We start from the raw sequence: 71,589 nt of genomic DNA on the forward strand, positions 1-71,589 counted from the left end.
TAAAGTCTAGTTGGTTTCCTTTCCCTATTTTTTCCAAGCAAACATGCAAAGGTTGGCTACTTGGGGTTAATTAAGTTGTACTGTCCATATGCTTAAGTTTGATAAATGTTTCTGCATGTTTACAAAAAACTTCCTACTATCTACATACATAAGTTGGCTGCATTGTGTTACTTAAGTCCTGTTGTGAAAAATGACCTAAGTCGGATACTCGAGGTTAATTCAGTTGATCCCTCTGCATGCCTATCTTGTTTTTTTATTATAGCATTTTTTGGCTTTGGTATTATGCCATTTTTTTATTAATTGCTCTGTTTTTCCTTTTTCATGTAATGCGATAGCCCAATACTCGTCAGCTACGACAATTTTTATGTTACACTTAAAGAGCTTGCAAACTCGATGATGCCTTCTGGATCATTGAAGAACACTGTCGTTGAATTAGGAATTGAGTCCATAATGTTAAGGAGAGACAGAAAAGATAAAAAATTGGTGATGCCTTTGAGGGTTGCGGTAAGAATATTATATTTTTATTTTTCTTAAATAAGTCGAATATATATTTTTTCTAGTTTACTGATGTTCCTTCTCTTCTAATAACAGACTCTCTTCGAAGATCTGAAGAGGAACAGAAGACTTCTAGAGAAGCACTTCAGCAAGCCCACTGCACATCTTGACAGGAAACACAATGTAAGTGTTTCCTGTACATTCGACATCAATTTCTTTCGGTTATAACATTTTTGTATACTGTAATTCCAATTTGTTCTGTTTTTTGCAAACATTAGGTAATGTTCCCAGTACTCGAAGATTTGGCACCTAAGGAAAAAGATCCTGTGAACCACTACTGGCTTCTTGTGATGAACTTCAGAGAAAGAAGGTTTGAGGTACTGGATTCAGTAAGGTCAATATCAGACAAATCACTTGATCAGAAGGTGAATTTGTTAGTTGGTGCAATCAAGACATTATGGGAACAATACTATGCAAATTCTTCAGTCAAGCTTGTGACATGGGATATTCAAGACATTAAGCCGCCAAAGCAAGGGTCAAAGTAATAACCAATGCAGTTATCCTTCGTTATCTCAAGTATCTTTTCATTTTCGAACCTATCATGTATTAACGTGGTTCAAATTTACAACATTTTTACAGATAAAACAAGTTGTGCTCTCAAAGTATGGTTAAGTTTCACTTAATATATTTACTAAGTTGGTTTCTGACATATAAGTTAGTTCTACTCTACTGCTTTTTAAGTTGACTCCACAGTAGGTTAAGTATGATTATTATGAAAATGGCTGTAAAACTAAACCACTTAGGCATTTAAGATGGACTTTAAAATTAGCAAGTAAAAAATGCTTTAAGAGAAACCAGTTTTAATAACTATGCACAGTATGGGTTAAGGTGTCTGCATATTTATAATTAAGTTGGCTACTGTTAACTATTAATTTTGACTTACTTTTTCACTAACTTGGTTTTTTAATTACATATAAGTTAGGTCTACTGCCCCGTATTAAGTTGGCTCCACATGTGTTTTTTAGTATGATCATTATCCTGTGCTAAGTTGCTCTCTGCTAAAGTTTAACTTGTGTAAACAATGATACTAAGTTTGCTTTTTCTGAAGCATGATAACTTGCTTTTCCCTCAATTGCATGCATCCTTTTTTTAGTTATTACTTTATGCCCATGTTACTTCATTTCTAATTTTGGTTCTCATTCACACTACAGCAATGAATGTGGAGTTTGCACGCTATTCAACGCCGAACATTGGAATGGTAGGCAACTACCCACATATGGGTCTGAAAACATGCCGAACATTAGGAAGTTGATGGTGCATACATGGGTGACTTCTCCGAAGAATACAGTCAAGTGGATGGACATCATTAAACTAAATTGAGGTATGAAAACATCACATTGACTGCGAAACCGATTGTCCTGTCCCCTCAGTTCTCCTTATTATGTCCTAGACCAGCTTTACATGTCGCTGCGTTGTGACCTGGCAAGCCACATGTACCACACAAGGTGGTCTTCTTAGCAACCAACTCAATGCCTGATGGGATTCTTCCTTTTTTCCGCCCTTTAGTATTAGACCTGGGAGGGTTTAGGACAACCATACCTTGTCTACTAGGTTCACTCAAATCACTAGCCTGTTGCACAGACAACGTTTGGTTTGTAGAGGACGATTTCTTCGCACGTAATGGACGTTGAGGCACAGCATGGTCAGACTTCATTGATGTTGATTGATTTTGGGTGCTTGATGCTGGTTGTTGTGCCGAAAAATGTGCAGAACCTGAAGATGTCCACCCATGGGTATCATCAATGTTTGCAGTGTGTGATGCCCAGGTGGATGGTGCAGGCTGTTTTCCTTTCTGGGAAGCTCCTGCATTTCCTGACTGACACACATTAGGAGCTGAAGTTGACGGGCAATGCACAGTACGCACCGCTCTTTGCTGTGGCAAATTAGGAACTAGTTTTCGCTGAGTCATGCTTGCACTTGCTGTTTGCTGCAGAGCACTAGGAGCTGCTTCTTGCTGATGCATGCTTGGAGTTGCAGTTTGCTGTGTAACATTGGGGTCTTCTGTTTGTTGCGGAGCATTAGGAGCTGTTCGTTGCCGGCGCATGCTCGGAGTTGCTGTTTGTTGCGGGGCATTTGGGGCTGTTGTTTGTTGCGGAGCGTTAGGAGCTGCTCTCTGCCTGCGCATGCTTGGAGTTGCTGTTGCTGTTTGTTGCGTCGCACTACTGCTTGGTTGCTGGGCATTCTTCTTCTTTCGAACCTTTTGTAGTTGGACAAACTCTGCTCTCATCTCCTTTATGTGCCTGCGAGCAATAGCTTCCGCTTGATCTGACTCACTACCTAATTTAGCCATTTGCACAAATGATGTCGACAAGTTTGCAAACCGCACTTTCTGACGTGACTGTTCGGGCATCACATCATCTTGTACTGGCCCAGTATGCATAGGCACATACTCTACTGCTTGCTGAGTCCATCTGCGCATGATGAACCTCTCCGGTATCGCATTAATTCCTACATGCGTGAACACTTTTAGCACGTGGCAGCAAAGAATACCATCGCGCTGATGCTTGCAGCAATCACATTTGTAGGCACCACCACTACCATTTACATAGTAGTTTCTGGACCCATAAGGGTAGCATCTGAGGTTGTTAGGAATTAACTCATACATGTTTGTTCCAATCACTTGCACATCGTATCGACCAATAAGTCCAAACTCCAGCATGAACCTGTGGAAGATGTCCCTTGTATAAACTGCCATCACATGCTTTTCTATCGGGAAAGTTGTTCTTGGCTGAACCTCAAGCTCATCTGTCCTGTAATCATTGTTGCCCTCCTTACCCAATATCTCGGTCTGAATTTTCTCATACCGCCTCACAAAGTGCTTGATTGAATTTTTTGAATTAATGCACCGCTTTAAAACAGCGTTGAATCCCTCGCTTCTTTGAGTTGACTGCAAGAAGGGGAAGAAGCGATCCCTGAAGTAACATGGAACCCATGTATGAGCATTACTCTTCAACCAATTGAATGTTTCGTTCTGCGACAATTCCCATTTCTGAATCAGTTCTGCCCAGTTTGCTTCAAATTCTTCTACAGTCATACTCTCGTCAACACATTCATTGAAATCTTCAGCCAGGCCTGGATGTCGTCCTAGGAATGATCCAAGTTTCTCATTAGCTTTCTTCATTATGTGCCATCTGCAGTTTCGACGGCAACATAATGGAAAAATAGCAGATATTGCATTCCTCATAGCCCAATCTTGGTCTGTAATTATGTTGGTTGGTTGCTTCCCTTTCATTGCTTTCAAAAAGACGCGGAACAACCATTCAAAACTGTCTTCTTTTTCATCTCTTAGGAAACCACAACCCAACATAAATGACTGCCCATGTCTATTTATACCAATGAATGGTGCAAACGGCATGCTAAATATATTTGTACAGAAAGTAGTGTCGAACGAGATGCAATCATGGTATGCTTCTGCATATGCTCTTCTTGCCAAACTGTCAACCCAAAAAATGTGTTCAACTCTGTTTTCTGAATCAAAGGAGAATTCGTAGAAGAATTCTAGGTCTTTTTGCTGCAACTCTTTGAAATACTCAAGTGTGTCACTTATGTCAAGCTCTTTGTTCTCGCTTCTGAATGATGACCTCAAGTTTGATATTGTTCTCGGGCCATAGGGTACAATGCAATCTTCACCATAAAATTCAAACATCACCTCCATCATGCGTCCTGTAAAAAATGTTTTTGCACAGTACAAGTTAATTATGTTTACTTCAATTTATTTGCGTACCTTTTAACCTACATTGTTCCTTATTTCATAAATTCAACTCTACCAAGTTAGAAACTAAATCACATACTACCCGACATATCTTTTTGGATAAGTGACGCACTGTACTTATCACATGTTCATAAAATCTGCCCAGTTGCATACACATGCACAAGTAAATTGCAGACTACTGTTGCCTAAGTTGCATTCCACAGTAAACTAATTTGTTTTTCTTTCCTCATGTTGATGTAGTACTTAGTAGCACATATTACTACAAACTATAAGCTCATGAAGGCATAGAGGTTGGCATACAAACCTGTGTCCAAGTTGCAGTTGTGAAGGCATTTTAGAAATTCTTTCTCATCTCTTGGAATTCCTCTGTGAGATCTCAAGTATTTTATCAAAGATGGTTTCACAATCATTGGATGGTTATGCTCTGCAATAAAAAAAAGTGACCTCCCACTTGTTGTTAATCAATTTCACAAACATCCTAGCTCGACACTTTGTCTGCTTGATGGTTTCTCTCTTTCGCTTAACCCCAAACTTGCTGGCAGTTTTCTTCCTTTTTGATGGTCCAGCTTCCTGTTCCTCATCATTATCATCGTCAAGCTGAACAGGGCTAACATCTTCAGTAAATGCCATCTTTTCTTGCTCTATTTGTTCCTCAGTTTTTGGTGCGCGATACTTGTTGCACACGAACTGCTGCTTCTCAAGCTCATTTGTATGTGCTTTCTTTTTTGATGTATTATTCTTGATAGAGAATCCCAATTTTGCAGCATAAGCATTGTAGTGAGCTCTTGCATCAGCTAGGGTATCAAATCGCATACCAAGAAAAGGTTCCTGAGGACTGGACAAAATTTCTTCAGTGATTCCAACTGCTTCTCCATCACTTCCACCTTCAGCAAAATCAGGGTTGGTGGTGGTATCTGTAGGAAAAGTTGTTGTAGGGAAGTTTTGGTTTCCAACAGATGCTGCTTGCTCTCCGTTGTGTTCATGTCCCCTGCCACTATATCTGTCAGAATTACCAACCACAGCTTCATGGACATCAAGATCTAGGTCCTGGGATTCGCCTACAACTGGTTCTGGGACAACTTGAGTGCAAAAAAGCGGTTCCACATCGTCCATTTCAACATCTTCTGTAGGTGTAGCATTAAGATCCAAGCCTGACATCTGCGGAATGATAATCTAAGTTAGCTTTTCAGTTTTTTTGACAAAATTGAATTCCATGCAAGATATAGAAGAAATTTGGATACATTTTCTCATTGTGACAGCATTCTGATTACTAGCAACTATTTTTTTGATTTTTTTCTTTGTCATGATGCAGATAACTATGGTGGCAGCATGAGTAAAGAAGCTAAGAGAAGGTTCCTACTTCGACACCCGCAACTTTATGCCCAAAGTCAGATAAGACAGATGCAGATAACTATCAGTGCTCACATTTTGCAAGTCAAGCTAGCTACTTTTTGGCAAGTCAAGTCTTTTTAGTTTGAGATTGATTTGGAAAAAGATGTCTCCAGAAACATCTTCTACAAATGCTTGATCTTCGGCTAGTTTCTAGTAAATGCAAACTACTAGCTATTATCATCACCTGCATATATGTTGCAACTTGGGGGAGTTGAAACTTGCACCCTTTTCTAGCTGTTCTGCTTGCACCTGTTACTATGATGCTTTTACAACTATGCACATCAAAGTTTTGATGTTCTCTACTTGCAACCTGTTACTATGATGCTTTTACAACTATGCAGATCAGGGTTGCACCCTTTTTTTAGCTTTACTACATGCATGTGTAGATTTTCTCTACTTTTTTGTTTGCAATCTACTGAGTTCTTTTTTCAGCATACAAAGGAAATCCATTTATCTGCAAAAGGGTGGGGGTGTGGTGGGTGGGTTATTCTGTAGATGCACTTGTCATAATCTATGGAGAGATAGGGAAGGCACAGATCTGGAAATCCCCTATAGCTTTTGCTCCTGGGAATCCCTTTGAGTTTTGCTCCTGGGAATCCCCTTCAGTTTTGCTCCAGGGAATCCACAGATCTGGAGGATGCTGAAGCTGTAGGGAGCAGGGGCTGGTGATTTCTGGTTAAGAAAAGTACCTTTTTGATCTGGAGGATGCACGAATTTGAAGCTTTCAGATGCCTGCTTTGCCTGATTCAGGGAGTTTTCATGGAGATTTTGCAGGGAGGAAGACAGATCTGGTGTGCTGTAGGAGGAAGAAGGCTGTAGGGAGGAGGAAGAGAACGGGGGTGAGGAAGACTTGTTTTTGTCTTGGATCTGGGGCTGGTCGGTGCTTTTGTTTTTGGTCTGGGGCATCTGGGCCGAAATTCCCGCTCGGGAGACAAGTTCCCGCTCATTAAATTGCACCTTTCCTTTTTTGGACGTGGGAGGATGGTCCCGGGGAAAACTTTCCTTAAATGGAACGGGGGCTGGAACGGCGTACCAGGCCCTCGGGGGCTCGCTAGTCGCGTCCAGAAACAAATGATACACCGCACACCAGAACCCGCTCGAACAACCGAGCAACACACGTGGTCGAACACATTGCAGAAAGACCCTCAAAGAAAACGAAAATTACAAAACGATCCCTAGTCAATCTGCAACCTCCAGCTACTCCACGAACCGCCGGCGACCGCCGACGACGATGAACACGGTGGAGCACCATCGCCCAACAGGCTTTAGAAGCTGCATAGTGGGCCCGCCCGACACGGAGCCGATAGAAACTCTGAGGAACATCAGCCGGGAAACATCCCAATGCTCCATCGCATCCCGGATCCTTCAGATCAGATCCTCCGCCTTCTAACCACCATCCAGAGCTCGACCAACCTGCTTCACTCGAGCTCAAGCAGCATCGATATCGCCCTTCACCAGGTCGCCTCAGGAGCCCACAGAGGCCGTCACCACGACGACCAACATGATTCACTCCCGGACGAATAGATCCTGCAAAATCCTTCCTTTTATTGAATCGGCCTCGGTCACCTCCAATCCCGCAGTCAATCCACCATGGACCCCTGCAGCAGAAGAGAAGCGACCTGGCTCCAGTGCGAAGGAGGAACGCCGGAATCCAGCCGAGGAGGGAGATACCGAGACGGGCATCCGCCACGAGCAAACTAGCACAAACAAGCAAACACACAACACCTACCGCTAGATCTAGTATATACATGGAAGGCCTACCACCTAAACCATCCCCTCGCCGGCCAGCCTTGCCACCGGAAAGAGAGAAGGATAGGGGTGGCGACGGAAGGTGAAGGTCGACTCCAAGAGAGGCAGAGCGAGGAAGAGAAGGGTTATAAGTTTCAGAAAAAATTGAAATAAAACACTCATGTATTCCTAGAAACTAGTGCTTATCTTTAGGTTCTGGTAAGCTTTATGCCATATTCTTGATTTGGTGCACTTTTTAATCTCCTGGAGTAAGTAGGTAAGTAGCGCTTTGCTTTGCTGTACGTGCTATAAAACTGTCGGTTTTTTAATCACGAAAAGGGGAGGATTGTTAGGTGAAATAAAGGAAAAGAAAACCTGACGTAGAAGCGAAATCCACATCATAATCTTAGCAACTGTTTCAGTATCTTCAAATTTTGATGCTGCATTGAACTTCTATTCTGGAACAGGAGAAAGTTAAAACTGCACATTCCTACTTCTCAGTTCTCACAAAGTAACAAAGTTGGGGATGAATGGGGATTGTTGAGTTCATCAGATGTGTATACATGATAAAACACATAAAAATCATTACATTTAGAGTAGATAATAGGTCATAAAATTATCTTAGATGCAATAACTGCACGACATAAACACGAACAACATGACAGTGAGGTACAGAACAGGGCATCGCATGTGAACGTAAACCACCATAGTTTGTTTCTTCCCAACTAGTAAAGAAACAACAAATAGAAGTTAGGACAAGTTTCTTCCCAACTACTTGAGCATTACTAGGTTTTAATATTGTTCTACGATTTTCAGTTTCACTCGCTAAGCTAAGAGCAAACTCTACATCGTGTCCTCATTACCATATTAACTGTTCTTGTATCATCTTCCGAATTGGTGCTGCACTGAACTATACATTTTTTGAGCCATGACTTTCTACTTTGAAAAGGAGAGTTAAAAGTGAGCATACCTATTTGTCACAAAACTGGAGATGACCGATGATTATTGAGTTAACCAGATACAAGATATAGAGATAAACAGCAGCACAGCGTATTATGTCCAAGATAATCATGGACATAGAATAATCTTAGATAAGATCACTGCACATAATCATTAGAAAACACAAGCAGATGACAGTAATTTCCATATCAGAACATCACAAGTTTTTGAGGAATTGAAGCACATAACATAAGAAAACATCGCAGGATAATATAGAAGCACAGAAAAGTTCCGCTGACAAAACATCACAGACCCAGCTGCCTAGACTTCACCTGACGCGCTGATACGGTCCATGATGTTCGCCACAACATCCTTGGATTGGCGAAGCAGCATAATGCTCTTCTTCAGGCGCTCACGCTTGGTGCCAGTGCTCGGCGACGGCGTGAGCATCCGCTCCATCCCAGCCATCTTGTTCCCCAGGAGCTCGTCAGCGAGCTCTGTCTCTAAGTCGGATTCTACAAGCCTCTTGACACCAAGAAGGACGTGCAGAGCCAAGCTGTCGATGAGCCGGAGCACAATGCTCTTCCAGTAGGCGGTCAGGCGCGCCCTCAGGTCGAACGCCTGCCTTGCCAAGTCAACATTCGACCTCATATGGGACACGTCCACTTCTCCAAAAACATCCAGGGTGATCTTGGTAGGCTTGGACTTATCCTCGACAGCTTTCATGAACCTGTCATGGCCATGCATGATCTCCGCCCATGTCTTCATATAGTCTGGATTGGCCGTGTAGTCAGAGACCAGCTCCATTTCGATCAGCTCCTTGACGTGGTGGGCGGATCGCGCCCGTGCCTTGTCCATCAGGCTTTGAACTGAACGGCGACAGGCTGACTGCACCTGGGGAAAGTTCTCTGAATGCTGCAGCAGTACCTTCACCACGATATCCTCAACGTAGTTCCAGACCTCGTTGACAAGGTCGTGCGGCTCCTGAAATTGGTTAATCACGTTTCAGAGTTGACTTCTATTGACCTAAAAGTAAAATAGAAACAACAGTTTAGTAAACTACGTACCTGCATGATGGTTTCCACATTTTTTTTGAGCAAGACGAGGAATGCCGATCTTGGCAAGAAGTTGGGAAGATTTATGCCCTTTGTCTCCTCCAGTACACGCATCTCCTCCATCAGAAACAGCTCGCCGCCGACCCTTGGGATTTGAGCTGGCAGCTTCTTGGCATAGCCGTTGAGCATCTCAGAAATACGGGCCGTGCCATGGAAATGGCTGTCGTCGTGGTACTCGTCAAACTCACTCCTCACAAGAATCTTCTCGAGTGAAGCGCACACCCTCTTGACGATGTGGAAAAACGCTCTCACAGCGTCGGCGACGTTATTCAGATCCGGCGGCATCTGGTCAAGCTCAGTGCTGCTACGACTAAGGCGGTCGTTTATCTGCCTGACGATGTCCGGCAGACACTTGGCGATGATGGTCGCCTGAATCTGCACGAGCCTTTGCGCGAGCACCGGAATGCCCACCATGTCCTTGTCGATCTTGGACAGGAGCGGGTGGTACTTAAAGAGCCTCTCCTCCTCCGCGCGCGCCTGGTCGTAAGTCTCCTCACCGATGCGGTTGCGGACACAGACGTACCCGAGGCCAATGTTCACGTCGTCCATGGTGACCTTCTCGAGCAGGCCCTCGGAGCCCTTGTCGACCTTGGTGACCACGGCCAGCGTGCGCTCGCCGGTGCGGTCCACCTGCTGCGACATGCGGATGGACTCGCACGTCGGGAAGTCGACCGTGGCGGAGAGCACGTTCAGGATGATGCTCTCCTTGGGCGCGATGTACTCGCGGATGATCCTTGCGATCTGGTCGTAGATGTCGTCGGGCTGGCCCTGGACCGGCACACGGGTGATGCCGGGGAGGTCGACGAGGGTGAGGTCCGGCACACCCCGCTTGCGGACGACGAGAGTGATGGGCGCGTCGGAGATGCCCTTGCCTGACCCAGCTATCTCCGCGGTGGCAGCGTTGATGGCGTCGGCCACCTTCTCCTCCGTAGTGGGCACCACGCGGCCGTTACTGTACTCCAGCTGTAGCACCGGCGCGTCTGCGGAGGGGTCGTCCTGGAGGCGCATGATGAGCGGCACGCGAGTGCAGATGCCCTGGCCGCGCGGAAGGCTAATGCCCGCCAGCGACTCCAGGACGCTCGACTTGCCGCTGGACTGGTCGCCGACGACGACGATGGTGGGCAGCTGGATGCCCTCCTGGGTGACCTTGAGGTGGCGCAGGCGGTCCACGGCATCGAGGAGCGGGCGAATCTGGTCATTGTAGGATGCGGCGATGGCGCTCCCGGCGACGGTGCCGGCTGCGGAGTCGCCTTTACCGCTGCTGAGCACCATCTGGAGATCGGACCCGTCAGAAGCTTTGGCCATGATGGAACTGAACATGTTTGGAGCTAGTGCTTGTGGCTGGCTAGGAACTGGACTGGAGGAGCGTGCTGGAACCAGCGGCCAGACGAGCCCTTTTATGATGCACGAAGGTTTGTGCGGGAAACGAAGCGCCAGGGACTCCCACCCAACCTTGCTCCCACCTCGGAAGACGAGAGGTTCAGTGCGCGCGGGAAATCGTACCGGCGGGGAGCTTTGGGAGCATTGACACCACGACCGTTTGGGCTGCAAAGGTCACTACGGATGCCGTAGACGATGTTGGGATTCGCCCACGGATTAATCACATCAAACTAGACGAACACACGTAGAGACAAAAATTATCGCCAAGGGTGCGTGTCACACCCTCTAAATTTTCCTCTCTTTATTGCTTTTCTGTTTTCTCGGTACAAAACTCACGATTACAACTTCAACGCTGGACCTGTATCTAAAGGTATAAACGATGCCCCCCATAGGGGGCTTCACAGCGATCCTCGCACGTGAGCCGTTCGATCTTCCTTGCAACGAATCTCAGCCGTTGATTCCTGGCTCAGAACCCGCAGGGGTATTTTCGGTATTTCACCGCGGCCTCGTATAAAAGCGACGAGACAAAACTGAGCGCCCAGCCAAACCCTATCTCAATCCTCCGGTCCTCCCCCAATCCCGCATCCGCCTCCTCCTCAGAGACCCACTCTCCCTCCCAAACCCTACCTTTGGCGGCAGCTCCCCACGCCCTCCTCTCCCTCGAGACACAGCTGGAGGTGCTGCTGCCCGGGAAGACGCCTGCGGGCGCCGGCAGCGCGAGGTCGCTGAAGAGCGCAGGCTGCAGCGACGCTCCGCCTCGCCATCCTCCCGGCCAAGGTCGCCCTCAACACGGCTGGAGGTGGTGCGCCCCGGGAAGACGCGTCCGGGCGCTGGGAAGTTGCGTCCGGGCGCCGCCAGCGCGAGGACGCCGAGGAGCTCGGGCTGCAGCAGCACTCCGCCTCGCCATCCTCCCGGCCAAGGTCGCGCGGCCTGACGAGAAGGATGCTGTGGCGCCGCAGCAGAGAGGAGCTCGAGCCGCCACCAAGCTGCACTAGAGGGGAGATGCCTAGCCACGGCCAAGCTGGGTCGCGGCTGATTTGGCCAAGGTCGCCCTCAACACGACATGGCGCCGCCGCCGTTCTCGGCTCAATAATACGTCTACAGGTCTGGAGCACACCCCTCTTTCCCTCTCCCTCTCAAATCCCCACAGATTCTCATCTTGCTTTGTGCAGTAATTTTTGTTTTGTTTATGCCTTTAAGGTGTTTGACAAAAATTCGAAATCTTGGTTTATGCAGTACTTCGGCTTAATTGATGCCGTTGCTGGATGTGCATCTTTGGAAGGAGCTTACTTGATGCGTTGCTAGATAGCTGAGATGGTTGTACTTCAAGTGATCTTAAACAAAAGTGTAGAAATCTTTGATTTTTGAATTGTGAGGTTATGGTTCAGCCGTTCAGGCAAACCACTGTGTGCAACAAACTGCTATACATTTTAGTTTTGGATTTCATTATTTGTGCTTCTTCCGCTTCTAATAAAAACGAGCACATATTCATCTTGCTATATTCACATGATGATTTATTTATTTGTAGGAATCTGTTTTCCCATGTTCCATACTGACTGAATCATGTGAACATCAAATATAGTTGCATTTTCTTGATGTCAGTTATGACTACCGGGTCCCATACTGAGCATGAGTTGATGATATAAAAGCAAAGGTATCAGTTGCCGCAGCGGACTTCGCATCTCGGGTCCTTGCAAGAGTTGTTCCTCTCACAGGTGCCTAGACTCCCTTCTTTATCTCTTGCTTTCAACCCTCTATTCTATTTCTTAATCCCTAACAAATGGGTCAATTTTATGGCTCAGTAGCAAGATTTCTCAAGGCTCCTATACTGCACATTTTAATTTTGCATCTGATTTCACTTTTTGTAGTACGTACTTTTCTCACATAGCCTCTGTTGTTCAAATCTGAAATCTCCATATCTCTTTTTCAGTGCACCCGGTCCTGCCATGTTTCACTTTTGAGAGTAGTGAACTATGATATCCTATTTTCACGTTAAGAATAGCTTTTGAGCATCATGTACCAGAAAAGTATGCTCCCAGGTTAATGTATTCTTCTACTTTGTGTAAGCACTTTGATATGAGGGAATAAAGTACTGTCTATTTCCTCATTGGGTCTAGGTTTTCATAGTACATGATTACCATGCACCATAACGTTACTTGACATTGTAATTTCTATGTGCAAAAAGTACTTATATCTTTCTGGGTGTTACATCCCAAATCTTAGATTGATTTCATGTGTTGGGATATAACTATATAAGGAAATAGCTTTCTGCGTAGGGGAAATGCACTTTGGCTCATAGGAGCATATGCTCCCATTATGTGAATCCATATTTCAAAGTGTCAAAAAATTCTAAACTAAATTTTTACATGTACATCTAGACATTTTATGTTGGTACACAAGTTTTCAAAGAAAACTAAAAACAATTGTGGCTCCTGTAAAAAAGACAAGTTTTGATGCTATAACACGACTACGTACAGGATATTTTTTTGTCTTTTTTGTACACGCCATATAAAATGTTGTTTCTCCACGAAAATTTGTGCACTAACATAGAATGTCAAGATGTACACCAACAAATTTATATCAGAATTTTTTAACATTTTTAAAATTATTTTTTAATTATTTTATATAATGAGAGCATTTGCTCCTATGAGCCAAATTGCCACCTCCTCTGCGTAGATACATCGTAATTCTGCTCTTTTTCATAACATAATAATTCATCATATATAGCGAAGATACTACCTCCGCTCCACAAAAAATAAGCCTTAAAAAAAAAGCAAAACTAGCTTTCTAAAAAGCTTTATATTTCAGAAAGGAGTAATACTAATTAATCATATTATAGTAAGTAATGTATGTTTGATCACTTCGGGTGCAATTATTTTGATTCTCCATTCCTTTTCCCCTTATTTTGTTTTTGATTTTCCTGCCATTGTCTTCTCTGGTGCTATACGAAGTTTTACTATGTTCCTAGGCATACCCGTCCAGTACCCTCGTTTAATCTATGCTATTATTTAAACTTCTAGCACTTTATCATGACTTATTGCATATTTTGTTATTTTGAGTTAGACTACTATTGCACCTCTTATTTAAATGTCCTGAGCCACTATAGATTGATTTTTGTAGTGTGGCTGCCCAACGTAGAATAATCATGTCAGTCTGTTGCAAAAAATAGATATGATCATTATTTATCTTTTCTTATTTCTAGAATTAGTTTACGAAGATTGATTCTATCTAATATTGATAATGATGATATGCAATACAGAATCAGAATCGCTACTCTAGGCCATAACAGTTTTAAACTTTGTCGCATTTGCATATGTCTTCTTTTTAAGTCATTAGTAACTCCTCTGTTTTAAAATATATTATTGGAAGCTTAGCGTGTAATATATTATTAGCATGGTAAATGGTTGATTATTGGTCTCACCCTAGCTGAAACTTCATGACAGTTTAGCAGCCCTGAGAGAGCAACTGCAAGACGAAGGAAAGGCTAGGCCAGTAGTTAGTTTACAAGAATCAATTTTGCGACTTTCAGAACTGAACGAAGTTGTAGTTTGCTAGCTCCCTCTCTGCCTGAAACTAATACAATCCTATCTTGTGCTGTTCTCAACCTGGTCAGTGGGTTGAGCTAGAGGAAGTACTCTAGCTGATGCCTTAACACACTAATCTTTGATTCAAATCCTAGGTTACTTTGTCCACATTTTCAAATTGTTCTCTACATATAAGTTGTAAAATATGTTCCAGCCATTCCATAGAGTATCTAATTGTGAGATTTGGTTGGACGGTTTGCTTGCAACTGTCAGTTTAGTGTAATGTCCAGAACGGATTTTTTGCTGCATGTAGTGAGCTTTTGTGCAACTTTAGGCCGTTTTGAACATTCGAATTAAATTATGTGATAACCATGAAAAGTGTAGATGATATTTTTCTAATATTATAACTTATATTTGCAAGATTTCATGTAGAATAGTGGTTCTCATGAAAATTTAAGTGATGTGTCCTGTGTTGGGACAAAATTGAAGAAGTTATTGTCCAGATTTTGTCCATGTTGGATGAGAAATAGTTGTTTCAGTGTAAATTATCTCTATGCATGAGCTTTGAATAATTCGTGACGGCTCACTCACAATAGTTGATTGCCATACCGTAGGTATGCTATGAATTTTCTTCATTTTCCTATTTTTAAAAAAGAATCATGGCAGATTGGTCTGGAAATTGTAAGGCCATTATCCTTGTAGTAGTCAACTGTACTGTTCAGAAATTGTACGTGTTGATGGCATCCTTTTGGTAGTAAATTAAAATTTCTCCTTTAGGTTATTTCCTCAAATGAAAACTGCAATACTCTAACAAACTATAAAAGAAAATAGGATTACATCACAATGCCGCAAGTCAAGTGGTTTCTTATTGCTTCAAATTTGGAAGTACGAATTCCCTGCTAATTCTGTCTTACTGGAATTGACCTAGAAAATAAAGATTGGATTTATATTGAGAAGCTAATATTCAGGTGAATCCTAATACTTTCTATTGCTTATTTACCTCGATAAGAATCTGCTTAGTTGTTCCTATTTAATTGTAGAGATTTTGATATTTTGTTTTGTTTGTACTGATGGAAGAACTCTGATTTCTGTAGGTCAAAGCACAGGTGGATGGATGTCTCCCCGGAGTTCTCTTTGTTGCTGTTCCACACAGGCCATCTGGTTTTTGTTAGGTTCAGTTGCATTAATTCCGGAGTGGAATCCTGATGTGTGTGTGCAAGTTTGTGCTTTGCCGCAGCTCTTCTTGTTCCATCAAGATACTGGACCTGGTAAGAGGCAGTTCGACCAATGCAGCTCTACGTAAGAAATGAGTAGGAATATTCATGTAGAATTGAGCATTTCAATGTCATGTATTATTCTGAAAATGTTGACACTAGAATTCTTTGAACTAGATAGCTAATCCCCTCATGTTCGTCTTTGGAGACGTTGCTGTTTTGGTGGATATTTATCATGCTATTTCTTTTATTCCTTCTTAAAATATATTGTGTTTCCATTTGCCTCTCTTTCGGATCTCTTCTTCTGTCTTACTGTATATGTGCTTATTTTCTTCTCATGTCTCTTTTTTGCAGGTCATCATCGCGCTGGCGACTGCAGCCTTGGGTGGCAGCTACTGGGATCCAACTATTTTAGTGGTAGGTCAACCCTTGTCCATTTCTCGATGTTAAATTCTGTATTATGTTTAGTATCGAGGTAATTAGGTACATGCATTTACTTAGAAATCGATTAGTAATAATTCAAGATAATTGGGTGCATGTACTTGCCTACAAATCGATTAGTTAGTCTCCAAGAAGATTTCTTTTTATGAATCTTGTGCTATGCATATGTTGCCCTTTGTATTGAAGTTTATAAATGTTTTCCGTTGTTTAAGTGAGTCACCCATTGACTATTGGGTTTCTGCATTAGCCATGAAAGTTAGCTTGATATATTAAGCATGTGAGGTGTCGGTATTACTTATTTACATATAAATAGAGCATTTCTTATTTGATACCGTGAGGTGTATTTACCTGGTTCATATAATTATTTACAGTATTTGATTAGGAAATGATAGTAATTAATATAAAGCTACCGTACAAGTTTAGCCTTGGTTCTATTCCTTTTTTAGGTTCTGTCTCGGCTTACCGCTTACATGGTTGCTTTGTTCTTCCATTTTTTGGCAGGTGTTCTTCTTGCTGGAGTTTTTATCCACGGCGGGAAAAACATTTTGCACCATCCAGAGATATGATGCTACAAAAGGACTCAGTAATTTGTGTGGTGTTTTGCAACTTTGAAGTTTCATTTCTAGCATGAATGTGTTAATACGAAAAGTGTGACTTGAGTACCAAAAAATGCATTCTTCAGAGAACAGCTGGTGCATATCTATTTTATGGTTTATTTACATCAAAACCCATGATAATCAAGCCACATGGCTCCATGTTTAGGTTTTGACATGTTATATTTAAGGATGTAGATAGTGCATAAACTAGCTGCAATAAATAATTGCTTAAAATTCCAGTGTCGATGTAAAACCTACTAATTTTCTTATGATATCTATTATGCAGGTCGCTTAGTACTATTTTCAATTTTCTACTAATTTTCTTCATCCTCATGGAGAACGCTGGCCAGCAGCGCAACAACCTCTGCCACGCCGATGAACCACATACTAGGGTGCAGCTGGGGCCTTTCCTCTTACTCCCAGGATGCACGGCACACGGTGCAACAGTGCTTGCCGTTACCTATTATGCGATATGCCCATCCCCAGTTCGTGAGGGAGGGCAAGTGGAGAGGACGCATACCAACAGTATAGTTGCCTGCTCTCCTTGGTCTCTCCGTTGAGGTCCTGAAGGTTCCTCCCTCTCTCATTTTGTCTCTTATAAGTACATCCACATTATTTTAGGTCCCATGTGCTTTTGATACTTTTTTGGGACAAAAAGAGCCTCATAGTATGGAGGTAACACCCGAGGAAAGACTTTTGTTACAAGGTCTTCTATTACATCAGGCAGGAGATTTAACCAGCCAGCTAATTTAGCAAGGCAATATGCTACCCTGTTGCTCTCTCTTAGCATACACAATCTGGAAATCAGTAAACGACTTCAGCAAGGATTTGGCCTCTTCATACCTAGCCCACTGAACCAATCTGTCCAACAACCGTGATCGCAGTGCCGCCGCAACCTAGGCGCAGTCTAGCTCAACGATGTGCTTCTGATACTTGGTTTCTATAATATATGTTCGATTTTCATGCCATTTTTCAAAACCCATGGTTAACATAGACATCAGAAAGCAAACATATCAATCACATTTTAGCGCCCTTATGAACAAGACCATCACACTTGGTTAATGCTTATTAGTGTCAGTCATGCTCTAAAGCGATCAATATGTTACGTTTTAAAAATATTGGGAACAATACTGATAAAAATATTGTGGGGTTTTAGCTTCTTTTTGTATATAAATGGTTCCTGGGGTATTTCTTGGTTTTGAGTTTGTTAGCATGCTTACACTTCAATTTTAGATTTGGAGCTTTTCCCAGATGCACACAAATATAGTCTATGAAGCTTGAAAAGAGGTCATCTTTTAGGATGCTGCAGAGAGTTAATGCTTTGATTCTGGATTTTCTCAAATATATACGTGGTGTGACTGTGCATGTAGATTAATTAAATACTTTCAAATGGAGTATTGGAGATGAAATATAACATGGGGTGTATTTTTTTTTTGGATACCATTGGAGAATATCTTACCATATTTTTGTTGCTCTGTTTTAGTGGGAAGGAGCATGCATTTATCTCTTTTTTACTTGAAAGGAGTGTGCATTTCTCTCCGTTTTACTGGTAAGGTGCATCCTCCAGGTTTGGCATAGTAGTTCAGTTTTTACATTTGTGCCTGCAAAATATATAGTGTAAATCACTATAAGCTTCTCCCGTTGTTTTACATATAACACTCAGAAATTGTGCCACATGAACTGTAAAAAATTCAGAATATAAATTTATATATTGTATTTCTGTCTACCTCTGCTGCAGACATTTATGGTTTGGGTTGCACTTCCTGATGCTTTTCATTATTTTGCATACAAATAAGGATTGTTATTACCTACTGTTTGTATGGCACCTCAAATCGTCTGATCTGCCTTGGTCATATGGCACCTCAAAATGACGAGTACATTCTATCCATCATATACATCATTCTGTTGGAGAGAAGCCCCAGACCAGGTCCTAAGAGCAAGCAGTTAGCAGTGTATAGGTTGTTGACTATACAGTTAGTTTGTTGTAAGACATGTTGTATTAAATGAAGATTTACACAGTGTTTCACTTATCAGATAATTTTTCATTTGATTTATACCGATGATGTAGTGTTTTACAAACTGTTTAAGGTGGTCGGAGTCAAGTTAAGCCACAAAATATTCCTCTATTTTCATGAATGTATATAAGTGTGTGCTACTTCGTTTGAGATTTTGTTTGTTTTATCCTAATTTTATTCTATTCACTTCACTTTGTAAAACCTAAAAGAACGTATTAATATTTTCTCACTTAATTTTCATCTTTGTAATACAAACTTTAAACTGATACGAATTCCACGGGATCGTGCGCCAAGGCGCACATCAAAATCTAGTATAAAGAACCAAGGTCTAGCTAGAACCTGCCGACCCAAACTTGGACACGCCTATTCCTAACCGAGCTAGACTCTGAACCGGACTAGTCCTAACACGACACGGACAGACTCAGATCCTACGTATAGTACCAGCTTAGGAAACTACCTAGGAATCCTTGCCTTAAACTACCAAGTTGTGAAACACACACAACTAGCTAGCTATGACCAACACTAGAACTTACACGTGGTAACTAAACAAACTTTGATCAAGATTAAACTAACAATCTCTCCCTAATCTTGATCGACGACTCTTTGTCTTCGGTGCTTTCTCTGATCTTGACTCCTCGCACATCTGCGTCTTGTCTAGGTCTCGCTCCACGAGAAGTTTAATTGGCTCTCCCCAATTTTGACTTGGCGAATTTACGGAACAATTCAAACATGATCCGGACTACCCAGCCACGCTAGCAACCGTGGAACACACCGTCCACCCTAGCGCAATACATGCCGACTACCTCGTGGACTACACCATCCACTCCAGCCTCATGTAGAGACAGGTCCTCATTAAAGAGACTCCCCGGTACCACACCTCGGCGCCACCTCTCCCATCAACAATCATCCACCACCTCGCCTCACCAACGACAACACCCTATCGTCACCTCCTTGTCGCTCAACCAAGCGACGATCGCCCGCTGCCTTGCTGACGACAGCTTGCTCGCCGTCTCCACCCGGCCGCTCCGCCGAGCAACGGTCGCCCGCCCCGAGGCGCTAGTAGGGTCGCCTCCCCGGGGCAAGCGTAGCTTCAAATCTTCGACCTCGCTCTGATACCAATTGTTGGGATTCGCCCACGGATTAATCACATCAAACTAGACGAACACACGTAGAGACAAAAATTATCGCCAAGGGTGCGTGTCACACCCTCTAAATTTTCCTCTCTTTATTGCTTTTCTGTTTTCTCGGTACAAAACTCACGATTACAACTTCAACGCTGGACCTGTATATAAAGAACCAAGGCCTAGCTAGAACCTGCCGACCCAAACTTGGACACGCCTATTCCTAACCGAGCTAGACTCTGAACCGGACTAGTCCTAACACGACACGGACAGACTCAGATCCTACGTATAGTACCAGCTTAGGAAACTACCTAGGAATCCTTGCCTTAAACTACCAAGTTGTGAAACACACACAACTAGCTAGCTATGACCAACACTAGAACTTACACGTGGTAACTAAACAAACTTTGATCAAGATTAAACTAACAGACGATCATGTGCGGCGTAGAGTAATAATGAGATGACGCCCGACTTCTCAGTTCTCGTTTTTTTTTTCTTTTTGGAAAATTTGCTAAGAGTACACATTTTTCTGCGTTATCATCCGATTTTGTCAGGTGCTTTAGAAAGAGTTGTGTGAACATCTCGGCCACAAAGTTAACAAAAAAATAGGTGAAAGCCGGTCCACTTGGTGTTTAGTAGATTTTCGTGGACGTGTATGGGGCAGCCCAAGAAGCACTCAAATCTGATTTTCTTGCTAAGTTAGTGCGGATTTTTTATGCTGAAACTCTTCCTATGTTCGTAGGAAGGGATTTGAACATCATAAGACGTCAAGAAGAGAAGAGCAATGATAATTTCAATGCTCACCGGCCTTTTATATTCAATGTTATCATTGAGAATCTTGATCTAAGGGAGGTCGCTCTTTTCGATAGTCAATTTACATGGGCTAGTAGAAGGGATAGTCCAAATTATGAAAAGTTGGATTGTGTTCTAGCTAGTGTTGAGTTGGTACAAAATTTTCATTTAGTGTGGTGAGTGCTTTGACATGTACAGGTTCGGATCATACACAACTGCTTATTGACTCAAGGGACTCGGCTCACTTGGGTAATAAAAATCATTTCTCTTTCGAATTATCTTGGATGCGCCGGGATGGTTTTTATGAGATGGCCAAGGATGAATGGAATGTTGTCGCTCTGGTAACTCTCCTATTCAAACTTGGCAAAATAAAATCAGACATCTTAGACAATTCTTGAGGAGTTGGCGGGCTAAGAATTTGAGTGGCGCCTATAAGAAGGAAAAAAGATAGGCTTACCCTTATTATAGATGAACTTGACCTGAAAGCTGAGTCATCTCCTCTTAGTGTAGTCGAGTGGGATGCAAAAAAAGAGGCCCATGTTAGTCTTGCTAAACTTCGGCGGGATGAAGAGACCATGTGGGCTCAGCGCGTGAAAGTTAGGAATGGGAAATAACACTAAGTATTTTCATCTAGTTGCAAATGGAAAACATCGGAATAAAAGAATATTTTAGCTTGAACAAAATGAGGGAACTATGGTGGGTCCAGAAAATTTAAAAGTCTTTATAACTTAGTAGTATAAGAAGTTTATTTGGTGCCCCGGCACCAAATTTCTTTACTATGAGAGAAGAAGTCTCTCATGATATTGCGCAGTTAGCTCAGGAGGAGAGCCATATTCTCGCTTTGCCGTTTACAGAGGAGGAGGTATGTGAAGCCATCTCTTAAATGGAGCATAATAAAACCCCAAAACCATATGGGTTTCCTACGGAGTTTTAGCAAAAAAATTGGTTGTCATTAAATCCAACTTGATGGCGCTCTTCTCTTAGTTGTAGAATGTGGAGTTACCATTGTTTAAGATTAATATTGGAGTCATCACGCTCTTTCCTAAGAAGGAAGATGCAAGCAGAATTGAGTAGTATAGACCCATATGTCTACTTAATGCTAGTTTTGAAGTTTTTTAAAAAGTTTGAACTAATTGTGCAAGGGTTATTGCGCACAAAGTAGTGAGGCCTACTCGATCGGCTTTTATTCATGGGAGAAACATCCTACAATGGGTTGTGATTCTCCATGAGACCATTCATGAAATACATAGGAAGAAATTGGAGGTTAAATGATCATTCCTTCAACATGCTCTGCGCATGAAGGTTTCCCACTGCAGTGGTGTGAGTGGGTGGCGTGATTTTTGCAGGGCGGGACCGTAGGTATAAAAGTTAATGATGACATTGGTCATCATTTAAAAACGTTAAATGGTCTTAGACATGGTGATCCGTTATCCCCTATTTGGTCGACATTCTTGCCATTCTCATTGCACAAGCAAAGGAGGATGGAGAGATTGGTGGTTTAGTACCCTACTTGGTTGATGGTGGTATTTGAATTTTGCAATATGCGGACGATGCAATTCTGTATGGAGCATGATTTGTCAAAAGCCATACACATGAAGTTGATCTTGTGTTTTTTAACAACTATCTAGATTTAAAATAAACTTTCATCAGAGCGAGGTCTTCTGTTTTCATAAGGCTAAGGAAGTGCAAAGTGACTACATAACCATTTATGGATGTGATGCAGGAGCTTTACCTTTCAAGTACTTGGGCATTCCTATTCATTATAGGAAATTTCTCAGTAAGGAATGGAATCCAGTGGAAGACCATTTTGAGCATAAGCTTGCATCTCGGCTAGGCAAAATGATCTTATATGGAGATCGTCTTGTCTTAATTAATTCCGTTCTAACAAGCCTGCCAATGTTCGGACTTTCTTTCTTTGAAGTACCTATAGGGGTACGCAAAAGACTAGAAGTTCATAGGTCACGTTTTTTCTGGCAGGGTGATGACCAAAAAAAGAAGTACAAACTCACGAAGGGGGACATTATTTGTCATCCTAAGGATCAAGGGGTCTACGAGTCGAGATATTGGAGTAAAAAATAGGTCTCTTCTTTGCAAATGGATCTTTGAGATCCTCTCTAGGAAGGAGGTTGGCAAGAGTTGTTGCATAACAAATACATTCCAGGTAAAAACCTCTCGTAAATGGAAGCCAAACCCACTAACTCTCCTATTTGGAAGGAGATAATGGGTGTTAAGGATGGCTTCTTCACATTCAAGGTAATTTTTCTGTAGGGGATAGCACGACTACACTTTTTTGGGAGGATTCTTGGCTCGGGGATTCTCCTCTAGCTTCTCAATACCCGTCCTTATTTAATATTGTTACGCACTATAATGTTATGGTTACTGATGATTTACATCATAGACCGCTGAATATAAGGGTTCACTCATTCCTTGTCTAATGGTAATTGGTATATTTTGATTAAGTTAGTCAGGAGGCTTATGGGAGTTCACCTTTCGGATTAGCCTGATAAGTTTAGATGGAGTTAAGTTATGATGGTGTTTTTTTTAGTTAAATATATGTATGGTCACTATATGAATGGGTATACAGTTTTCCTGAAAAAATACTTGTGGAAACTCAAGGTTTCAGTTAAACTAAAGATCTTTATGTGGTTACTTTACAAGAAGGTTTTATTGACTAAGGATAATCTTGCTAAGAGAAGATGGAGTGGGTGTACGAAATGTGTGTTTTGTGACTCTCATGAGACAATAAACCACTTGTTTGTTTGATAGATCATTTTCGGGACGGAGGGGGTAATTTTTCTAGAACCATTTTATAGCTTTAAACTTGTATTGTTACTCTCTATGGGCCAGGAAATGGGTTTTATACTCTAATTAAACTTGAACACATGCATATAATATATTTGTCCATGAGTTGTTGAATTAATTTGGTTTCCTTGCTTTGCATGTATCACGGGAGGGAATACTACTCTAATGACACCGTGGAGAACGATTATGAGTATGACCATTACGAGAAAATGTTGAAGCTGCTGGAGAATGGAACCTACAAGGTGTATCAGTGTAGGGGGCTGTCGATGTCCTTTTGATGTTAAGGTGTTGGACACATCCTACAAAAGTATTTTCAGCATGCTGATGGTAGATACCATTACAACACACATAAACCTCGTGATAGGGCACAACACAAATCTCCCGCAGAGTACCTCAGGAACCTTCCATGTGTACCAAAGGAGGTGATGAAGGCTGACATGGCTAGCCCATAAAAAATAAGTACATGAAGGCCAAACACATCATATTAGTTTGGTAATATTTGTTGGCCCATCCAAGAAGTACATTGAAGGTCAAATGCATGCATTAGTTTGCTGATGGTATGATGTTGTGTTTTGCTGGTCAAACCTTATGTTATGATATTATTGTGTGTTAGTGTGAGACATAAGTAAACTATATGTTCACGTTTAAGTAGTAGTAGTGATCTATGTTATTGTTATGGGTTATATAACCTTTCTTGTTTTTGTTTGGTAGATCTAGTGCATGATATGATTAGAAAAACTTTTCCTATTAATGTTGTAGGCGATCACATGTTAAGTAGTACTCCCTCCATTTCATGGAAGATGATTCAGTGTCTATATACTTCCAATTTTAGACAATAGCATGCATCTTTCATGGGATGGAGGAAGTAATTAAGTTAATATAAGTGAGTAGAAAATATTCAAGATCATCTACAATAGACATCCTAATTAATGTGGATTCCTGAAATTAGTTGTCCAACTCTCCTCTTCACAACGGATAATTTGGGGCTGCTCACTATAATCATTGATTCTTGTTTGGAGAAGAATAACTAGGGCAAGGCGGCCATGGAGGAGAGTGAGGAAGATCAAGGCGAGGACTCCAGCTACACCGACGAGAGATCTCCATGGGACATATAGTATGCTCTTCTCCTTTTTTGGTGTGTCGATTCCAAAGGGCGGGGAGTTGTTCTATTAGATTATCCGTGGAATTTGCATGGGTTGGGCATCATGTGCTTGCATTTTCCTTTTTTTTCTTATCTTTGCAATGATGCCCCGGTTATCTTAAAGTTGAACTCAATTATTTTTGTGAAATTTGGCTTGTACCTTAAGTAGGTGGTGACGGTGAACTTTGGACAACGTTGTCACAATCACATTCTACGATATACCTTTCTTGGTTTGTGAATATGAGGCGGAGCTTCTATAAAATTCACTATTAGGAAAACCCTTATTGCCGGCGCACCAAAAAGGCTACTGCCGACACACTAGAGTCTGCCGGTGGTAACACAAGTTATCCCCGGTGCACTAGGTCTGGAGCACCGGCGGTATGTTTTTTCAAAATTCAAAAAAGGCCGATCTAGATCTAGATATAGCTTGGGTTCATCTAGCTCCGGTTCATCCTCGAAAACGGTGGTCGTGGGCCGGCTTGTTGTCGTTGTCGTGTTGTTTTAGAAGTCCGGAGGAGGAGGCCAGAGGTGGAGGAGGAGGAGGAGGAGGAGGAGGAGAAGGAGAAGGCCGGAGGTGGAGGTGGGGAGGAGGAGGAACGATTTGGACGAGGTCACCGGAGGAGGAGGAGAAGGAGGAGGAGGAGGAGGAAAGAGGAGAAGGGGAGAAGTGAGGAAGGAGAAGAGGCAGATGGTCGTTTTTTGCATATATATAGCCTAGGATATCGCCGACGCACCTAATACGATGGTGCGCCGGAGGTAATTTTTTTTTCAAAATCTAAAAGATGAAAAAAGTCTTGTTTATGTTTTGATTTGACAAATCCTTTTTTTGTTCAAACAACCGTAGGTGGTTGAATTTGGATAGGAAATTTTGGGTAGATACATTTTGATATAAAAAAGTTTTTCATCGGAGGTTGTATGACATGACGCCATTTTGCATAATATATCGAAATTCATGTTTTCAATTTTTCTTAAAACTAGATGACAAAACATATGGGCATCTAGAAGGTGGTAAATATTTCCCACTAGCGCACCACCATAGAGGTGCGCCGGCGGTAAGGGGAGCATATATTTTTCGTCTCGCCATGACCTGTTCGAACCTTATCCCGGCGCGCTAAATTTTTTCTGCGCCGGCGGTATTTTGGAATCACCGGCACGACCGAAACATGGTGCGCCGATAGTATTTAGCACCAGCGGTCACCTTTTTTGGTGCGCTGTCAATAGTTCATGCATCTATAGGCCTTTTCCTAGTAGTGATTGATGTGTACTTGTATTCAAATGAAGTGTTAAATGTGCACACTTTGAGGGGGAGCTTTCTTTTGTTTTTTCAAACTTGTGCTTGTATCATAATATCTATTGTGCTTTGCAAATTTAAGTGTTGTCATCAAACACCAAAAAGGGGGAGTTTGAAAGAGCATACTCTATCTCTACAGTTTTGTGTGTTTGATAACAACACTAGAATAGAATTTTAGCTTATGTGCTGGAGAGTGTAGGAATCAATTTTAGCACTACAGATGATGACCCACCTTTGCTATGGTCCAGTGTTTGGTTTCTTTAATTGGATATTTGATCTTTGGTAATTGGGGGAAGAAGACTTGTTGAGGAGAAGTGTATAAGAGAAGAGAATTGAAGATGAAGCCTAGAAGTTTCAGCAGGCCAAATCATCCGACCCCTCTCTCCAAAAAACCACGGGTTGTTGCGAGAGATGGGGGCCGAAGTATTTTCCATCTGCCCTCCCCCCCCCCCCCCCAATAGAATTTACGTCCGGCTAGAAAACTTGCAGCAGTGGGGTGGAAGTATTTTTCATACGGCCCCCTGATGTAAAATACTTCCAGTCGGACGTCCACGATGGCAAATTCGCAGAAATCAGGGCGGATGGTATTTCCATCCACCCCCCCCCCCCCCCCGAAATTCCCCAATATCCGGGGGTGGCCGAATCATCCGCCCCACCCTACTTCATCGCCAAGACAAGTGGGCCCTTCTTCCTCCTCACATTAGATCTGCCAAGACAAAGAACACACTCTCTCCTCCATAGTTCTTGAGCTTCAATCATGTGGATCTCCCTCCCTAGCAAACCAAATCCCCCAAACTTTAGGAATCGAAGGAGGAGGGCTAGATCGACCTATCTACACAAGAAATTTTGTGATCCCCATAATTTTTCATTTTGGAGTTGGAAACCCTAGATCTCATTTGTGGGGGTCCTTGTTGTTGAGAGCATCTCGAAGTTAGATGTTGTTGTGACTAGTTCATGATGTTGTTGGGAACCTCCATCCTTTGTGGAGTGTACCCTACCTTGTGTGAAGGTTAGCCACCTTGACCGGCCTTGCTCAGTGGAGAAGGTGAGTACGCCTTTGTGGTGTGCTCATGAGGAACAAGGTAACGCTTTTGTGGCTGTTGGCACCTTTGTGCTGCCACACCTCCTCAAAGTAGACAAACCTCCTTTTGTGGAAGGAACTACGGAAACATATCGTGCCTCGTCTCCGCTCGTTACCCCGATCGTACCGCTTCCCTTTACCCTTGCTTTGTTTCTTGTGTTTCCATTTCTCTTGTTTGCATTGCATATAGGATCACCCCTTTCACAAGCTTCACCTTTAAGTTTCCGCAACCATCATAAAAGTTGAAAAGCTAAAAATTCTACTTCACCCCTTTCAACGTCACAATAGGACCTCCTAAAGGGTCGAGTCGTCTCTCCTCGACAAGAACTGCAATCTTAACCTCCATCACTCGCTGGAGGAAACATCATCCTATAACGCTTACATGATGGCGAAAAAGCTTCTAGATGGAGAAAACTAAGGGGACATGGTTATGGCGGATTCTGGCCCCGCGTAGGTCTGGTTGGGGCTGCTGGATACCACCGCCAAAGGGATTTGGGGTGGGGGTGGGTGTGGAATTATCTTATGCATATGCTTGTGATGGTCTCATTACTACTTTTTTTGAGTAATATAAAGGTTCACATCTCTATTAAAGGATCCAAATAATAAAAGGACTATGGTATAGTGGGCAAGTTCGATTTATTTTACCATGGTGCAACGTGACCGCGAGCCGTCGTTTTGGTCTAGACGTCCAGGCTTTTTTGGAAAAGAAACAAAAAAGTGATTTGCGAGCCCCACGGGAAATTAACACTGGCAACTTACTTGTGGGTACGCGTCTATATGGGCACGTCAAGATCTTAGATGACTTGATCTCAAAAAAAGATCTTAGATAACTTAGACTTAACTAAATCTCATTCACATGACGACATGATGTCATCCAAGTCTCTGCCACAAACCTTGTTGCAACTCATGTACAACTCATAGGCTAGCATGAATCTTGGAGTAAATCTAATAGTGCGGATTTTTTTTTCTCAGTTACAACCTACGTGTAACTCGAAAGTTGCAGTTCATTTGCACCTACGAAAATCTCAGTTGCAATTAGAAAAATGTCAGGTGCAACCCACCTATAACTACAGGAATCTTGGTTCGCACTCGCAACTATCATATTACCATGGATCACCAGACAAATTCAATGGGTAACGAGTAGACTGAATAAAGGTAATGAAAATTATAATTTCTGTCAAATCCGTTTTTATATGTACACAATTCTAGGGGAGAACATAACGTGTAGAGTTTAACACCGGCCAATCGATCCAACTCATTGCTCCATGCCGAATTGCCAATGTCATCATCGTTCCCCCCTTGCTCATTTTGTCATATCACAGTACTGTAGCGTTGTTGTTCTGTGTCGGCATGTCCTTCGTCTGCTGGCGACATGAACATGAACCCATGGCCGGCCAGCATCTGCTCCCTGAGGTTCTTGATGGCCAGGTACCTTTCCGACTCCTCGTCGATGTCCCTGGTAGTATCGCTGCACCCTTCGTCGTCGACGTCCCACTGCTGGCCTCGTTCCGACTCCTGAAGCGATCCCCGGTCGAAGGAGGCGCCGGCCCACGGATCGACGGCGCACTGCGTTCCCGTGCTGCTCGCAGACGCTGCCAACTTGCACGTCGACATGTCCTTGGAATTGGCTGCAGTGCTGTAGCTCCAGCCGCAGTCCTTGATGTTGCCATCCATGTTAAGCTCGATGGAGTGCATGTCGCTGCCTCCTGAATCATCTTCTTCACGGTCGTCGTCGTCTTCGCCATCCGTCCTCTTAGTGACAGCAACGTGAGCAATGCCGTTGGCACCATCAACTTCAGATGCATGGTGATTGTGACCGGCATCCGCGGCAGATGATTCCTGATGATCCTGCTTCTTGGTCTCCAGGAAGGCCTCGAGCTCGCCACGCAGCAGCTCTACGACGGCGTTCTTCTCCTCGAACTGGAGCCTCGCCTCATGCAGCTTCATCTGGACCCTCTCCTCGCGGAGCTCATCGGCGAGCCGGAGCATCTCCCGCTCCTTGTGCAGCTCCGCCTGTGCCCTTTCAGAGTCCCGCCACATCTCCTCCACGTCGCCACCCCTGTCCGCGGTCGATGACGACGATGCAGCGCCCCTCACGAGCTCGTCGCACACCTTCTCCAGGCGCTCCCTCGACCTCCTCTCCCTCTGAAGCTCCCTCTCCGCCTCCTCCAAAGAGCTCTCCGTTTCGGCCAGCGCCTTCCCGAGCTTGGCGTTCACCCTCTCCGCTCTCCGCCTGGACCTCTTCTCGCCGTCGAGCTGGTCGGCCACGACACGCACGGTGGCAGCTACCTTCTCCCTCTGCTTGTTCTTCCATGCGTGCACCTCCGCCGCGAGCCGCTTCTTCAGGTGCTCGACCTCGTCAACACGGCGGCTCTGCTCTTTCGCGAGCTGCCGCGCGTGGGCGCGCGCGAGGTCAAGCTCGGAGCGCAGCGCGGAGAGGATCGACGCCGTGGACGGGTTCAGGACACCGGGCCCCCAGATGTTGCCGAGAACTCTGACGAGCTCCTTGGACGCCGTCAGACTGTGGTACATGTCCTGCAGGTGTGCCATTCTGTCCACTGAACATGTGGAACTCGAGTCTGCAGCGCATGCGTGCACCTGAAGAACAAAAAGAAGGTTCAGAACTTCTGCTAGAACTTGGTAAACATGTTTAAGACTTTACTCGATTATTGTTACTACTTCTGCTACGTGCGATTAGGTGCAGAAGGAATGATTAACTAGAGAAAGGACATGGGATGATGAGGAGCTCTTGTCTTGACAGACACACAGTCGCAGCTGAGGCTGTCATGGCCCTCGTCTACAACTGCTGCAAACCAATTGAAAAACATGTCTCAACTACTAACTTGAACAACCGCCGATCGAATCTGCAATGCCATTCGAGATGGTTCCAAATCAAAATCGATTAGTTTACGCCGCCGTCGACCGCCGACGCCGCATATAACTACAAGATCACAACTGCTCAATCACCAGCCTAGTGCATTCCCTAATCAACAGCCTAGGCACGACGAGGGGTGGATGAACGGCAATAGTAGGTGGATAAACAAGTCAGGTTTGTACAATGCTGCAAAGCCTAGTTTGTAGTCTATATGGAAACTGGACAAAGGTGTCACAAAGCATCCTTGGAAATGCAAGCCATGTTCAATGTCAGGCTGGAGTATTAATCCGTACAACATATGTGTGAGGTCCGGAGACAACTGACTCCATGGCTCGCATCCAAGATGCAGAGTCAGGGGCAGACTTTCAGTTCTTTGACCTATTAAAGGTAAGATTGTTACTCTAAAAGAGGATTATCCTGTAGATTAAGTCAGATAAGCAGTAGTAATACAGTAGCAAAGATGAGAAGAACACTGTGAAAGTACAGACTTTTTTTTTAGATGAGTACAGATTTAATTACCCCAATCCTGCCGCCATTACTCAGCTTATCTGAAAACCACTCTCCGTGATCAGCATCCAAAACCTTGGTCTTCCTTCTTGACCTCTTCGAGATCTACACAAGAGAAACATCACGATCAAACCGCAGAAACTAAACGGCTATTAATGATAAAGCGCAACGAGGCGATCGGCAGGAGACATCCACCTCCACCGACGACGCGCAGCGCCGGTGCGCCGCCGAGCCCCAGCGCGCAGCTGCGTCCCTCGCGATACCGGCCTCCTCCTCCTCTAGCAAGCCTCCCTCGTTCATCTGCCACAAAGCGCTGACGAGCTTCCGGGCCGACACTGACGAGTGCATCTCGCCAGTCCGCCCGTTCAAGGACGACCCCGACATCCTTCTCCTGCTCCTCAGGCACGGCGACGATCCCCTCCGATGGAGCACCACCACGCCTCGCTTCAGCGTCAGCTTACTCAGAGTGTCCGACGCGCCGGACGACGACGACAGCGCGCACCGCTTGCGAATCTTGGTCGCGCAAGGCCTCGGCGTCACCCCCTCAACAGCAGCAGCAACATCCGCTTCGCGCCTCAGCATTGCAGCCTTGGACTCGGTCCTGCGCTTGCTTCTTCTAGGCAAAACAGTAATGGTGTTAGGCTATATATATCAACAAGCGATCAAGAGGATAGACAGCGATTGATGCAGCTAGCACTAATAATGCTCTTGCATTTGCGTCTGGATTTAGATTTGAATTTGCCTTTTTGCGCGACAACACGGACAGCGAGATCGGTGTGGTCCTTTTATAGAATCAAGAAACAGTAGTTGGATGAACAATGTCACACTCACATCAACTGGTGAAAGGGGAAAAGGAGGATGGGGGCAGCTTTAGTGGAAGGAATAAGAAGCAAGCCAGAGCTAGATGTGACCTTCACACACCTAAAGGGAAAACAACTAGGATCTCTCCTGATCTCCTTTAAGCAGAGGAAGAACCATGGAACGAGGTTCTGCTCGATTGAACCTAGAAAATAAATGTTTCTGCCAATGCAGCCATCAGGATTACCTGATCAGCAGAGTACAAACAATGATCGACTTGGGGAACCAAGAAAATAACTTTGTATCTGCAAAATTGCTTACCGAGTAGTAAGGTGCCAATGCCCATATTACTGTAGAAGGACCACATGTTCAAATGATTTCGAACTGTCTAAATCAATGGCGAAAAAGAGCACAAGGCACTAACAAAAGTAAGAATCTCCATGGAACCTTGAGCCATAGTTGCTAGTTCAAGCACTAATACGGCAAAGAAATAAGATGTCAACATCTGCTGAACAAAGTAATCCCGACCTCAAACAGAACGCAAAGAACCAAAAAAAGAGCTTCGAAGTAATAGGCGCCAAGAATTACTGTAAATAATGAAGTATCTAACGTACCCATCAAAGAGGACGAGAAGTGGCTAGGCGAAGTCCTAGTTAGTTGCGACGCTTAAATCATCTGCTCCATGATGACATGACCGAGGCGGCATTAGCAGCTGTTTGGGCACACGAGTTGGGGGCAAGAGGTGACAGGATGACGGATGCCTATATGGGGTGTGGGGATGTGTTTATGTGTGTCCTTTGCAGCAGATTGAGAGCAGCATGAGCTGTATCTGTATCTCTATGTCTGATACATATGATTGGAGACTGATGATTTGTGTTTCTGATTGATTCGTTTGTTCAAGTGGGCAAAGACGTTTACACGAAGCATAGAAAACTGAAATGGCTTAATCTGGGAGATTAGTTAGTCAGACAATCTTAATGCTGCATTTTGGCATCCTGGTCCGCTTTAAGTAAGGATGGGAAGTAGCTCATTCAACTTGAAGCAACAAATGAATCTGGACAGAACTTAATTATGTACTACTGTATAAGCTAGGTAGGGGCAATTTTGTAAGTGAATAGCAAGGTCATTAGCACAAACTTTACACTTAGCTTAGCATGTGACACCCAACGTGCTCCGTTTTCTTGTTCTGGCATGATTTTTATTCTGCTTTGTAAGAGTGTTCTCCTCAACACTATGTATCGTTCAACTGTGCTAGTTTTAATGATTTAAAGTCGGGCTTTATAGTCTTTTATCTAACGAAACTATTTAAATATACCCTCCGCCGGGTTTATTAGTCTTGTGTGTATTAATAGAGCGTCGATTTGTCAAAATTAATATAATATATTATTATAGAAAAGTATTATTACAAACTTGAGATGTATAAATGTAATGGTATAATTCTTGGAGTATAATTTATATTTTATAGGTCAAATAGACGACCTAATGATACGTGTGACTAATACTCCATCCCTTCACAATTAGTTTGCGTTCTGGGTTAAGTCGAAGTCAAACATTGTAAAATTTTATCAAATATTTGAAACATAATATCAACACAATCTATAATATTGGAGTCGTCATGAATTATATTTTCATATCATATGCATTTGGTATTACAGATGTTGATAATTTTTTCTATATTACTAATCAAACTTGACAAAATTTGACTTTAACTAAACTCGGAACTTAATTAACTAAAAACTGAGGGACTAACCTGCCCTGAGGAAGTAAAGGAGATGAATTGAATTCATGGCGCACATGGGGAAGAGATCAAAAGAAGCTTTTTTGTTCACCCACAGGGTGGCACGGATGGAAGGCCAAGGAGAATCAGGGGCGAAGCGAGCATGTGCTCTCAGATCTCGAGAAGCAAAGCAGACATCCATCGCGCACTGGTCCTGCTCGTGTCGTGCTGATCACACGCACGCAGGCACCCGCCGGATCGATGCCGGATTTGGCCGTGGCCGGCACGGCGATACGCGAGGTGGTGCTCAGGCATCGGTGTGCACGTCGTCGGCGACGGCTGCTGGCCGGGACTGGCTGGCCTGCAGATCTGCATGCGCGGACGGTGATTGAGCTCGTGATGGCGGAGCTATGATTTTAGCAATTTGTTTTTTCGATAAAAAGAATATTTTAGTATCATGAAGATACCAATAAACTAGTCTTGTAACAACGCAGTCATAAATTGTAGGGATTTCTATTTTCCTGCCTCTGGCTTCTTAGTTGTGCTCAGTTTTCTCCAGCTTTTTAGTTTTTCTCAGTTTTCCCCAAGATTTTGTCTGAAACCCGCAAAAGGAGCTCGAACGGAGGATTCCCGTTTAGTTGACGTTGGTTGGTGCTGGCAAGTGGGGCCGCTGTTGTTGCCCCGCAGTGGACACATCTTCACTTATCCAGATCATCATGGAACCCACAACCTGTCCTCGTTAGTGCGCCGGACCCACAGCTTACCCAGATGACCGTTGCAAAATGGGAGCCCGAGCCAGCCCCACGCCTGTGCCCGTGCTTCCCCTTTCTTTCCCCGCGCCCCATTGTTCTTCTTCTCCGCCAGCGGCAGCCCTTCTTCGGCAGGTGGGTGATGTCTAGTTTCTCTTCGACCTACCGTTCTTCATGGCCGCAGTATGGACCCGTGTCTTTGATAAGATGCCCTGACTGCCTACGCCAGGAACCTCTGAAGCGGTCGATCTGTAAGACGGACGAGAACGGCAACTGTGGACGTGAGTTCCTTGCATGCGAGAGCTTGCCATATATGGAGGGGGATAAGGTTAGATCTCGCTCCAATTTCTCTGTTTTCTCTCATTTTTCTTGTTATTCCCTCGAATTTGGGATTTAGGGTTCATGTTGTTGTTTTCAGATCCTGAAGAAATGCAGGCATTTCGAGTGGATCGATGTGTACGTTCAGAGGCTTCAATTGCAGGAATCAATTGGCGCTATTGGGGTGCGCAATTTGGGAGGGGGGCTTGCTGTAGAGAATGCGGCGGAGAGAGGAGTCGTTCCGATTATGCCTAATGCTCCCAATGCAGGACTAGTGGAAGTGAAGGGAGAACTGAAGAAAATGAACAAGCAGTTAAGGCAGCTGATCGAGTTGAAGAAGCAAGCTAATCTGATGGCTGGTTGTTTTTTCTGTTGTATAATTGCGATCGGATTCTTATCATTGCTCACCAGACGCTAGAAGTTGTTACAAGGGATACCTTGTTACAAATCCATTATTCAGTTACATGTACTTGTAGTTGTTTTCATAGTTAGTGTGTGCATTCACCGAAATTACCAACTATATTGGAATGCTAAAGAAAGTTGATAATTGTTAGAGGGGTGACAAATAATCCCAATAATTTATTCACCGAAATCCCCCAAATATGCCAAAACTATATCCCCTAAAAGAAAAGGAAAGCGAAAGATAGTTGATAATTGTTAGAGGGGTGACAATAATGCATTCACCGAAATCCGCAAATATGTATGCCGCATTTTTATACCAAAATTATACCACTTTTGGGCCGTTTCAAATTACCAAAACTATATGCCAAAACTATATCCCCTAAAAGAAAAGGAAAGCGAAAGATAGTTGATAATTGTTAGAGGGGTGACAATAATGCATTCACCAAAATCCGCAAATATGTATGCCTCATGTTTATACCAAAATTATACCACTTTTGGGCCGTTTCAAATTACCAAAACTATATGCCAAAACTATATCCCCTAAAAGAAAAGGAAAGCGAAAGATAGTTGATAATTGTTAGAGAGGTGACAATAATGCATTCACTGAAATCCGCAAATATGTATGCCTCATGTTTATACCAAAATTATACCACTTTTGGGGCCGTTTCAAATTACCAAAACGGTATCCCAAACTATATCCCCTAAAAGAAAAGGAAAGCGAAAGATAGTTGATAATTGTTAGAGGGGTGACAATAATGCATCCACCGACAGAGAGAGAGGGGTGGCCACGAAGAGAGGGAGAGGTGTGGCCATGAAGAGACGGGGAGGGGTATACTGCCCGTTAGATCAGTTGATCAACGGTTCGTGGAGTCGATCCGTGTGACAACGGCTCAACCAATCAGGATAAGTTTGGGCTTCTGAGAAAATTTGTGACAGAATTTGAGGGCAAAACTGAGTAGTACTAACAATCCAAGGGCACATAAATAGTAAATAGACTAAGGGATTCAAACAAAAAGAATTACAAAATGAAAAATGTGTGTTTTGTACAATATAATTCATATTGGGCTACATCAAATTATTTGCAATTCAAATATACATGAGTGTGACAATTATGGCATCATTTTGACAAACTATGTTTTGGGGGAAGATGTTTTGCAAAGGGGTTTGAGTGGAAAACCATGCATCTTCATAGTTACACTAGTGATTCTGAGAAGTGGCAATTTGGGGTAAAACTTGATTTATATATGTTTATTAAGGTTTTCTAGGTGGCAGTTTGCGTAGGAAGACTCCATGAGTAGGTGCCACTATGTTTTTATTGTTTTGAATTTTTTGCCTTATGAAATGACTCAATTAGTTATGTTAATCTCATTTGTTGACTCTCTGTTGACCAGCTACTTGAGGGTAAAACTGAGTATATTGCACTTGCCAGTCTAAGTACTCGAGGGGAAAACTGAGTATAGATAAAATTTCTGTATAAGGTCCGAGGTTATAACTGAGTACACCAAACATCACAGGGTTAGACTCGTGTCGCGGTGCACGCTGCAGCCGTGCATAGCGGACCCGTGTTGCGGTACACGCCACCTTCGTCTTTATAGAGCCCCTCTTTCTCTCCCTCGACGCACGTTCTCACTGCAACCGCCTCTCCTGTCCCATCATGTTCTCCACAACCGAAGAAAAAACCCCAAAGAAAAACCGCCGGCGATGGACAAGAATGAGATGCCCATTGCCGGCGCATCGGCCGCTGCCCCCGTCCAGGCCCCTGTCACTGCTTCCAATGTAGCAGCCGGCGCATCAGTCGCCGGCGCATCGGCCGCTGCCCCCGTCCAGGCCCCTTTCGCTACTTCCAACGTAGCAGCCGGCGCATCAGCCGCCGGCGCATCGGCCGCCGCCACCGTCCAGACCCCCGTCCAGGCCTCCGTCGCTTGGGACCCGTACGAACCAGTGTCGTACGTCGCGCCGAAGAACCCCTACGACACCAGCATCGTCGACGACGAGCCGGAGGTAACCCTTTGCTCCCTTGTTCTTATCCCATTTTAATCCTTTTGTGTTAGATCTCGTTATTAGGGTTCGTCTGTTCCTAGTTCAATCCATTTGTGTTAGATCTTGCGTTATTAGGGTGTGTGTGTTCCTAGTTCAATCCTTTTGTGTTAGATCTTGCGTTATTAGTGCTTGTGATTTGCTTTTGTTTAAGATTTGTGCCGATGATGATGAATATTTGGGCACAAATTGATTCAGGGTTTGGTCAGTAAACAATTGGTGTGTACAAATTTGTTGTGCATGATCTTTGGTTTACTGACTCGAATCCTAGATATAAGTGTGTCCAATGTAACTGAGGCTACCTCTTTTTTTCGAGCCCATATTATCATGCATGATCTTTGTTCACTCTCTGTTTCATCATCGTTGCAATTGACTCCGTGTTTTTTGCACGATCTTTGGTGCTACGTGACAGGTGCAGAGCAGCGACGTCGACAGTGACGACGAGTCCTTCCACACCAAGACTCGTCACGTCCTCAGGAGGCTGCAGTCCGGCCATTACGATGGCCCCTTTGCTCTAGGCATTTACAAGTGCCCCTTCTACAACAGGAAGCTCCGCGCCACCGACTTCAATTGCATGGTGAACCATGCTGAATCCATTGGCAGATGCGGCGCTAGAGTTGGAACGACGGTGAACATGCATGCGTTCATGGCCAACCACAAAGCACTTGGGATTCACCTGCGCAACCTCCAGGCGAGTCACAGGCGCAACCTGGAGGCGTTGAACATGCCTACTGCACTCTCTGTATGTGACTGCTCTATCTGTAGAGCAGCTTAAATTTATGTAAAATGTAGCGTATGTTGTAGGGTTCTATCGGTACTACTGTTGGATCTGTCGTGAATATATCTATGCTATGTTGGCTGCTGTATGCAGCTTATCCTACATTTTTTCTGGATTTGTGCCCTAGATTTCCTACCTGATTGGGTAAAAATAAAGGCATAAAGAAATGAATGGCGTTAAAAAACAGAAGGAGAAGCTGCTCTAGATTTGCTACCAATTTGGGCTATCAAATATGAATGAGATCGAGCGAGAGAGAGGAAAAAGGTACATTGAAAACTGCTAATCTGGGGAAAAGAGACAGAAACCACTCGCGCCCACGTCCCGGACCCACACGGCTCCACACGCTATGGCCACACAAACATGATCTCGTCCTGTCCCACGCGGTTCCTTCCTACCAGCCCCACACGACGCGGCCCCACAAACGACACGACCCCACTCGTCAGCACGGAACGGCCAACTTAATAGATTCCTTCTGTCCAAGCTCCTTCTGCGGGTTTCAGACAAGGTCTTGGGGAAAACTGAGGAAAAACTAAGGAGTTGGGGAAAACTGAGCACAACTAAGGACCCGAGGGCACGAAAATAGAAATCGCTAAATTGTAATACAAATTAGAACAGGCCAGAAACTTCAAGCAGCTGTTGTATTTATTTGAAGCTATATCTGGGCTGAAAATAAATTTTGAGAAGAGTGAAGTCATGTTAATTCTACATGATGACAACAAGATTCGGACTTACTCTGATCTTTTCAATTGTTAAGGTGGTAATTGGCCAATAAAATACCTGGGCACACCAATCTGTGCAAGGAGGCTGCTGACATAAGTTTCCTGGGTGACAAAACAAAGAAAAAAAATGAGTGTGTGGATAGGAAATAATATGTCTATTGGAGGGAGAATAGTAAAAAATTGGTGCAATACAGGTGTCTATCAGATGTCTATGAGATTGTTGCATAAAACTATTATTTAGGAAATTGATAAACCTATTAGATCATTTTTCTGTGCTGGTAATGCAGATAAGAGAAAATAACATTTTGTTAAATGGATATAGATTTGTAAATCCAAAAAGAAGGGTGGTCTGGGTTTGAAAGATCTCTCCAAATTCAATATCAGTTTTATGTGCAAGTGATGGTGGAAAGTTGAATCTAGTGTTGGCCCTTGGCATGATTTTATGAGTAAGAAATATCTAAGAGATACTGGTGTCTTTTATTCAAAAAGCAGACCTGGTGACTCTCCCCTGTGGGAAGATATGCAGAAATTAAGAGATATTTATTTGTCTGTCAGAAGGATGCAGGTGGGGAATGGGAAGCTGACAAGCTTTTGGTGTGATGCCTGGTGTGGAAGTAATCCACTAAAAGATTCGTTTCCTGATATTTTCCATATTTGCATGAACAAAGTGTTACAGTTGCTGATGCTGCTGCCCTTGGTTGGAACTTCACCTTTAGAAGATATCTATCCCCTGATTTTGACTGATTAAGTTCATGGGTTGTTGGGAATTGTAAGACAACCAGTTTTATCTCAGGAAAAAGATAAGCCCTCCTGGAAATGGATAAAAAATGGAATTTACTCTGCGAAATCAATGTACAATCACTTGTGCAGGAATGTGACTGATAGATCCTTGAAACATTTGTGGAAAAGTAAGATCCCACTGAAGATAAAGATATGGTTATGGTTGATCTGGCATAATGCAATTACAACTAAAGATAATCTGCTGAAGAGAAACTGGGCTAGAAATGCCTCCTGTCAATTTTGGTCATCAAAATGAAACCATATCACATCTCTTTTTTGAATGTGAAGCAGCAAAATATATATGGAGCACTGTGGCTATGGCTGTTGGGGCAACTGACAGGCCTAGGAGCTTCACTCAATTTTTTGATGGTTTCCTTGTTTAGTACCTGCTAGCAGAAATGTACATATTGCTGGTTGGCTTCAATATGTTGATCTATTTTGAAACTTCGAAATAGAGCCCGTTTTAAGAAAAAATTGATAAAATCTCCTAATGAGCTAATCAGTTTGTCCGCTGTTTTTATGAATTACTGGGCAGGTCTCCATAATTCACCTGATGAAGAAAACATCAAAGCTGGCGCCGAAAACTTGCTCCGTCTAGCAACTGCAGCTGCTGCCGCCTCTTCAACGACCGAAGGGAGGCCTATTAGGAGAAACCTGATAATTACCGATGCAACAATGGCAAATCCTGATGGGGAGGACATGGAAACGGATAATGCCGATGCCTAACTCGTTCCTGATGATGTCGATATTATAAAGTTGATCTCCTGCTTTTGAGTTTGTTGTGGTCACTGATGGTTTGATGAAACTGACGCCTGCCATGTCTAATGCAGTGCTGGCATGTTGGCATGTTGGTTTATCGTTTGATGTAAAAACTTTAAAGTTCCCTCCGCCCTATAAAATTTCTATAACTCTAGTAGTAGGCGGCGTCCCCCTCCCCATGCTGTTTTCTTTTTCTTGTTACCAAACCTACTGTTGTTTTTCGTTATCTCCTGGTAATGAGAATTGATCCCATGGTTGGATCATTTGGAAAAAATGGTAATACAGATTCACACAGCTAATAAAAAAATAAATACAACAAATAAAAGTCCCCCTACCCCACCCGCCGCCACCTCCGGGCCCCCCCACCGGCAGGAGCTGTTAGAGTGGAACGCTCGTGGAGTAGGGCCGTGCGCGAGAGCTCCAAGGAGTCCTCCACCCGCGGCCCGGCGTTTAGCGTGCCATTTGTTCCTCCGCCGGTGCAGGTGGTGCCATCTCTGGCGCATGTGGTCGGCGTGGCTTCGGCGACACCCGTGGTGTCCGCTTGCTTCCTGGAGTACTCGGAGGAGATAGGGCATATGGAGGAGGAGCTCCGACGGGCGGTGATGGTTACCATAATTGGATCTTGGCCACACAACGACATGGCGGATGCTGCGCTCGTCCTGCACCGGGAATTCAACATCGGGCCATCGGACATGTCCATTCGGGCGTTCTCGCAGGAGGACTTCCTCGTGTTGTGCTGTGACGCGCGCCTGCGGGACAGGATGGTGACTCGGGGCGGGCGACGATGTCGTGGTTTTCCTCTCCCTGAGGGGGTGGCAGAGTCAGGCTCAGGCGACGGCGGGCATCTGTCGTATCTCGTGCCTCTGGAGCTGTTGGGTGTCCCAGGTCATGTGTGGCATCGGAGAATGGCGGAGGCGGTGCTGGATGACTCCGGCTTTGTGTGGATGTGGCGGCTCCGACTGCGCGTCGTGATGATATGTAGAGATTCAAGGTTTGGGTGCGGACAGACTCGCCGGAGCATATCCCGGAGGGTCGGCTTCTGTTCATCGAGGAGTCGCCGGTGCGACAGAGGGGTGGCGGCAAGCACTAGGGGCCGGCCGTTTGCCGCAAGGCAAAGATGTTGCGGTACTTCATCAAGATCAGATGCGTCTGCAAGGCGGTGGAGGCGTTAGTCTCCGACTCTCCCCCGTGTTTGCTGCGTGGCCCACCTTCCTCGGCTTCGTCGTCTCCTTTGGCCAACGGAAACTCAGGCTCCGGCATGGCGGGAGGTTCGTGCGCCCCGGATGGCGGTAATGTGGATGGGCCGTCTTTGTGTGGTGGTTGTTCCCCGCCGCCAGGCGCCAGGGGAGCCGCCATAAGTTAGCCCCTCCTTTGCTAATTCCTGGGTCTGCCACTGGAGGGAGGTGTCGCGGCAGGGACAGTGCGGCCGACCAGGATTTTCAAAATTTCGGGGCTGGTCGCTTGTGACGTGGAAAGCGCGTGTGGAAGTCAGGGAGGTGGTCACGCTGCAGATCCTATCGGGCAGCATCCGGTAGTGGAGGAAGTGACCGTTGGTCGGAAGGAAGCTGAACAATCAATGGGGGTGGAGCACGTGTCCTCTTGTGCTTCCATCGAGTTTGGCACCATGGGGCCTGTGAAGCTGGACATGGCGGATTTACAGATTTTCGTGCTAGAGCCCAAGCGTGAGTCTTTGGAGACCGGCAGCAGTTTGTTGGTTGTGGGGAGCATACGAGGAGGATTCGCGGGGCCGCAAGGTTGGTCGCCAGGCGTGGCAATTACGGGCTCCCCTTGGGATCAGCCTTCGGTGGGATCGAGACATCGAGTGTGGAGGTTTCGAGTACACGGTTGGCATGTGGCTTGTTTTTGGCCAATGAAGAAGAACATCGTCTGGTGGCACCAATAGAAGTTTGGTGGTACGGTAGCTCTTGCTTTCTAGGTACGATATCGAAACCCCTAGTCCAGGTAGAGTCCTGACCACGCCACCACGCCCAAGGCTCTCTGCCACGGAGCCCTCCTCTCGCCGTGTGATAGTTTCTCTATGCCGGATGGTCCTAACGGAGGAACAGTTGGGGCGCTTGATGCAGTGATCTCTCAGATCAAGGGTCATATCAAAGCACTGGTGCTTCCGTTACCTAGTGTGCAACGTGGAAGCTGCAAGAGACTCTTCGTCCCGGAGGAGGATAGGAGAAGCAACAGGCGAATTGCACACAAGCCGATAGGCAAGCCAGCGTTGTACTTGAAGAAAGCGCAGTTGGTGTTCATGACACGTTTAGGCATGTGTGAGATCGAGGGAGAGCCTCAGGTAGATTGCTTGGAGTGGTACGCTGCTTACTTTGAGGAACCTCTGCCACCCTCAAGGATTGACGGCCTCGCCAAGCTTTTCTTCCTAGACGTGGCAGATGTGCCGAGGGAGTTGTTGTATTGATGCGGTGCATCGGTGGATCACGGATTGTGTTTTATGGATAAGTTGAACAACAATATAGTGGTGGGGAACCCTCGTGGTTTGAATGCTCCCAACTGGGGCATGGTGGTGAAAACTGCGATCGTGTGCATGACTGAATCGAAACTGGCAAGTGTGCATACATTCACGGTGATGGGGTTGTTGGGCCCAAGGTTTGACGGCTTTTTTTCCCTACCGGTGGTGGGCACGGCTGGGGGGATAATCATGGTGTGGCAAGGTGACACGGTTCATGTTTCTCACACCTAGGTGAATACATTTTCGGTAACCATTACGCTGCAAGTCGATGGTGGAGAGCCTTGGTCGCTGTAAGGGTACATTGCCCCTATGTGTGGTTTTGGTAATTAATGACAACCCCTATGGACTAATGTTTTTCATTGAGTTTATATGAAGGAATATTCCATAGGTACTACTTGTACTCCATGTGTTGGATTCAAGTATGGATGCCATGAAGATAAAAGGTATTCCTTGTGTATTGGCATCAAGATCATCGGTATGAAGATACATATATGTGATATGATCAATAAGAAGAAATGAAGATGGAGTTCTTATGTGGAACTCAATATTAGCCATGCTCTATCTTATGTGAGTATGAGAAGATACAAGGTTGAGTTGGGCAAGTTCAAGATGAGCATCTCAAGTGAATCACATGCTTGAAGCTTGCCATCCATTTGGTGATAATGGACTAGTGAAGATGTGCATCAATGGAGCTTTCCCATCATAGTGTATGGGGGAGCATTTGTTAGTCTTCACGAAGCAACATTGGTCAAGTGAGGCATTCCGGCTTGAGTGAAGCTTGAAGAGTTATCATCAAGATCAAGCGGGATGCGCAAGGCAAAGGTATGGCCTTGCTAGGTTTTCCTTTTACCGGTCTCAAGGTGGATGTTGGGAGACCGGATTATAGGATAGATAGCCGCACTATTAAGAGGGGCTTTCGGTTGAGTAACTTGATCACATCGTCTTAGGGAGCTCAATCCTTTGCATACTTTGCATATCCTTATTGCTTCTTGGTGTTTCTCTATGTGAGGTTCTTGAGCTTGTTGCTAGCTTTACAACAAGCCCAAGTTCATCGAAAACGGAGTTCGCATGCATCTTCTATTGCGTTTTCGAGGTTGGGTGATTTTACCGGTTATTCATGATATAAGGTTCTACCCTTTTATATTCATGATAAAATCCCCTCCTACAGTTTCTTGAGTTTGCACTTTCTATTGGATAGCATTTGTTGTTATCTTTCCAACGAAATTAGTTTCATGTCAATCGGAGTTCGGGAGCAATAGTTATTAAAGAAAAGGTAAAAGAAGAAAAAAAAAGAAAAGAAAAAAAAAGGGGAAGGCTGCCGGTTGCCGCCCGGCCTGCCGGGCCGCACGCCCGGCCCACCCGGTCCGCACCGGCGCCAACCGGACCGGGCGGCCACCGGCCCACGCGCCGGCCTAGCCCAGCCTGCTCCTCCGGTCCGACCGGATCCGGATCGGGCCGCTTCGGCCGCCGAAGCCCATGCGGCCTGCTGCTCCCCCGCGCGCCCGAGGCGAGTCGGCCGCCCAGCGCGCTTTCCACCGCGCCCGGTCGGTGGGCCGGTCCGACCGGACAGGCCACCGGCCTCTCCGGCCCAGGCTCCGGTCGGCCGGCCTGCTGGCCGGCTGGGCTGTCTTTTTTAGCCGTTTTTCTTCCCTTTCTCTTGTCTTTTTCCCCCCAACGGTTATTTCTTCCTCCCCCACTATAAATACCTTTCTTCTACCTTGAGACAACAACTTCTTCCCCTTTCTCTCACCTCCATTGTTGCATTTGAAGAAGTTGCTCTCTCCCTTGATTCCTCCAACCATTCTTGCTCATACTTGAGGATTTGAGAGAGGAGATCTAGATCTACACTTCCACCAAACCATTTCTTCTCTAAGTGAGGGAATCTCTTGGGATCTAGATCTTGGAGTCTTTGGTTGACTTTCCCCCTTGTTCTTCCTCTCCAATCTCATCCTAGCATTCGTTGCTTTGGTGGGATTTGAGTGTGAAGGACTTGAACACCTCCGGTGTTCTTGCTTTGCATTATTGCATAGTGTTGAGCTTTCCACCACGATTTGTTCGAGTGAGAGACCGTGAGCTTGTTACTCTTGGAGGGTGACCTCCTAGTTGGCTTGGTTGGTGTCCCGGTGATCTCTTCGTGGAAGATTGTGAAGGGGCCCGGGTTTCTCCTTCGTGGAGCTTGTGAAGTGGTTGTGGAGCTTGCCATCTCCGGAGCGGAGGAAAAGCTAACCATAAGGAAAGGGCCATTATCCTTCGTGGGTGTGGTTCGGAGAATAGGGTGAGCCTTCGTGGCGCGGGGAATCCTTCGTGGGACCTCCACTCCTCCAAACGTGGCGTACCTTGTTGCAAAGCAAGGGAACACGGGAATACATCCTCGTCTCCGCGTGCCTCGGTTATTTCTATACCCGAGCTCTCTTTCCTTGTGATAGCCATCGTGCTTGAAGTATATATATATCTTGCTATCACTTGTGCTACATATATCTTGTGCCTATCTTGCTTAGCTCTAGTTGCTATTGTTACACTTAGTTGAGCTTAGCATATTTAGGGTCTGTGCTTGTAAACTAAACGATAGTTTAATTCCGCATTCTTACAAGACAAATCCGCAAGAGTTTGTAATTGCCTATTCACCCCCCCCCCCCCCCCCTCTAGGCGACATCTCGATCTTTCAATTGGTATCAGAGCAAGGTCTCTCCTTGTTTAAGGCTTCAGCACCTTGAGAGTAAAGATGTCGGCCAGTAATTTAGTGCACAATGACACAATTATCTTTGATGGCACAAATTATCTTTTATGGAGAAATTGCTTGCTTTATAAACTTCGGACCTTGTGTCCAAATATAGAGCAATTTCTAGATGTAGGTTTTTCTCCTCCGATGGATTCTCAAAATCTATCTTTCGAGGATGAGAAAAACTTACATCTTGAAGCTCAAGTATCTAATGAGCTTTTATTCTCCTTGAGACCCGATTTTCGTAGGTTCTTGATATATATAAAGCGAAAGTCGTCTCATGAGATGTGGATCAAGCTTAAAGAAATATTTGGTGGATCCATTTCTCATTTGGTTGGTGGTGTCTCCGAGGAGCTCTCTTCCCCTTCACATCATGAAGCGCTCCAAGTTGCTTCCACCTCCGGCCGTGATGATATATCATCTACTTCCACTTCACCAACGTGTTGCAAGACACAAGGTAATGATATGGTGTGTGGTGAGGGAAATTGCAACGTTGATATTGTGCTCAATAGTGATGACTCTTCATCTCTATCTCATTGCAATGTTTCCTCTTTGGACTTAAACACATCGAGCATTGAAAATAATCTACATACTTGTGTTGATAGTCCTTGCATATCATGTGTAAATTGCTTACATAGATCTCATGATGATATGCTTGCCTTGTCTTGCTCCCATAATCAAAATGCTTCTATTTCCTCTAGTTGCTTGTTGACTAACAATGTAGAGGAAACCGAACACTCTATGGATCAAGACATGATTTCAAATGAGGATTCAAGAATATCTTCGTCTTCATCCTCCGGTATGCACATGTGCCTTATGGCAAATGGATCAAAGGTATCTCCTACTTTGACTCCTAACACGTTCTCTAATGATGAGAATGATGATGATGATAATGATGAAGAATATAATACCTTGGTGCATAATATGGCAATGGTTTATGCTTCTCTTCGTGGTAATAAAGAAGCTCGTGCTAATCTCGAACACTCTATGGATACCTTGTATAAATATAGAGAAACCATAGTGGAGTTGGAGTCCCATGTTGAAAATGGGGAAATGAGATTCACTCTCCTCAAGCATGAACTAAAAGATGAGAAGCATACTAATTTTATGCTTACACAAAAAATTGAATCCTATATGCATGAAAATGAGAAAACTATTGTTGATGCTTGTGCTACTAACTCTAATTCTTGTGAAGCATCTACCTTAGAGGAGAATGTTGAGCTAAGGGCTCAACTTGAGTTGCTAACTAGCAATTATAGGGAATTGGAAGAAAGTCATAAAAAGCTCTCAAGCTCTCATGATGATCTTCTAATTTCCTATGATGGGCTAAAGTTAGCTCATGAGGCAAGTATCACTAAGGTAACATCTTGTGAGCCTCATATGGATGTTAGCACAATCCCTACTACAAATGTTATATTGCCATGTGCTAGTCCTTGTAATCCATCTAGTCAAACTAGTGATACACCTTGTGTTGGATTACTCACTTTGCCTTGTTGCTCTAACAATGAAGCTTCTACTTCCTCTAGTACTTGTATTTCTACTAACCATGTAGAGGAAATCAAAGAGCTCGAGGCCCAAGTCCTTTCTTTGAAGAAAGACTTGGAAAAGCGTCATGAAGGGAAATCCGCACTTGACAAGATGCTAAGTGTGCAACAATCCCCCAATGACAAGAGTGGACTTGGATTCAACTCCAATAACAAGAACAAGTCCAAGAGCAAGAGCAACAAGAAGAAGGGCCAAGACAAAGTCAAGGATCCGGCCAAGTTGGTTTGCTTCAAGTGCAAGGTTGAAGGGCATCATGTTAGATCATGCCCATTGAAGAAGAAGAAGCACTTGAGTGAGAAACAACAAGGGAAACGGCCACAAGGTCAAGGTCAAGCTCATGCTCAACCTCAAGTTGAAGATAGGCCACTTCCCAAGAAAAATCAAGATATTGTTCCCCAAGAGAAGAAATCAATAAAGAAGAGAAAGGGGAACACTTGCTACTTATGCCGTGAGAAGGGGCACTTCGCTTCTTCGTGCTTAGGTGGTACCTTATCTAACCCTATAATTGTTGATGATGATTATTCTCTAGGGAAGGATAAGGATGGCAATGTGTTTGCTAAGTTTGTTGGAACACAAAGTGGTTTCAAGAAAAGAACCATTTGGGTTGCCAAGCCTATTGTGACTAACCTCTTAGGACCCAACTTGGTTGGGGACCAACAAGCTCAAATTTGATCAATAGGTGTATGTGGAGGTCATTGGAGACTTGGCTACTTCATGAAGAATTAAGCTATCTTCATATATTATATTTTGACCAAGCCAAGTCATATGGATTATCATCTATATCTTATATCCAATGTTCCTCTTTGCGGTAACTTATATTTCAACTCTTCATATTTATTGTAAGTTACTTGCCCCTTTGCATGTTTGGTTTTTGTACCAAATATGTGTATGTATGTGTTGTGTCTTACTTGCCTATCTTGTGTATTCAAGTATGTTTGTTTGACTCATCATATACTTGTGTATTGTTTTGAGCCTAATGCATCTTGATGATATCTTATTTGGCTCTCTTTGAAGTGATTAATGGAACATCCCATTTTGGGGAAGTGATATGCTTTGTGCATCTCTCTTTCTTTAAAATGTGTACATGGGTACCACCACTTAGTATTGATATTGCAAGATTATCTAGTCACTATGTGGTGTGTCATACTCATGAGAAATTCAAATTCTAAAATATCCATTAATCATCTCTAGTTGAATTTTAGTTGCCTCTTGTTTGGGAAGAAATGACTTATCACATTATGGGGGAGTAATATGTTTTGTACATATCACAAGCCTAGAAAATGTGAACATATGAGGTTATGCCACTTAGAGTTGATGCTCTTAATTATCTTGTTCCTAGGTGGCATGTTTGCTCAAACAAGCTCCACTTGTAGTAAAAAGATTTTATTGCTCATCTTTTGGTTCTTGTTTGAATAAGAAATTCTTGGTGCGGTTTTTCCTCAAGTACATATCTCTATATCTTATTTGGGACACCGTTTGCTTCAAGTTATTCTAATCATTGTCGTGCGTGATTGTGTGACTAGTTGAAGTTATGAAGAATCTTCATCCATGCATAGTGCTTAATTCTATATACTTATCCTATGCCTTTTATTGTGAAGTTGATCCTTACTATCTTTGTCAATTCACCACCGGAAATTATTTCCAATATACTCATTGTCTTTGACAATTGATAACCTTATATGTGGTTGAATTTATGGATCACCTTCACCTTGGATTGCTTCTTATTGCCTTATTTTATTTCCAACAAATCCTTGTTGCTCCCATGTGTCTTCCTTGTCTCTTTGAAAAATCTTTTGATAAATTATCTTGATTCATATCAAGTGTTTGTTTTGGAAGACAAACCTTTTCTTTATGGTACATTGTGCCATTGTGAAAGGTGTAGAGGGTTTGGTTTATCTGTTCGAACCTTGCTCTTTTGGGGAGTTTGCTATCTCATTCCTTCTTACATATTCTATTAGCTTGAATGAGATAAATCTTTGAGCATGTTTGCTTTATTTTATCCTCTATGCTCAATGGTTTCTTCTTAGTTCACTTGTTTAACTTTGTTGAACAAATCTTTTGTGATTTGCTTCTTAGATATAATTTGGACAACAAATTTGTTTTGTGACACCTCTATGCCTTATTTAATTCCTTTGGTGTTTTGTCCAAAGTATATCTTTCTTGGATCTTTAAAAGTTTTGGTGCATGCTTATATGTAATTTGTTTATACTTGTAGCATGCTTGCTTTCTTTCGATCCATTATGTAGGATATACTCCATCAAATCCTAAATGGCTAAGATGTGCATGAAATTCAAATTTCATTTAAATGTGCACATGTTTATATGGAGTGTGTCCTATATATTGTGGTTAGTCTAACCATGTTGGACCCAATAAGTTTGGGGACCAAGATGTACTTGAATGATGTTTTAGGTACATTGGAGATGCAATGGAGGCTTGTCTCATCTATAAGGAAGGTGTTGTCACCATATGAGGATTGGAGTCAAGCTAGGATGATCGATGAACTCTTATCTACTACATCAAGCCATTGCCATCTCGGTGACAAGTATCTTATTCATGCACTCTCATATAGCATCCAACCTCTTGTAGGTTGTATCTTGGCATGAAATTATTTATTTCGAAAATATTGCGGTTCTTGAAAAAAAAACTTTTTAAAGTAAAACTTCTTATTGAACATTTGAGTAATTTGAGAAGATGCATATGATAGGTTATATATATCATATTTTATGATTCACCTATCACAAATATGCCCTCTAGCAATTTATTGCATATCAATTCCTCAAAGAGCTCTTGTGTGCAATATTGATGAATTTGTGAAATAAATCCGTATTTGTGATACTTGTTGCCTTTCTCAAAACACTCCAACTAGCTCTACTTCCCTTATTGTTAGTTGTAATGTTTTTGAGATCTAACTTGGTTGAAGTTCATTCATATACCATAAGTGAAAATTGGAGCCATAGGCTATATATGCTTCTTAAGCAAACATCCTTTGGTATATTTTATGACTTCATCTTGGATATCTTGTCTTATCTATTTTGTTAACCTCTTGTGTGTGCATGTTTCTTTATGGATCACTTTGTCCACTTTAGAAACTCATATACATAAGAGCGTTAATCCATCATCTTGATATCCTTGTTCTTTGCCGACCATCTTTTACCCCTTTTGTTTTTAGTGGGTTGGTAAAGAAAATTTATGAGTGCTTGGTTTATTTATTTTCTTCATGCACTCATATCTCGTAATTGTTGGACTAAAGTTGTTCTTGATAAGCATACTCTCTTTATCTTAGTTGTGTTCTAAATGATATATAGGGAGTGAGGATTCCATGTTTGTGCATATTGTATTCAAATGCAAACATTATAAATTATGCACGAACCTTGGGGAGCTTTCTTATTTTTAGAAGCACTATATCTCTCTTATCATGATATCTTTATTTGTCCAATTGGATCTTTGATTGCTTGCTTTATTTGTTGAAGCTCACTTCACCATGTTATCTTTATGCAATCTTTGATCCTCAATATAGTTTGACTTCCTTCAAGTATTCATCATTGGATATGTGCACTTGATTCCACTCAAATTATGAGAAGTGCACACTTTGGGGAGGAACTCACATTATATTGGCCTTCTAAATTTTTCACCCATTTTGACAATCGATGCCAATGGGGGAGAAGTTTAGAGGGTTTAAGGGAATGGTTTTATACTTAAGTTTGGTTTGTGCTTAAGTGTTTTGCCTCTCATGCATTCCATATTTATATGTCTTGCATGGTTGTATATATATAGTGGAAACTATCCCAAAGGTTAATCTTGACAATGTATGCAATGAATTCATGTTCATCACACGTGCATACATTGTGGGGGAGTTTTCTCTATATATATTGGTTCTACTCACATCCATTGCATTTGTTGTAGTTGTGTGAGTAGAGCCGGTTTTGATATGGGCTAGTAGCTTTGTGTTACTTGACCATATCAAATACAACCTCTTGTATACAACTTATTCTCGGATAAGTTGCATACTTGTCACTAATATTCATTATATAAACCCTCTTATTGTGGTTGTCATCAATTACCAAAATGGGGGAGATTGTAAGGGTACATTTCCCCTATGTGTGGTTTTGGTAATTAATGACAACCCCTATGGACTAATGTTTTTCATTGAGTTTATATGAAGGAATATTCCATAGGTACTACTTGTACTCCATGTGTTGGATTCAAGTATGGATGCCATGAAGATAAAAGGTATTCCTTGTGTATTGGCATCAAGATCATCGGTATGAAGATACATATATGTGATATGATCAATAAGAAGAAATGAAGATGGAGTTCTTATGTGGAACTCAATATTAGCCATGCTCTATCTTATGTGAGTATGAGAAGATACAAGGTTGAGTTGGGCAAGTTCAAGATGAGCATCTCAAGTGAATCACATGCTTGAAGCTTGCCATCCATTTGGTGATAATGGACTAGTGAAGATGTGCATCAATGGAGCTTTCCCATCATAGTGTATGGGGGAGCATTTGTTAGTCTTCACGAAGCAACATTGGTCAAGTGAGGCATTCCGGCTTGAGTGAAGCTTGAAGAGTTATCATCAAGATCAAGCGGGATGCGCAAGGCAAAGGTATGGCCTTGCTAGGTTTTCCTTTTACCGGTCTCAAGGTGGATGTTGGGAGACCGGATTATAGGATAGATAGCCGCACTATTAAGAGGGGCTTTCGGTTGAGTAACTTGATCACATCGTCTTAGGGAGCTCAATCCTTTGCATACTTTGCATATCCTTATTGCTTCTTGGTGTTTCTCTATGTGAGGTTCTTGAGCTTGTTGCTAGCTTTACAACAAGCCCAAGTTCATCGAAAACGGAGTTCGCATGCATCTTCTATTGCGTTTTCGAGGTTGGGTGATTTTACCGGTTATTCATGATATAAGGTTCTACCCTTTTATATTCATGATAAAATCCCCTCCTACAGTTTCTTGAGTTTGCACTTTCTATTGGATAGCATTTGTTGTTATCTTTCCAACGAAATTAGTTTCATGTCAATCGGAGTTCGGGAGCAATAGTTATTAAAGAAAAGGTAAAAGAAGAAAAAAAAGAAAAGAAAAAAAAAGGGGAAGGCTGCCGGTTGCCGCCCGGCCTGCCGGGCCGCACGCCGGCCCACCCGGTCCGCACCGGGCGCCAACCGGACCGGGCGGCCACCGGCCCACGCGCCGGCCTAGCCCAGCCTGCTCCTCCGGTCCGACCGGGATCCGGGCCGCTCGCCGCCGAAGCCCACGCGGCCTGCTGCTCCCCGCGCGCCCGAGGCGAGTCGGCCGCCCAGCGCGCTTTCCACCGCGCCCGGTCGGTGGGCCGGTCCGACCGGACAGGCCACCGGCCTCTCCGGCCCAGGCTCCGGTCGGCCGGCCTGCTGGCCGGCTGGGCTGTCTTTTTTAGCCGTTTTTCTTCCCTTTCTCTTGTCTTTTTCCCCCCAACGGTTATTTCTTCCTCCCCCACTATAAATACCTTTCTTCTACCTTGAGACAACAACTTCTTCCCCTTTCTCTCACCTCCATTGTTGCATTTGAAGAAGTTGCTCTCTCCCTTGATTCCTCCAACCATTCTTGCTCATACTTGAGGATTTGAGAGAGGAGATCTAGATCTACACTTCCACCAAACCATTTCTTCTCTAAGTGAGGGAATCTCTTGGGATCTAGATCTTGGAGTCTTTGGTTGACTTTCCCCCTTGTTCTTCCTCTCCAATCTCATCCTAGCATTCGTTGCTTTGGTGGGATTTGAGTGTGAAGGACTTGAACACCTCTGGTGTTCTTGCTTTGCATTATTGCATAGTGTTGAGCTCTCCACCACGATTTGTTCAAGTGAGAGACCGTGAGCTTGTTACTCTTGGAGGGTGACCTCCTAGTTGGCTTGGTTGGTGTCCCGGTGATCTCTTCGTGGAAGATTGTGAAGGGGCCCGGGCTTCTCCTTCGTGGAGCTTGTGAAGTGGTTGTGGAGCTTGCCATCTCCGGAGCGGAGGAAAAGCTAACCATAAGGAAAGGGCCATTATCCTTCGTGGGTGTGGTTCGGAGAATAGGGTGAGCCTTCGTGGCGCGGGGAATCCTTCGTGTGACCTCCACTCCTCCAAACGTGACGTACCTTGTTGCAAAGCAAGGGAACACGGGAATACATCCTCGTCTCCGCGTGCCTCGGTTATTTCTATACCCGAGCTCTCTTTCCTTGTGATAGCCATCGTGCTTGAAGTATATATATCTTGCTATCACTTGTGCTACATATATCTTGTGCCTATCTTGCTTAGCTCTAGTTGCTATTGTTACACTTAGTTGAGCTTAGCATATTTAGGGTTTGTGCTTGTAAACTAAACGATAGTTTAATTCCGCATTCTTACAAGACAAATCCGCAAGAGTTTGTAATTGCCTATTCACCCCCCCTCTAGGCGACATCTCGATCTTTCAGTCGCTTACCACGGTCTATGGCCCTACGCGAGAGGATCTAAAAGTGGGCTTTCTGGAGGATCTGCATGGCATCCGAGCTGGGCTGCAAGGTTGTTGGGACGTCACTGGAGATTTCAACCTAATTCTCGAAGTTGCGGATAAGAACAATTCCAACCTGCACAGAAGGATGATGGGTAGATTCCGCCGTTTTCTGAACGACCTAGAGCTAAAGGAGCAGGATTTGATTGGTCGTCGATACACTTGGAGCAACGAGAGGCAAGCTCCCACGATGGAGAAGCTGGACCGCTGGTTTTGTACGGTAGATTGGGATGAAGGGCACCCTGATTGCCTCCTGCAAGAGTTGTCTTCTTCCCTTTCTAACCATTGCGCCATTATGATGTCGACGAATGTTTCGTATCAGAGGAAGGCTAGGTTCCACTTTTAGCCATTCTGGCTGACGATGCGAGATTTCCAAGAGGTGGTAGTGGGTGGCTGGTTTGCTATGGAAGATTATCATGAACCCTTCGTGGACTTGAGCAACAGGTTAAGGTCGACGGCCAAAGCCCTTTCTTAGTTGATCCAGATGCGACTAGGAAACATCAAAGAGCAGATTCTTGGACAAAGTTATGGATCATCGGGTGATCAATGCAGAGGAAAGATGGTTGCGGGGGCAACTGAAGAAAAAGGTGTTGGGCCTGGCTTCCCTTGAGCACACCATTGCGCGAAAAAAATCTAGAATTGTTTGGCTCCAGGAAGGCGACGCAAATACGGCTTTCTTTCACCTCCACGCTAGCGCAAGGCAGCGCAGAAATCACATATTCAGGCTGAGGAGGCAGGGCACCACGATGACTGAGCCAGGGGAGATGTGCGCGGTGGCCACGGACCACTTTGTTGTCCTGTTAGGCACTACGATTCAAAGAGCATGTGTGCTTAACCTTGACGCCAATCTGTCGACAGTGGGTATGACTGACCTAGAGGTTCCGTTCTAGGAAGCGAAAATCTGGGAGGTGATCAAGTGGTTGCCGCCAGATAAAACGCCGGGGACAGATGGTTTCACAGCTAGGTTCTATCAATCATGTTGGCCGTTGATCAAGGATACGATCATGAAAGCGGTGGCTTGGTTTGAATCATCTGATGGTCGAGGGTTTGAAAGAGTTAATGATGCTTTTATCACCTTGCAGCCGAAGCATAAAGGTGCGGTGGATATTGGAGAGTTTAGGCCAATTAGCCTGATCCATAGTTTCGCGAAGATTATTTCCAAGGCGTTGGCAGTAAGATTGGCTAAACCCCTTCCTCTTCTAGTCGATTCCAACCAGAGTTCATTCATATAGGGTTGAGCGAGGGTGCCGGCTTTGATGTTGAAACTGGGCATTGCTAAGGCCTTTGATTAGGTAGCTTGGGCATTTCCTCCTAGAGGTGTTGCGTCACAGAGGGTTTGGGCCGCGGTGGATCGCTAGAGTGGTGTTGCTACTGTCGAGCTCCTCTACAAGGGTTTTGGTTAATGGACTTCCCGGTGATCAATTCTGGCATACGCGTGGTTTGCGGCAAGGTGACCCTAGTTCGCGCTGTTTTTTGTTCTGCTCTTCAATACATTGAACATGGTTTTCAGAGTTGCAGAGGAAGCAGGTGTATTCGAGCATCTGTCGAATCGTGGAATCAGATACAGTTTATCTTTCTTTGCGGACGATGTGGTCTTGTTGATTAGGCCGTCCATCCAAGAAGCAACCGGTGGTAGCGCAATTACCCAGGGTTTTCTGAGATGCTTCTGGTTTGCATTGCGACCTTGCCAAGAGCTCGATTTCTCCCATCAAATGTGGTGACGTGGATCTGCAACCTATCTTGGACGTGCTAGGTTGCCGAGTGCAGGAATCCCCCTTCAATATCTGGGGTTTCCATTGTCTATATGTAGACCATCCAAGGCTGAGCTTCAGCCGTTGATCGATAAAGGTGGCGACAGGGGTCCCGTCCTGGAGTGTTGAGCTACTAAAAAAGTGGAATACTGGTCTATATAAATTCCAAGCTAGCATCTACGCCGATTTATCACATGTTATCTCTGGACCACCATGGTTCTTCAGCACACTCAATAAGCTGCTCAGGGGGTTCTTCCGATCTGCTTCCACAGATGCGAGGAAAGGACACTGCGTCGTGGCCTGGGACACATTCTGCACACCAAAGGACCTTGGAAGGTTAGGGTGAAGAAATTAAAGCTCTTGAATTATGCTCTTCGGATGTGCTGGAAGTGGATGGCTATGTTGGAAGAAGATAAGCCGTGGAAGGATCTGGATTTTGTAATTGCGGAAGAGGCAGAGGAGATGTTCCAGAGGTGCATCAAATGCGAGGTAGGGATTGGTGAGGCTTCGATTTTGGACAAACAGGTGGATCAATGGGAGGAGTGTGGAGCAATTGGCACCAAACCTGATGCCATTTGTGGCCCCGGCGGCCAAACTGATGACAGTTGTGCAGGTGCTGCATGGAGACAGCTGGATCGTGGCGATCAGGGGGGCGCCATCGGTGCCGGCAATCGCGGAGTTCACCTTAAGCGAGGCGGCTGATACGATCATCTAGAAGCTTTCTGCATCTGGATTGTATTCCACGAAGACGGCCTACCATGTATTCTTCCTTGGAAGAGAAAGAGCCATGGCAGCTTCGGAATTATGGGGACCTGGAGCTCTGTTGAAGCAAAAACTCCACATTTGGTTTACCTTGAGGAATAGGCTCTAGACAGCCATTGGAGTGGATAGGATTACATCACCTAGCCTTATGCACGTTGTGCTGCCAAGAACCGTAAACTGCGAGCCACACTACCTTGCAATGCTCCTTCTCGCGGCAGATATGGTACTCACTTCTTTTGGAATTTCGGTTGCACCGGTTCATTCCGACCGTAGACGACGAGATCTAAGCCTGGTGGAACACTCTTTCGGAGGCGGTATCGTGAAAGAAGATGAAGGAGGTTAATGTACTCATTGTGCTCGTAGCCACTGGCTGGAGAGAAACAGTAGAGTCTTCGATAAATTTACTACTTTGCCGATGGAGGTTTGCCGGAAGATCAAGGCGGAGTTTGACCTGTGGAGGTCAGCGGGGCTGTGTGGAGTACGAGAGAGAGAGAGAGAGAGAGAGAGAGAGAGAGAGAGAGAGAGAGAGAGAGAGAGAGAGAGAGAGAGAGAGAGAGAGAGTAGTTCCTGGTGTTCTTGCTAGGTGTGGAGAGGAGCCCTTTCGCTTGTGATCGGCGCTCTCCGCTAGTTCTTGTAACTGAAACTTCTTTCTATCTTAATGAAGAAGACACGCAATTCTCGTGCGTGCTCTTGAAAAAAAAGTCCCCCTACAGCAGACCAAACATCACGAAGAAAACACGAGACATCCATCTTCTCCAATGGTGATGCCTCTAAGAAGATAACGGTGCACAAGCATCATCATTGTCCTGATCATACATCATAAGTTTTCACCCAGGACAAAGACCACGCTCACAAAACAATGCCTATAACAAATCCATTGCCATTCACAACCAATTAAGGCGAGACCTAGGATTTCACCCTATAAGTTTAGACTCTGGATTCCTCATGTGTTGTCGCCCTCACATGCCGATGTCGCTGCTCCAAGTCGCAAACCACCGAGCCAAAACCTCATCGCCACCCCCACCAGTACTAGTTCTCATATATCGGCTTCCATATCATTCTCCACGTCTGACTTCACCATGAAACTAAAGACATGTCTCACAATGGCAACAAACCACGGAGCTTCACATCGCTTCCTCTGAAATCAAACAGTCAGAAAAACATGGTTACGTGCGACGAATACCATCCGATCCGGCAATCTCCAGCATGCCATTCATTGAAGTTCGCCGACGGAGTCTTCCGAAACTCGACACTCCGGCCAGATTAATGAAGATGGGCAAAAGGAGGTTCTTCGTCGTGATTTTAGCAATAGGCATGCTGCACCAAAACCTATTAACGACATTTCTAACAGTTGTATTTTCAACTCAACAAATAATCATACAATTTGCAATGTAAACCGTGTTGAAGCAATTAATAATATCTAATTAAAGGATTTCAAACAGACCAAACTAATAATTTGAAATATGGATAAAAGAAACTTGCAATACCACTTCTCTAACCTAGGTTTTCTTGAGGATATGAAAGTCTAGATTATATTATCTTCAGCCACTTGGAAGAAAATATCCCGTCCAATGTATGTAACTAGATGATCAATTAAAAGACTATCACACATCTTATTCCTTAACTTTGTTTTCTCTGAAGTCATTGCAAAAAACACCCTTTCAACACTTGTTGTCGCCACCGGTACATAAGCAATACCAATTTTAGGAGCAAGTAAACCGTATCATAAACTCCTCCTCGAAATAGGCTTTCGCCCCGCTATATTAATATAGCAACCAACCGATACAGCATAGCAGTCATTGCTGGGGCAAACAGCACACAAGCACGCCCAAAAGAAAACATAAAAGAAAGAAAAGAGAAAGAAATGTCGAAGAGGACGGATCGACGAAAAACGAAGATGACTCGCAGCCGCTGCGCCCTCCGGAGATTTCCCACCGCGCTCCTAGCACTCTGGATCGCCTCGTACCAAGCAGCACCTCCAAGAAGGGATGCGACGACGACGACGCTGCTACCCGGACGAATCCTAGGGTTTCCCCTGGTACGCACAGGGGCAAGATAGGAAGGCTTCACCCAACGCCCTTCAGGAAGGTAGGTGGCGCCCACGTACGCCACCGCGCCGGCATCGGCCAAACCGATAGAGATTTCTCCCGACCCTCGCAAGCCTGCCCCGGACACTACATTGTGCTCCACCATACTTGCCGCCCACCAGCTCGCGCCACCACAGCATTGCAGACATCAACGCCATCTCACCGTGGCAAACGAAACGAGGCCAAGTGGTCAAGAAGGGGCAGCTGAGAATGAGATGTAGCATATCAGCAGCCACGCTGGAGGGAACATCCTCCACCGCCACCTGCGGGCACCGGCCGGACGCGTCGACGGGAGCAAATCAGGCCCACCTGGCCCGGCCGAACCCACACGGGCTCGTGAAGCTCCTATCTTCGCGTTGCAGCACACGCACCGCCAACACCGCCACACCCAGCTCCAACCGCCCCAACATCGAGGTCAAGCCCAGCCCGCGCGGACCCAGATGGGGCCCAAAGGGCCCAGATCTGGGCCAGGCGGGCGCCGGCCCGAGCCACCATGCCGCCCGCGACCAAGAAGTCGCGGCGCCGTCCGCAACCCACCCGCCGCCGCGCCGCCCCGGAAGACGAGCTGCAGCCAGATCCACCTGCGACCAGGACGCATCGCCGCCGTCGAGGGAACCCCGCGTCCCCCTCCGTACGCGCGGGTAGGGCACCTCCGCCGCCGCCGGCACCGCACGGGGCTTTGCCCGGCGGCCTACGCCGACGGCGGCGGCAGGGGAGGCGAAGGAGGGGGTCGGGGAGGAGAAGGACTAGGTGGCCCCCTGTCGCCCGCGGGGAGCGACAGCGAGGGCCGAGGTGTCGGCGTCGGGGAAGGGGGGAAGGCCGCGGCGGCGGCGGCGAGGCTTGGTGGCGGCGGCGGCACGGGGGCGGAACCCTAGGAGGCGCGGGGTCGGGAGCCTGTTTGCCACCGTATCATAAACTCTATGCCTCTTTGTTTCAACACGCTTAACTGAATGGTCAACAAGATTTTCTAAACCATGAAAGCATTCATATCGTCTTATGTTATAATTTTCAAGCTGCATTTCAAACTTTATCAAATAATTTTCAGGGATATCATTAGGGTAGAACTCAGCTGAAGGATTCAAGGCTGACATAGAAGGATGACAGTGTACTGAATACCCTCGCACTGACGAGCTTCATTGAACGAGATGACCGACATCCATACAGTTGCGAGGAGTTGTATCCATGCTGAGCTATCGCTGCGATGCTACTGCAGTTTTGCCAAGCTAGGATCTTGGCCAGAAGGACATGGCGTATGGGAATTAGAAGAACAGATGCTGCGAGATTTCCAGGCTACGGATGCAAAGAGGCCACAAGTAGTTCTTTGTCCACCCTCTCTGGAGCAGCCCGTCGGCACACCACAGTCTATTCTGAAGGAGCCAGGCGAAGATTTTGCAGCGAAAATGGAGAGCTTGTTCAGAACAGACGCTGTCAGCGCCTTTCGCCCACAGTCGTTCACACATTCACCACGCCAGGTCGCCAGGTGGCCGCGGGCCATGTCGATGATAAACTGGAGCTCGACAAAGCGAAGATGGGAAAGGGAGAGCGGCATGCGCAGATAGCGAGTTAGGAATGTTGTCTTCTCGCCACCTAAAGGGAGAAGCATGGTGTCCAGGTCTATATCCTCACATCTGATGGGAGCGATCGAGCACTTATAGATGTTGTTCTGCAGTTCTGAAGCAGAGCCGAAGGAATGCAGAAGGTACAATAGAAACACAATCTCGCCAGTGATGGGGTTTATGAATACAACCGCGTCATCGGCGTATAGGCTCGCACGAAAGCAGGCTTCACGGACTGGGAACGGCAACAGGTGCCCAAGGCTGGTGGCTCCATGAAAGAGGCGGTGCAGAGGATCGATGGCGATGATGAAGAGGAGGGGAGACAACCGGTCTCCTTGCTGCAGTTGTCGTGATCATTGTTCAGGAGGATTGCTGACGATGCGGTGGGGAGCAACAACGAGATCCAATCGCGCCATCTCGCCCAAGAAGGCGAGGCGCTGAAGAAGCTCGAGCAGGTACGTACTCCCAAGATACCGAATCGAATGCGCGCGAGAAGTCCAGCTTTTTATTAGCATAGCTGGTTTTTTCTTGCGATGCAGACAGCACGCCAAGCCTCCGACGAACGTAAAATCTGTAGAATTACCGTGCATACAACGACTTTTGAGGAAGGCGCTCTGTGAGTTCGAAACCAATTCGCCCATGACAGGAGTAAGGCGACGAGTGAGGACTTTGGAGAACAATTTTGCAACTGTGTGGATTAGGCCGACCGGCCTGTAGTATGCCACCAATGAGCAGTTCAGGGCGGGGAGGTTGCCTCCGGCTAGTCGATGCAGGTGATGAAAGGCCACCATTACATCATGCTTGATGATGCTCCAGCAACGTCTATAGAAGACGTCTGTGAAGCCGTCGGGGCCGGGCGCCTTCTCGGCCAGCGAGTGCATGATCGTGTCGTGCAACTCCCTCGTGGAGAAAGGAATGTTGATGTCGGCGCCGTTTTCGAGGTCGTCCCACGCGAGAGTGCAGCCTCGCTCAACCTTGATGCCTAGCACGTCGGTGAAGTGGTCGAGGAGCGCCTGGGACTTGTCCTCGTGCGAGGAGTGACCGACTGAATACCTGAGCTCGAGTTAAGGACATGAATGAAATTTCTGCGACGTCGCACGGTGTGATCCTCACGTGCAAGAAACGTGTATTGGCGACCCCTTCCTTGAGCCAAACTGAACTTATAAAAGGTAAAAGCTAACGTTTTCATACTGTTAGCACTATGGGTGTATACGAATCAGGTCGGATTGATTTTTGCTCGTATCATATCATTTACCATATATTTTGCTCGCATTCGGATGGGAGCGGATTTTGACCGGTTTCGAGTTTGAATACGGATGTACCAGCACTACTAGGAATAACCTTATAGCCGCACTTATTACCGCTGGCGAATTAGGTTGAAAGTTGCCAGCGGTAAGCCTTTTTAGGCCCACCTCGCGTTACCGCCGGCGAGTACGCTTGAGGATGCCAGGGATAAACCATTTACCGCTGGCGAAACGGGCCAGCAAATGCCGGGGATATGTTGGACCGAGAGCAGCCGAATGAGCCTCGTGTTACCGCCGGCGAATTTGGTTGGGGGCGCCGGGGATAAGGCCCACTATGACCGGCGAAATTGGGCCGCGCGTGCCGGGGGTATTTGGCACATCACAACCCAGTCACCTAGGGTAACACCTCACCCAGCACATCACAACTACCAACCCCGTGACCTCCTTCCTCCCAAGCGCCGCCGCCCTCTCCCTTGCTGCCCAGCCAGCAGCCACCGCCGCGATGTCGTCGGAGCCTCCACCCGCCTCCGCCTCTGCCTCCATGGAGGAGCTCGAGACCGACCTCACCGCCTCCACAATCAGCAAGAAGCAGCTCAAGAAGGAGGCCCGGAAGGCCGCCAAGGCCGTGAAGTCCCAGGCGGAGGAGGAGGACCCCTTCGCCGCCAACTACGGCGACGTCCCCATCGAGCAGATCTAGTCCAAGGCCATCTCCGGCCGGACCTGGACCGATGTCGGCGACCTCGACGAGGCCGCGGCGGATCGTTCCCGCGGCGGCTCCCACGCCATCTCCCTCCGTGCCTCCTCCCCTCCAGGTTCGTGGTCAACACAGCAGGTGCTCTTCTCCACGCATGTGCAATAGGAATAAGTAGGGTTACTTATAGGGGGAGGATTTCGATTTAGTTCTTGCTTGGATCTTATGAAGCCGGATCGGTAGGGTTGTTTTAGCGTGGGAGGATTTGGATTTAGTTCTTGCTTGGATCTTTTCCTTGATTCAGGAATCTCTACTACTTAAAAAGAAGGAACGTGTTCCCCCTTCTCCCCCTACTTTCGTCGTCCTTTTGATCATTCGCCGTCGCCCACCTGGGCTTCGCAGACGTTCGTCCGAGTATCTGGGCCGTGTCTCATGGCTCGCATAAAATGGGCCGCCAAACCTGTGATGCACTGAATAAAAGAAAACCAGAATACAAAAAACCCTGACAATCGCATACATACTGACGATCACATAAGGCAGATTGCAAGGCTCATCAATTTTGTTTCCTAAAGTGAGACCTGACGGTTTAGCAAGGGTGCCCACACCTGTTTTCTTTCCTTTTTATAACGATCATATAAGGCAGTTTGCCAGGAGACAATTAGCGATCAAAGAAACTCCATGATTTGAGGGATTTCACATCTAATCGCCCCCAGGCATCAGATTGGTACATGCCTCACGCTATGGTATGGTAATTAAAACATTAAGCATCAAATCGCCCCGGGCATCACGCTATGGTATGGTATTTAAAACATTTCCTCTAATTGTGACAAGGAAGCAGTCATATAAAGAGCACTCTAAAGAATGAGAGAAGATGGATGCGGCCATGGAGCAGCCCCTCTTCCGAGCTCACTAGAGATGCTTCGTATTGGACTGTGGTGAAGGATGCCTCAACATCTGTAGGGTTTTCCCTTTCTCTATTCCCGCATTGGATCTGAAGGTGCCCGGTGGTCTGTTCTTTCTCTCCATTCGACTCCTTGTAAGTTGTGTGTGTAGTTCACTTTGATTTCTGATGGCTTGACTTGTTGCCCAGGTCCGAAAGTTTTTCCATGTGGTCGTTGGTGCATATATGCAGAGTGGCAGGTGGATCTTCAGACATTGGTGTAATGATATGCGGTTGAGAAGATGATATTCATTTTTTCTACCCGGCGTTAGCTCACTAATAAGAACAAGTCTCTTGCATTCGAGTACTGGATACATTCGTGTGGTAAATATATATAAGATTGATTATATGTAGATTAATTCCTTTCTACGCCAAGACAAATACCAAGCTGCTAACTCGTGTCAATGTTGAATGATGGAGCAAATAGTAGTGTCGGATCATTTAGTTTGTCCCTCAGTTAGCTTCATATACTTCCCAGCTCTCATAATAGATTAGATGTATGGTACCTGTAGATTTCAAAAGCATTTGGTATGTCGTTTTGGAAATTGGACAGCGACATGATGGCAGCGGTTTAAACTTTCAACTGGTAAGGATGGACGTAGTGGCATGCTAATCGACTCCGGTTATGGACTGGTTTGCAGCTTCGCCCTCTCTAGGTTGAGCACGCTCTCATCGGCTCAGAGATAGACTGCTAATCTCAGGTGAACTTCTAATTGCCTATTTGTTTGGGCTATATTAAATTAGACAAGTACTGATATCTTGAAGACATGTCTGGCATTAGTGCAATGTAAAAAAAAAATGGTTCAGAAATAAATTATCTCGCATTAAACAGGTTGGAACATGGCAGTTCTTTGCACACTGAAGCATGATCTGATATTCCCAATACCAAAACCGGGAGATGCACACTCTGTAGGTGTTGTGTAGCAGTCTGCACTTGCAGCTCGGTACAAGTTCGAGGACAAATTGCTCATCCCTACTTGATCCAATATGAGGCCCATGCTCATAGTTTAGTGCATGTAGCTTATCAACTTAATTTTCCATTAGGAACGATGCAATGACTATTTGGGTTGGGAAAAAAATTATCTGAAATGTATTACAATGAAAAAATAGTATCGGCATCATAATTTCTTCAGATGTATGGTACATGTAGATTTTAGAGGCTTTTGTTGACATCGGCATTGAAAATTCTGCTACTGCGGTTGGTACGGACTACATCAGAAAACTTGAAAAATAACTATTGCAAGTGATGCTTGTTCTTCCAGTTTTCACTTTTCAATAGCGCTTATATATGTAACCGTTTGTTTTCTTTAGTATAAGCTGAAACTAGCGTTTGAACTAGCTCAGTATAACTAATGAAATGAATCTATGGAATTTTCTGGCTGATAGTATCTATCCATAATTGCAGGAAAAAGCAAAAGGTTACATGCGTTTTTTTTTAGAAATGTATATATTTTTGTATCCTAAAATGGCTACTAAGAAGGACTTCTTAAAGATGATCCGTAGAAAGCCAGAAGAAAATTTGAATATGGTGCAACTTGCAAGTCACGAGTTTTAAGAGAAGCATATTATTTCAGCACGTACACTTAAGATGTTAATTTTTTATGCTATTTGAATTCACCACATGAGTTCCATTGGCTTTGTTGCAATACAGCAGTGCAATATAATTATATTCGAGGTCATTTAATGGATTAAACAATGTTGTGAAATTGTAGGATGAGCAACAAGATTGGGCTATACTGAAGAGAGTGGAGTTAGGAACAATGTGAGACATGAGGTAATATCGCCGCCATTGGAATGTTCCGTGTAATGCATTTCATATATGAATGTTTTAAATTATCTGCTCATTCTTTGCAGATTCAGCAAGCCGTTCAGGTGGATGTGAGGATTCCAAAACAAGGGCTCGTGAAGCGTTTATCGGTGTTTATGATTAAATGCCTTCCAACCTTCGCGAGCAGCAGCGTCGTTAGATACCATAAAGAAGCATACTTCAAACTACCCAACTAACGCACCTGTGTTGTCCCAATGACCACCGGCCGCATACATTTCAGATGTACGGGGATGCTAAAGCCGGGAAGTTTGGGAGCAAGTGCCTACATGATCTCACTTTGTTGATTACCGCCATCTTTTTAATTTCGCCCACTATGAAATTCTTAAATTGGTTTGTTATTAGCTGAGATCCAACGATTTCTGATGAGACTCCATGTTGCAACTTGATATAAAAACTTAACAAAAGGAAACTACAACATATATATTTATGTATTTTGATAGTACATTAACAAGAGATGGCTAGCATAACATACTGCAGGGTTAGCAGTACAAAATATTGTATAAGTGTAAATTGTGTTAGTTAATTCTTGATAATTGTTTTTATTCATACATGTGTGATTTCCCGTATCTCATGTCAGATGGATGCATGCACTAGAAGATCCAATTTCGGTTTGGGCCATGAGGTGAAAGACATCTATAGTCCAGATGAATGAGACTGGGCTAAAAGATTTTGTCGTTGTTTTACTGATTCTTATTTAGATTAGAGAACATATGATCAAATCACACCCTCTCTTTGCCTGGTGACCACATGTTTGTGATTATAAATAGGCTTGGAGGTTGTGCTCGAATAAAGTTATAAAGTTATGTATAGCTCTCAATCAAAATGAAAATACTACTCCTTTTTGTTATTGTTTGAACGCCACACGGGCTTGTATACCGGCCCACCGATGAAGTGTTTAACCTAGCTATTATTGAAGATTTGCTAAGCATGTTTTATATGTTTGACACAAAAGGCTGCGATCTAGAGTTGTCTTTAGATGTTTATGAATATCAAAGTGTTGTTTGGACTAATCAGAAAAGAAATATTCCTTCAGTTATACATGTGTTTGCAGCATCGACGTTTTGTGAGACAATAATACATCCAAAATGAGAGATTGTTGAGTTGACAGTTATGATGACCCAGAACATAGGCGTGGGACTTACCGTTGAAGAGTAACAAGAAGACATAGATATTGGAACCACGCAGATGCACAACAATGTTGTCTTGTTATTGCGCTCGGTATTACTCGTGACTGCAAGTTGCACCAGTAGTATCATGTTGTGGTACATTTTGATATCCCTGATTTATTTTAAATTTTCGTAGTGAGTTGTGAATTATATATGTGCATTGCGAAATGAAATTTGAGAACCCGTGGCAACGCACGGGCATTTGTACTAGTACCAGTAAAAGGAAGCCGTATTGATACGTGGTCACCTACCGTGAGAAGTATAGCATATGAACTTATCTTTATGCAGCACTACGCTTTGTTATGTTGTTATAGGCAGCTGAAAATTATCCCTGCCGTTGATGGGAAAATCTTGGTAGCGTTGAAGACCGCTAGATGTTTATTTGGTGGCATGTAAAAGCATTTGTAGAATCAAGCGTTCCAATTCTTGATGTATATTGTCAGCCCGCATTGCCTAAGGTTCTTGTTACTGTGCCAATTCGTTTATGTATGTTAGTGGTTGGCCTCACTACTTCACCATCTTTATCATTATAGTGACCCCATTGAAATACTAGAGCATCCCGATAATGACTATATTTTACAATAAGATGAGGCTGAGTATCACCATGGAATAGCTACAAGATATAGATATGACAGTGCATCTTTCGCCGAATTTGGTTTACATTAAGTTCTCTTCAGAAGTAATCTTGCACCCTAAGCCTGATACCTACTTTGTATCCCTCCTGCATGCATGTGAGTTCATTGAACAAAATATGAATGTTCATGTACGGTTCGAGTTGTTTAATCACACCATTCCTGTTCCACTTTAAACAATGTTATCTAAGCATGTTCCTGTTAAAAATTCTTGGCTATTTCGCTTAAAGAGTGGATTTGCAATGGATAAGTAGAATTGTTGGAAGGCTGACTGCATAATTCAGTAGGGTTTGTAGCCTCTCAAATTGTTTATCTTGAGTTAAGTTGTGTACTGAGTTCATTTGGTTCCATTTTGATTGAGTTTGTTTTGGGTATAGATGAAAGTATGCACAACAATAAGAAATAAAGCTATTTGTACATCTGCAATGTGATGACTGGTTATGCCTTTCTTGAGTAAACATGTACAACACGAAATATGACTGATAAGACAACAATTTGTTGCATTGGACTTTGTTCTCTTAATTACAGGTTATCTATTTCCGTAATCCTTACATACTGCAATAGTGTATCTGATTTGCAGACAGAACCTCATATTTAGCATGAATCATACTTGAAGCCTTGAAGGTACATTTCGTTTTATATTCATATGATATTTTATTGCCTCTCCTCTACTGCCCTCCTGTAGATGGACGCCGCTGGGTTCCAGCCGGACCAGCTGCACTGCAAAAATTTTCAACAGTACAATGGTTCGCCTACATGTTGATCTTTCCTTTTGGTGACCTCTGGTTTCGAATAGTGCACAGAACAATGTCTACACGGACATGTTGATCATCGGAAGTGAAGAATCAAAAGATCATCATAAGTGAAGAATCAAGATGCAATCAATACGTGGATTATAGATATGCCTGTGTGTGCAATCAATAGTTAGAGCACTTTTATTTTGTGATTTTTTGTGTGAATTTTGCTGGATGTATTCACATGTGCCCTGATGTATAATTGCAAAGCTAATAAATAGTATATGGACTGGATGGATGGGTTACGTGAATTATCTCCTTTCTTTTTTTTTAAATCCTATTTAACTTACCCCTGGCGAAATGGAAAGGTGCTGGTGGTAACACTTACTGCTGGCGAATTTGGGAAAACGCCGGGGGTAATGGCCAGTTACCACTGGCGAATCCGAGAACGCCGGCGGTAAGCACTTACCACCGGCGAGGTTATCGCTGGCGAATTCGAAAGTGCCGGCGGTAAGCCTTTTCAGGTCGCCGGCGGTAAGCCTTTTTCTAGTAGTGCAGACTACGGATTCAAATCGAAAATGGGATGGACTCGGACCGAAAATAAAAATAGTCGGATAATGCTCTCATCGGTAAATAGTTATAGTTCTTGCAAATTTTGAGAGAAATTTAAACTTGAAATCTTGTGTAGTAAAGAAAAAAGAGAATGCAGTAAGCTAAAACTTAAAAGTCAAGGATTGATAGAAATTCAGAGCTAAACATGGTCGTCAAATAAATTTGGTAACTCAATAACTACTAACTTTGTGAGATTAGCCTTGATTTTTGACTCATAAATCAGATTATCCGGTTGATAAACATCAGATTATTCTAATTAAATTTTGCATAATCCATATCCGCATGCTATTTGCTATACTATATACTATACTATACCGTACCGTATCCGGAGGACCACTTTGGGATCGGATATTTTTATCCTCTGGATTCTTAAAAAACAAATACGATACCGTATCCGAAAGTATTTTTTAGCAAATATTTGAGGCCCCCAAATATTAATTAGTTTAATGATGTGTATCCTTAATTAGAGAGGAAAAGGAAGCGCAGGATAGAGCCCAGTTTGATAGAAGGTATTTTCTCTCTATTTTGATGTGTTTGAACATCATTTGGTTGAAGGGGTAAAGTATTTTTGTTTCTCTCCTACTTGCTGCGTTTGCAATGTTTGTTGTCCACACATGCATAATTGTGCTAATACTGTAAAATCATTTCTGTACATGATGGTAGGTATCTTCACATGGTCAGAAAATGTAACATGAACCAATGTTCAGTAAAATAACCAGAGGTCAACCCCCAGGTTTGATATCAGTGCGTCTCATAAAGGCGGAATATTCAGTGGGAGGCGATGGCTCCGTCAACAGCGAGACGCCTGTGGTGACATCATCAATTTCAAAATCCAATCTGCTGGCTCAGTCTTCTAGAGGCGTGTGTGCGTTCATAGGGTGAGTGTATGCGTGTGTATGTGATCATCTGCGTATGTACTTTGTTTCTGAAAAAAATATTTGTAGAAAATCTCAGCTATGTTATACCTACATCTACATTGCATGCTTTGAGATATTTCATAGTTATATTAGTTATTTAGTCACCACTATCTTCAAAGGTTGGCTGATGCTTTTGTCTATACAAGCAAAATCGACTCGACATTTAAATTTTTAGTTAGTATATATACTTGAAGACCAGCAAATATGATCTGGAAGATAGAAAAACAAGTTCTACTGTTGGAAACTTCTGGTAGTTTTATGCTAAGAATTCAATCAATCATCGTCCAGGTGCCCAAATTAAACATCCGCATTCCATCTTTTAGTTTTATGCATGTGTGCTTTTGAAGTCTAAATTATTGCATCAGCCATTCCATCAATAGGGCTGTGTCTCTTAGCTTCCATTTTTTCGATAAAAGAAATATATTAATATGGAGAGATACTTATTACATTTAACCTCTGCAATAACACAACACTCTAATGGTAGTACGGATGCACATAGCTACAAAAATAAATAAATAAACTAAGAAACAAAAAGTACCGCTATGGTATTTTAGCCGTAGCAGCAACAATACATCCACCACCAGGACAACACCTGAACTCCAAGCTCTCCAAAAAGTGACGCCTCCAAGAAGGAAACACTGCACAAGCTTCATCATCCCCGATCAAAAGATCTTGGGTTTTCAACCTGAAGATACTTCCCGCTCTCAAAACAATGCCTTCAACAAGACCATTGCCAGGCACAACCAGTTAATGCCAGACCTTAGATTTTGACCTCAAAAGGTAAGATTCTGAACTTCACATGTGTTGCTGAACCCACTTGCATATTGCTGCTGCTAAACCCAGAACACCAAGCAAGTCCCTCAACTATACAGAGACTCGAACCACCATTGGTAGTCCTCCAATTTGGCATTCATGATTTCACCATGGACCAGAATGTCATTTGATGGCAACACAGAACAGAGCTTCGCGCCGCTCCCTTCAAAACTAAACAGTTGAAATAAAAACATGGGTGCGCATGACCGAATACCCACCCGATCCAACAAATTCCAGGCATAAGATGCACTTTTACATTCGTCGACGGAGCTTTCCGAAACTCATCACTCCATCTAGATCCAGATGGACATGCCTCAGCTGGTCTTCATCTTCGCATAAGAGAAACCCTAGGACCGCCACCATTATTCAGGTCGGGCCCAACGCCGTCGACCATCCCAGGTCGGCCGAGTCAACGCGGCGAAACGCCGTGCAACCGGCCGACCCTCCACCGGCAAAAACCAGGATCACAGAGAGGGTAAGGAGAAGACCGGCCTAGGGCTTACACCCATCCGGCCCGTCCTACTCCAGACCTCCACCTTAGACATGGCCCGCCGCCGGAGGCCACCACCACCATCACCAGGACGCCGCCAAGGTCGGCGCCCGGGTAGCCGTCCGTCGCGCCACCGCAACCCCATGCGCGCCGCTGCTCACGCCGCCCCACGTCGGGTAGCCACCACATCGTGGTGCCCAGCGAGCGCACCACGCCCAAAACCATGAAGGAGCTTCCATGCGCCGATCCTCCACGCAAGGGGACGAGCAAGCCCCACCTCCGCCGGCAACGACCAAGCTAAGCGTATCGACGCCCTCTGGCGGCGGCGGGAGGAGGAAGGAGGGGTGGGGTAGGGGGCTGGCGGCGGAGGATTTTTTAGGGTTGTCCCATCGCCATGCGGGGGCGAGAGGGGAACGAGAGGGCCCATCTCTTAGCTTCCATGAACAGAAAGAGCGAAGACAGCTCAAAGCCACCCATCAAAACCAGCATAATTGAGCTCAGCTTGTCGTGCTATCATACAGATATGCTACAATATATTGACAACGTCTTTACAAACTTGATGGGGATCATGGGAGGATTGAATAATGTACGGGAGAACCATCAAGGACCAGAGAATCATATTGCAAATGCAACTTGCAAACATGATCCATCATAAGGAGCTTTCTTTCTTCATCAAAACTGGCTTTCAAGAACCAAGCGAAGAACAAACTGCTCCTTCTACATTGCAATGAAAAGCAGCCCCGTCTGCCTTTTCGTCAAAAAAAGAACAAACTGCACGTACAAACCGTACAAGCTACAAACCTACAACCTCATATAAAATAGTACCAAAATCATGAACCGTTCTCCACCTCTACACAAAAAAAAAAGTGAGAACTAACCAAAATAAAGAAAAGCGAAAAGCGAAAACAAAGAAAAAAAAAAGTCCTCCACATCTTCATTCAGACTAATTTTACCCTTTTTCTGATTTTTCTCTACGTCTACTTTCGAAGTGTTGTGGATGCCTCCGAAGCTGGCACCATGATTCAACTTGGTGAAGCTTTGGAAGGGCCAATGATTCCTTGCACCACCAACCACATCATAAAGCCGGCAATGCTGGACCAGCACAGCAGGAGAGACTTGCTTCAGGCCCCCACGGGCAAGACAAGCAAAGCGTCCCTTAAAACTAGCCATTATCTTGCAAAGGGACCATACCGCAGATCCAGTACTTGGACCATCTGAATCGACTATCCATAGCCGAACAACTAAATCTGCAAATCTGCAAAGCATATAATTGATTCATGACATTATAATTCTTGGTAAACTGCCACAATAATTCAGCTATCTGAAACTCTGAAAGCAGCTTAAGGAGGATATTATTTCATAAACATACTGGATGTTTCAGGTGCCATCTCAAAGTTGATCTATTGGAAAGTACAAATTATTGTGTTTGATCTCTATTCTGCACATTGGATTCATGTTTTGATAAATCATATTGGCTATGTTATTTTTCTGAAGGAGAAGTTCACAGAGGTACTGGTCAAAGATGTATGAGCTTTTTACAATTATGTGCCAATCCTGTATCTTGTTTTGAACAGTATTACTTAGTAATGCAATGTAATGAACAAAACAGAAATGCAGGAGCAGAAATTTACCACATAAAATGTATGGATGCAGAAACTATGCTGAATTTGCTGCGATGGCGCCACCGGCATTCTTAACATGAAGTTCCACATTGCGGAGTTCGCGGAGGTGTTGCAAGATCTCCTGAAGAAGATACATGCCCTTATCTCCAGTCTTGAGGGACTTGATGCAGTGCCTGAGGAACTCCTTGTCTGCCTCTAGTGCTTGCAGTCTCTCATACACATGATCAACCTCCTCTATTATAGCCAGCCTCTCTTTCTCTTTCACAAACACGGCGACCGGGTTCGTCGAATCATCAGCCTCTGCGGAATATGTGCGATCGCAGTTCTTTTCACCAACTGCATCAAAGAGAGGCAGAAGGCTCTTTCCTCTAGAAACAGAACTCCTGCCTTCGAACTTCGCTTTGTTGCCGGTGAGACCATTCTCCGGAGAATGGACACCGTCCGTTGACAGCACGAAATCGTCTGAGGAACGGTCAGAAGCCACATTGGTGTCGTCGTCTTCCAGTGTGAAGAGCCTCTCCTCAAGCGTCTTGAGCTCGTCCAAGATGGACAGCCTCTCCATCTCGAAGTACGTAAGGGAATCATCCAGCTCCACGAGATGACTGGTGTTTTCTTGGCCCGTCCTGGGGCTAAGAGCAGCATCGGCCGAGCTGTGAAGATTGCCACTGCCGTTCGGAGACTCGCCGAGCTCACATTCGTCATCGGAGTGCTCGTCGCTGTCCTCATCACTCGAAGACTCTGAGGTACCATTGCCATTGTCCTTGAAGGCTGCCATTCTCCTCCTCTCCTTGTCCTCATAGTGCAGCAGCTTCTGCTTGCACAGCTGCAGCTCCCTCTCCAGCTCCTGCTTCTCCCTCTCCCTCTTGGTGACCAGCTCCGTCAGCAGCTGCATCGCCTCCTGGTCGTACTCAGACTGCTCCTCCATCATCCTCTGGTACTGCAGCGCCTCCATCTGCATCGCGGCCTTCTCCTCCTGCAGCCTGTTGATCATCGCCATCGTCTGGTTGGTCGCGATGGCGGCCGCGTTCCTCTCCTCCTCGAGCTCCGCGTACATCGCGCTGAGTGCCTTCCGCTCCGTTTTCAGCGTCGATTTCAGCTGATCAATTGTGGGAGGGTCGCCGCACTCGATCTCGCTCGACACACTTCCATCCATGGATAATGACAGTGACAGCTTCCTCTCGAGCAAAAACCTCTTGCCTGAATTCTGTGAAGCAAA

The 71,589-nt window shown here is 44.6% G+C and overlaps 3 protein-coding genes and 1 long non-coding RNA gene across 8 annotated transcripts in view; 1 reads left to right on the forward strand and 3 right to left on the reverse strand.

Moving 5' to 3' along the window:
- Positions 1 to 8,636: 8,636 nt before the first annotated feature.
- LOC127349035 (dynamin-related protein 4C) lies at positions 8,637 to 10,841 on the reverse strand. Its single transcript, XM_051374850.2, has 2 exons — positions 9,394 to 10,841; positions 8,637 to 9,310 (listed from the first exon to the last, which is right to left on the reverse strand). Exons 1-2 carry the CDS (start codon positions 10,759 to 10,761, stop codon positions 8,648 to 8,650), a joined length of 2,031 nt encoding a protein of 676 aa, XP_051230810.1. The 5' UTR covers positions 10,762 to 10,841; the 3' UTR covers positions 8,637 to 8,647.
- Positions 10,842 to 27,969: 17,128 nt separating this feature from the next.
- LOC127296162 (uncharacterized) lies at positions 27,970 to 33,178 on the reverse strand. 2 transcript variants are annotated; one of them, XM_051326188.1, is made up of 4 exons: positions 32,770 to 33,178; positions 30,417 to 30,834; positions 30,234 to 30,326; positions 27,970 to 29,437 (listed from the first exon to the last, which is right to left on the reverse strand). In XM_051326188.1, exons 2-4 carry the CDS (start codon positions 30,801 to 30,803, stop codon positions 28,151 to 28,153), a joined length of 1,767 nt encoding a protein of 588 aa, XP_051182148.1. In that variant the 5' UTR covers positions 30,804 to 30,834; positions 32,770 to 33,178; the 3' UTR covers positions 27,970 to 28,150. The 2 variants fall into 2 exon arrangements, with proteins under 2 accessions (XP_051182148.1, XP_051182147.1); XM_051326187.2 differs by lacking the exon at positions 32,770 to 33,178 and adding an exon at positions 31,634 to 32,367.
- A 27,166-nt stretch (positions 33,179 to 60,344) lies between these two features.
- On the forward strand, positions 60,345 to 66,230 carry LOC127349036 (uncharacterized). Its single transcript, XR_007880091.2, has 2 exons — positions 60,345 to 60,740; positions 65,871 to 66,230. It is a non-coding gene; the product is annotated as an uncharacterized lncRNA (long non-coding RNA).
- Positions 66,231 to 69,242: 3,012 nt separating this feature from the next.
- The window catches only part of LOC127296163 (myosin-binding protein 3), a 4,108-nt gene continuing 1,761 nt past the window's right edge, over positions 69,243 to 71,589 (reverse strand). For 2 of the 4 annotated variants that reach the window (XM_051326191.2, XM_051326189.2), the window contains exons 3-4: positions 70,383 to 71,589; positions 69,243 to 70,006 (exon numbers count right to left, since the gene is read on the reverse strand). The exon at positions 70,383 to 71,589 is cut by the window's right edge and continues 92 nt beyond it. In XM_051326191.2, coding sequence (XP_051182151.1) covers positions 70,408 to 71,589 — 1,182 coding nt within the window. In that variant the 3' untranslated portion in view covers positions 69,243 to 70,006; positions 70,383 to 70,407. The remainder of the gene's footprint in view (positions 70,007 to 70,382) is intronic. The other 2 variants (XR_007848285.2, XM_051326190.2) reach the window with 2 other exon arrangements.

Source organism: Lolium perenne, chromosome 4 (assembly GCF_019359855.2).
Source record: "Lolium perenne isolate Kyuss_39 chromosome 4, Kyuss_2.0, whole genome shotgun sequence".
In the NCBI taxonomy this organism is placed as follows: domain Eukaryota; kingdom Viridiplantae; phylum Streptophyta; class Magnoliopsida; order Poales; family Poaceae; genus Lolium; species Lolium perenne.

Excerpts from the sequence above, each read along its gene's own strand:
- LOC127349035 (XM_051374850.2), bottom strand. The coding sequence starts at position 10,761 with ATGTTCAGTTCCATCATGGCCAAAGCTTCTGACGGGTCCGATCTCCAG. Across the intron at positions 9,311-9,393 it reads ATGTGGAAACCATCATGCAG|GAGCCGCACGACCTTGTCAA; the intron begins GTACGTAGTTTA and ends AACCAATTTCAG.
- LOC127296162 (XM_051326188.1), bottom strand. The coding sequence starts at position 30,803 with ATGCTGAGGCGCGAAGCGGATGTTGCTGCTGCTGTTGAGGGGGTGACG. Across the intron at positions 30,327-30,416 it reads GCTGCGCGTCGTCGGTGGAG|ATCTCGAAGAGGTCAAGAAG; the intron begins GTGGATGTCTCC and ends TCTCTTGTGTAG. Across the intron at positions 29,438-30,233 it reads GTAATGGCGGCAGGATTGGG|GTGCACGCATGCGCTGCAGA; the intron begins GTAATTAAATCT and ends TTTGTTCTTCAG.